Source organism: Mirounga angustirostris, unplaced genomic scaffold (genome assembly GCF_029215605.1).
Source record: "Mirounga angustirostris isolate CCGP_5_RB_7025 unplaced genomic scaffold, mMirAng1.0.hap1 SCAF_4, whole genome shotgun sequence".
Taxonomy (NCBI): Eukaryota; Metazoa; Chordata; class Mammalia; order Carnivora; family Phocidae; genus Mirounga; species Mirounga angustirostris.
Window position 1 is genome coordinate 17904988 of NW_026991712.1, and position 72089 is coordinate 17977076.

At 37.4% G+C, this 72089-nt stretch overlaps 1 long non-coding RNA gene across 1 annotated transcript; it reads right to left on the reverse strand.

Moving 5' to 3' along the window:
- Positions 1-34153: 34153 nt before the first annotated feature.
- LOC135363959 (uncharacterized) lies at positions 34154-39476 on the reverse strand. Its single transcript, XR_010410396.1, has 3 exons — positions 39219-39476; positions 35877-36240; positions 34154-34258 (listed from the first exon to the last, which is right to left on the reverse strand). It is a non-coding gene; the product is annotated as an uncharacterized LOC135363959 (long non-coding RNA).
- Positions 39477-72089: the final 32613 nt, after the last annotated feature.

Consider the following 72089-nt stretch of genomic DNA (forward strand, 5'->3'; position numbering starts at 1 on the left):
AGATTTCACTTGTTTCTTGCTAGGCTAAGGAATAATCTCTCCTCTGATAATAGGAGTTCCTTGGTTTGACAATCTGGCAACATACAGAAATGTTTCCTAGGATAACTGTATTTTTCTCTGGCCACCAATGACATAACTCAGGGCGTTTTAAGTGAACATAATAAGGGACAGGAAGCCATTCATTTTAATTGGCTAGATTATGCAGTAAAAAAAAAAACTCAGTTTTTTTGTATAACGTTGTTTGGAGTTTCTCAGATAGAAATGTAGCACCCTGTTAGGCAGCTAGTCAATTTTGTTATAATAAACAGCATGGATTAGAAATGAATTCTAGAAATGTTGTAAATCCATAATTGTTGAATCTGGATCATACACTTGTTTCTTTTTCCACATGATAATCTTCTGTAATTTCTATCCTTTCTTTTAGCCCTCAGAGAAATGACATCCGTTAGCCCTCAGAGAAATGACATCCATCAGTACTTTACAGTGTAAAGTATTGGCATGCATGATGAAGCATAGCTCAGTGTTTCCCTGTCATAAGGTGCCTCCTATAAAAAGGAAGCAATTATTACCTCTGCCATTGGAGTCAAGAGCAGGAGATGATGGAGGGGTGGAGTAAAAAACAATATGACACATTTTTATAAATACTCCTGGGTCCAAAAAATAAATCCCCGCTGTACTTACTGACTAATTGCTTATTGCAAAATGTTTTGTTTTCTTTGTTTTACTTCTGGAAACCAGAGGATTATTTGATCCCATGCCCTCATATTGTGGGCATCAGGTAGAAGATCTCTCTTAAAAAAAGAAAAGAACTGCATATAATACTCTTCCTCGTGTCAGACATATTACCTTAGATGGAAGTTGGTTCTTTTCTATCAGGAGTCTACTGAAGACAATAAGAAACAACTGCTATATCCCGAAATCTGAGATTTTTCTGCCAAGTTCTCTAGTTTCTAGGTTTGGTATGCATATAGACTGAAATCCAGAGAAAAGTTTTAACTATCTCTTTTCCTAATGTGTAACCAGAAATGGACTCCCTCTTCCCCCCTCGAAGGATCTCCAGTTCATTTTACCTCAATCAGTTCCTTGTTTTGGATGTTTCAACACTGCAATCCTGGCCTCAACTTTCAAATCAAATGATTAACATTATATATAGAAATTAATAGAACTCCAACTCAAGCTAGCTAAAATAAGATTTATTAGCTCTTTTATCTTGCAAGTTCAGGAGAAGAGAAACTTTCAGGACTGGTTAGATTCAGAGATTCAGATAATGTGGTGGCCTTTCTCTTGCTCTGCTTCTAAGTACTGGCATCATTCAAGCCCATAATGGATGATTCAGGTGCAGATAGTCTATGGAACAAATTGGAAGAAAAAAATGGCTTGAATCTTGAAATGTCTTAGAAGGGACCTTATAAGCCAAGTCCACGAGTCAACATGGAGGCCAAAAATTCCTTTGTAGAAGTGGTAGAGGATGTGGGAGAGAGGAAATGAGGGTGGCCTGAGCAAAAGATAAGGAAGATGGAAAAATACACCTGTTTCAAAGTTTCCAGGAAAGCTAACTCTGCTATCGGAGGTATAAAATCTTACCTCGGTCTGTCTTAATGGTGCCTTATAAAACATTTAGAAGAGAATGGACCTTTTCTTAATTAACTTGGGGGATACTTTCAATAAACAAGGATTGAAGTTTTGGGGTGCACTTCTTCCCTTACCCAGTGAAAATTCCTTATTCTGGGTAAGTGGTGGAAATTAAATTGCCAGCGAAACTTGGAGGAAGGAACTCAATCATAATTTCTGTGAATTTGGGCCTATAGAGGAGTAGGTACCAGGAAGGAAAAGGCTGAAAAAGCAAAAGTTGTAACATATCACATTGGATGGATGTTTTAAAAATCACCCACTTCCTTATTTTTACTTACTTGACTGCTTTGCATTTTTCACCACCAATATGAATGCTTTCATGCATATGCTTAAATATATATTTCAGACCACATCCTTAAGTACTCCCTCAGAATAGATTCCTAAACATGGATTTACAGGACCAAAGTATATAAACATTTTTATGTCAAAAAGGTAAAATTGATAAACAGCATAAATAGTACACACATACGTGATTATATACGTACATCTATTTGATATAGTATATATATTATGTATTTTATATATACATATATATATAGTATTGGGTTTTATTTGCATTTTGTTGATATATGATGAGTGACTGTATAATCTTGTAAATTTGGTGTGTTTGTGCATGTATGTGCATGTGCTCTATCTATATTCTTTATCAGTTTTACTTTTTTGGCATTAAAATGTTCTCAGTACTTTCTCAATATTCTCAAGCACTTTGCCAGTATGGATCAAGAGCTCAAAATGTTATTTTTCATTCTGATTTGTAAGCTTTATTAAAAGGTAAAAGATATCCCCTTTCATGAAGCTTTTTGTTGTGTCTTAGAGAAAGAAAATATTAAAAGTATGTGGTTCCTACACACACCCCCAAATTTCTGAACCACCACCCTGAACTGCATGTACCACATATCCTCTCTCATTTCAAGTATAAGAGAAAAAGAGGAAAAAAAATACACGAAAATTTTTATAATGGCTATTTTTGAGTAGTTAGATTTTAGATACATTAATTTCCCTCTTTATCCCTTTCTCTTTTTACAATGTTAATTTAATAATCAATAAAAGCCAATAAACTGGAGAAAAAAGTTCCAAAGTCTCATAGAGATGGACCTGATGGCTGAGCCTAGTCCAGCTGGGACAGAAAGGCACAACAGGCTCCTCTGTATTGATGGGCTTCCAGGGGGGCTGAGAAATGGTAGAAAAGACTTTGTATTTCTCTGGGCCATTTGTTGGAGTCCTTACAAGGGCCTCCTTCAGGCAAAAATCACATATTGCAAAGGTCCTACCTAGAATCCCCAAGAATAACAGTCCAGCTGACTGCACATGAAACCAACCCCACCTCATGGCTGAGAGATGGAAGCCAAACATTATAAAGACACTAAATGCTTATTGAAAGAAGATGCAAATCTAAAATGATGACATTTTAGTGGCTTTGGACAGTATAACAATCCTGATTAGAAGAGCCTATTGTGTGGTCAATATTCTTCCCTTTAATGATGGTTTTACCTTTATCCATTAAGAAAAACATAACAGAGCTCTGCTTTCTCCATGACACTCAAGTTTTTATAGGCAGTGATCTGGAAAAGCAGAGTCTGGGTTGGGTCCCAATAGCTCCCATCTGCTGCTGCTTGATATTTACCAAGAAGTCCCTTGGGGTGGAGTAAATGGTGAGTGTTGTTCCTCAGTCACCAACATCTGAAACAGAGAACTGGTGAGCAAGCCTGTAAAAAAACTGAGTCACTGGGATGGGGTTCAATAAAGCAGGGCTAGAATTTCTGTTCTGGAAAAAGGTGAAAATAATCTTTCATTGTATTTGAAAGTAAAGATTTGGTTTAACCATGCAGAGGACATTTTTTCCCCCCACTATTTTGATGAGAGTGATAATTACGTGGATGTTTAACTTGGATGCTGCAGTGGGCATCATGCAGAGCTTCTCAGCCTGAGCACTGTCTAGATATTATCTGATAACAGAGAGAGATTTAGAGGCTTAGAGGTAGGTCATGTCTGATTAAAAAGTGTAAGTTAGGAGAGAGAAAAATTAATGAAGAAAAAAGTGACCAAGAGATATGCTACACAGAACATAATCTCATAGTCCCATAGCATTTTATTCAATTAGTTCCTGTAGAGACTCATGACTGACTCAGGGCACAAAAATTTAAATAAGGCAAGGAAGACCTGAAAAGAACTCAAAGAAAATTGACAAATTTATTAAAAATATGTGAAGCACTAAAAAAAAAAAAAAAAAAAGGCTAAAAGGCTCTATTTCAGATTACCTGCTGGTTGTTGCATCTGTCTGGGTATCCGCTTTCTTACCTGTGAAGGAAAGAGTCAGGATGAATGGTGAGATTTTCTTGTGTGTGAAATCCATCTCATTCTAGAGAAGGAACTTTTCCTTCCCTTTTTTAACTGTCAAACTTTTCATCTATCCTTTTCAACTCAACACTCCAAGAATTTCCTTTAACTCACTCTTCACAGGATAACCATGATCTGGGAAGGCAGAATGGGCATTTTTGAGGCAAAATTATTTCTACCTCAATTAGGTATAAGGAAAGAACCATGTTCACCAGAAAATTTCTCAAACTCCTCTCTGCAATATAAAATTTGGATATTACAATATTATTATAATGTGTAAGTCTTTTTTTAATATTATGTAAGTCTTCTTTTTTAATATTATGTAAGTCTATGTCAGAGTATAGTGTGTATCATATATGTATGCATTATATAATTATATATTATTATATACATTATACATTATGCATGCATATATGTATTATATTCATATATGATATATGTATTATATAAGTCTGTGCCAGAATGCAGTACAACCTAGCAAGATAAATCTGTCATGGTTCTCTAAGCTACAAATCAAATACAGAGCCACCTCATCTTTGTATATCTAACTCAGTTTTTTCACTTAAACTTCATTCAGTCTGCAGATCTCCCTACATATGCTTGATCTATGTAATCATCTTATCTTCACTCTTCAAAAAAAATAGGGGTTTTTTTTGTTTTTATGGTTCCATGCCCCACTTGATACTGACCAAGATATCTAATAATCACTAATTGGCTAATCTAGCAGATCCCTTTCAGTTCTCATTTTGCTTGGCTTCACTGTGGCATCCAGAATTTCTCAAAACTTGTTTTCTTTCAATTTACACGAACCACAATTTTTTTCCTACTTTGTTTCTTCTTAGTCTTGCCTCAGTTTGCTCTTTGGAGAATTTAGTCCTTTTTTTTTTTAATGTGTGCTTGATAATCTTCTCTTTTCACTCTATAGATGAGATTAGTATCTGTATAGTTTCACTTACAGTTGCAATCGCAATTTTTTTCCTACCTTGTTTCTTCTTAGTTTCACTTATAGTTGCAAACTCACACAAGCACACATATACGCCTATACATAGTTATGTATGCACATATATGTTATATATAAAACATATTTCCATACATATCACATATTACACATTTCTTTTTTTTTTTTTTTTTAAGATTTTATGTATTTATTTGACAGAAAGCGAAGGAGGGAACACAAGTAGGGGGAGGGGGAGAGGGAGAAGCAGGCTCTCCGCGGAGCAGGGAGCCCGATGCGGGGCTCGATCCCAGGACCCTGGGATCATGACCTGAGCTGAAGGCAGACGCACAACGACTGAGCCACCCAGGCACCCCCATATTACACATTTCTAAAGTGATGTATACAGCTTCTTGGTCTTCTTAAATAACTGTCCATGGGCTTACTTTTATGTTCCATAATACTGGAACTTTAACATGTGGTGATAAGCTAGTAGCTTCAATTACTCAGACAAGGCCCAAACCCTAAGGAGTGATGGAGCAACACAGATAGAATTAATTTGGAACCCTGGACGACTGAGCAGAGTTGCTTGACCACCATGGATCCCTGGCCAATTTTGGACTGTTACGTGAATGATAAATAAAACCTCCATCTTTTTTGAGTAATTATTTTAGTGTCTTTTTGTTGATAGCATCATATGCACATAGTACACTCTGCTCTCACTAGTTAAATAAGTCTTCCTGTAGAAGGTCACTAGACTACTGACTAAATTAGTAGAACTCTAAAATAGTGATGTGACTGGTTTTGGTGATGTAGGAGTGTGTGTGGAATTAGAGTTTTTTGGAATGGGACGGACCAAGACCCAGCTAGACATACCTGGTGGTGACTGAAAAAACCATGACTACAGTTTGCTTGAGAAAAAGGTCAGTCCTGCTCAACTCACTGGTTTCATCTGTTGGGAGCTGTTGGAATATCTTGGGATCTGCTGCGAAGTGAAGACTCTCTTTTAACTAGATGTAATACGTCCTGTAACTTAGGGGGTTCACAAATCACTGAACTGAGCTCCTAATCTTCTTCCCCTCTATTAGCATAATATAAGAAACCTCCTCCTTGAGATTTCTAATATTGGGAGGATCTACTGGCTAGGATCTGCCTCTCTTTTCCTTATCAAGAGTAGATGAGAAGCAAGAATAAAAATAACTAATACAAGTAAGTGTGTAATGCACACATTTACGTGAAAGTTTATCTCTTCAAAGAGTGTGGTCATGTTCAGTACTCACAGCTGACGTGCTAAGAAATCTGAGACAGTTCTGTGGCCAGGTCACTAACCAATGGATAGTCCATGAACTTTGGTAATATATCCCAGAACTTTATAATCATCATATCCAAATTAGAATTCCTTTCCTTGTGATATTGAACCATATTGTGAGCCATCTTTGACCTCCCAAATCTCTCTTCAGTCTGCACATGGCGACATGAAAACTACTGCATTAGCTCATCCCTGATGACTATTGCAATAGTCCTTTTACTGCTCTCTGGCTAAGATCTTGCCTCAGCCCACTCCAGTTATCTACCACAGTTCCGAAAAGATTGCATTCCCATCATCAAAATGGTTGATTAAGTTTTCTCCCTCACCAAACCCTTGCATAGTCACTCATAATTCTTCCTAAATGGGCTTCTGCCTTCCCTGTAGTCTGTGGTCTAACCACATCATCCCCTGCACTTGGCCTTTCATCATACTGACTGTGTGTTGTGTACTTCCTTTAACCTTGGTGCACTTTCCTCTCGAGTCCACTCTTCCAACTTCATTGCAAAAATCATGTCAAAAGCTGCCTCTTCTATGAAACTTTCTGAACACCCTCCCACCCCTTGTAATTCCCACATCTACAGGCAACAGTGGAATTAACCAATACCATCCTTTTTGCTCTTTCTGTATTTTATATGGATTTGTCATATAACCCACAATATTGAATTTGTGAACTTCTTAACAAAATGCATCCCATCACCCAAAATAATTCTTGGCACATGATAGATAGGAAATATTTGCTGAATGCATTAAGTGAGTTAATGAGGAAGGAGATGAAACTACTTTAGCAAATATGCCCTTAGAGGGATGCTGATTTGAGTCATAAAATTTTAAAATCATAGCCTTTTATTTTATGATTAAAATGAATATTCTGACACTGATTTGCTGAGCGGTCCATTGCTCAAAGGATCATTTAGCCAAACAACCAGTTCACTTAATTCACCAAGTTTATCCAAACTTTAACTTTTAAAGTCCACAGCAATTCAGGTGGGATAAATTGGTAAGGCTAAAGTGAAAGTTCTGGAGCTTTGATTTGAGGACCTTAGCACCTTCATACCCCCTCCTGCTGCTAGCCTCCCTTCCTTCTGCCCTCCCTGCTCTGGGGTTGGCAAGCCAGGCAATGTTTTACATTGAATTTCCTGCCTGTCTTTCTGCCAGCAGAGGGGCCTCTCGCTCTGCACCAGTTTTTAAGATTTAGTATCAGGGAGCTGGCAGAGACCAGTGAATGTTTCCTAATTAGCTGTCGTGATATTAAAATAAAAACCAGCCTAACGACCCTTTGTAAAAATCTTCAAACACAGTTAAAACCAACTAGATTAATATTAAACATCGCAAATTGTTTAAATAAAGTGAAGAAGTTTTTATTTGTACATAAATATGAAAATATGGAAAATTTTTCAATCAACAAAATTTGGAAAGAATCCCTTAAAAATGGTAAAGTGTTAGAAAAATTGGAAACAACTTTAAAAAGATTAAGAAGAAATCAATAAAGAATGACATCACATATCAAATGAGATTTAAGTTATAATCATAAGAAAAGAGAATTTAAGAGAAAAACTAAGTCATCCAGTAATTTTCTTTGACAAGTTGAACAACACTTTAAAAATGTTTTTTACAAATTGACTGGATACATTCAAAAACACTCTTTTCATAATAAGATTTTACATGTATGAGGATGTTAATCATCATCATCAAAACAAGATTTTGGTAGATTGGTACATTCATCAAGTTAGATTTTCAAAAAAAATTTTTTTAAATGATGTTTTGATGAATTAGTTTGTGGAGGGTTGACCTTTTCCCCATATGGGATAACTAGAGCCCACCAGCTACAGGATGCACATGCCGATGGCCAAGCTGGGGAATAATGTCTCCTGATTACAAATCTACCCCTCTTTCTACTACATTGCATTGTCCGTGTTGCTCCTCATAGCCACAAAATATAAAAGAAGATAATTTTTAGGTAAAAGGAATAATTTCTAAGTCATTGGCATAGTAGAGACCTAAAATAAGGTGAAATTGAGCAAAATGACAAAACAAACAACTCACAGTTCACCTGTCAAATTTACTTTATAGACTAGAAATAAATTGATAAATATTAATTTGTATTTTAAAAGGGTGATTTTCCCAAGGCCAGGCAAACATTAAGTTTCTACTGTTAATTTTCCTCCGCTTCATCTCTCTCATTTTCTACCTCTACTTTATCTAGGATTTCAGTATTTTCTTAGACTGGATTCGGGTGGTACACCTTCAATACTTAGCCTAAAGTCCAGAGCAATTCTGCTAATGACAAATTGGTTCTGGGTTCTACTTGTACTCTATTCCAGCGAAGTTTTGGATCTTGCCATACAGAAGTGCTCCTTTCCCATTCTATTCCGTATTCACATTAAGTTTGTTCCTCACCTTGATACCAGGCACACAACAATGCGTACCAGGTACGCAACAATGATACTTAGATTCATTTGATCATTATGTACCAACTCTTTGGTGAGGGCTTGAACTGTCCTACCAGGCAGTGAGTCATATAGAGTTCCCAAAAGAATCAGCAAGCAAAGGCCACTCTGAAGCCACATGAAAGCCTTGGTTTTCAAACCACAGGAATTTTCACCATATCTTAAGAGCTGAATGATCTCTCTAGTTTCCAGTATTGGGCAACTATTCTTTGTGGAATCTCTAAAGGGCAGCCTGATCTCTGAATCACAGTTGACAAAGGTTGATACTCAAAATTAATTTTCAGCATAAGAGAAATTAGTCCAGGAAACACTCCAACCAAAGGGAGCTGAGTTCTGATAGTAAGTAATGCTGTGTGCTTTGGAATGTTGTTGAAATAATGATGGAGAAGTGGAAATTCATGGAAAGTGCTGTATGCTGATTCTGCCCTGACTTCTTCCTTTACCTAGATATTTAAAGAAACCAAAGCTTTGTCTAGTTTTTAGTATCAGTTTCTGCAGTTCTTCCTGCCACTTACAGACGCTGATAAAGTGCATGGGAACTTGATTTGTTCTGTGTCTCTCTTGATATTGGTGTGCTAAAGGAAGTAGCACGTACGCCGGCCCAGCAGGCTAGGTACAGGAGCCCAAATTAGCTGGGGAGTCGACTAGTTGAGGAATTCTGAGCTTGTTTGGATGGATGATTTAATCTAGTATAACATCTTTCTTTCACATTTTGTGAAATTTAAACCTAGAAAATAGAAGTGACTGTTTCAAAGAGGAAAGGAAGTGTTTGGTTTTGCCTATTATGGGTTAAACATGGAGCTGATCCCTTTTAACATTTGTTTAATGTTAATATCGTATGAGAAAGGTAGTAGTATTTTCTTCATTTGAAAGACAAAACAGAGAATTAGGAAGTTTAAATAACTTGTCTGAGGTCAAAAGGCAGAGCCTGGATTCAGATTTGGGATTCCCATCTATCTGAGTTTTCACTTTCTTACTATTGTACAAAAGGCTGAACAAATTGAACATTCCTGTTTATCAGTCAGTCATGTGCTTCAGAGAATCTGCTATCCTTTTATTCAAAGGGCATCACTTCTAAGAGTTTATAAAACTATAACACTTTCCATAATTCTGTATTTCAAGTATTTATATTAATGAGATCATTGTTGTAAGATGGTGCTTTTCAGTACATGTAAAATAGGGTTATACTAATAAAATGCCACTTTTATATTTTGGGCTTTTGTATACTATTATATTTAAAAGCTACTACCATAGGCTGAAAAAAAGAAAAAAAAATGAAGGAAGGAAAGGAAAGAAAAAAATAAGAAAATCTTTCAAACTCTTTAGAATTTTTAGAGAGACTTGGCTAGTGTGTAGCAGTATAATTAAGAATAAGGATTTGATTTCCTGATTCTCTGTCCTTTGATCATTCCTTTGTGATATATTGCTTCTTTCAATTACCAAACTCCAGAAGTTATGAATCGATTATCTTTCTAAAATTTGCTCTTTCTCTAATTTAATATGGTTGACAATTTTTCTTTAAAATTAATGTTTTAAAAAATTATGAATTATAGCAGTTATTCCTATGCCGTAGTTGCCAAATCAAAAAGAAAATCTAAAAGTTAAAAAAAAGTAGCAGTAACATCAAGACAAAACTAGGTTTTCAACAGGCAGGGGAAATCAAGTTCTATTTCTAAGGGGCAATTTTAGATTTTAATAATGTAAGATTCAAATTGCAGAAATAAAGGAGAACAGCTTGATTGAGATATTCAGGCATACAATAGTAGTGGAAGACTTTGAGAAGATGTAAAATCCCTAATATTAGAATTGTTCTCTTGGAATTTGGGAATCCAAGGAATTTGTAGAAGGGTTTAAGGAAATTTGTCAACTAAATAGTTGTATCAAATGGGTGTGTGCATTTGCGTGTGTGTGTGTGTGAGTAGTATGTGTGGTGTGTGTGTATGATGTATGTATGTGTATATATGTGTGTGGTATGTGTGTGATGTGTGTATATATGTGTGTATGGGGTATGTGTGTGTCTATACACATACATACCCAGACACATGTGATTTTTCAGAACAAGGGGATCCATAGTTTTCTTCAGACTTTCAAAACAATTCATGTTGACTGTTTTTTACGGACTTCAGATGCTGAAGTCCAAATGTGTTCCTAGGCCTGTTCCTGTTGTAGATTCTGTGATTTTCAGATGACTATTTTTTGTCAGAGAAAAACATGAACATTGATATTATTGAGGGTGAAGTGTGCGTTACTAAAGAACATAAGGGTTGGATATGCCTGCTAGAAACTTCAAAAGAGCATGAAGGAGGTGGATTAAATGGAAAAAAACATATATCCTGAATATATTCTGAGTTAAATAAATCTGAAATCCTTGAGGATGGGAGTCTGGCTTGACTTAATCTTGTATTTGCCTGAAAGCAGAGCATTTAGCTCATAATTATATATCATCTTTTACTCATCACTCATTCTTTCAAGTAGAAGTCTTATCCTCATTTCAATGGATCTTATTAAATTCATGAATATATTCTTCAGGCCCTAAAATTATCAGCATAATACATCTTTGCTAATCCCTTCTTTAAATATGTAAGTGGTAAGAAATTGTTCCTCTAAAATAGAAAGCACTTTCGCTTTACAACTCTGACAGAGGGCTTATCCACCTATTCTAAAAGATTATACTGAAAGCAGATTTTTCAGTAGCCGTTCCTTCCTAAGATTCTAGACTCTCAGGCTAAAATAAAATCCTGAGGCCCCATTCTTCCTCATTGTTGCTATTAATACCTCCATTCCCCAAAGCATATGCAGAGAAAGATTTTCTTTTAGGAAAGGAATATCATTTTATTCCAATTTTAGATTTTTTTCCTTAGTGAATGCCCAAGCAAAGACCTATTTCCAATTCAGGAAATGCAGTTATAGATATGTTTTTAACTTATTTTCTTAGTTTGTTCAGTGGGGTTAGGAATGCTCAGGTAACTTGAATTTTCTTCCATTGTATCAATTAGATTTGTTTTTTCTATTAATAAGAGATTGTATGTTATTGCTGGTAAAAGTTAAAAATAACAAACCCACATTTATTTGAATTTGAACAATGAGTATGCATTTTATAGTCTATGGAATGTATCAATAGTGGTGACATTTCAGTCACTATGACAAAATGTCTGGAAATCACAAAAGGAATTGTGTGTGTGTGTGTGTGTGTGTATGAGTAGTATGTGTGGTGTGTGTGTGATGTGTGTATATATGTGTGTATGGGGTGTGGCACCATTGCAGAGGTGGCCTTCATATCAAGTCACAAAGTTGGTCACTTACCTTATCAATAGGTCAGCTAGCCACTCCTGAAAGAAAATGTATAAAATTGTAAAGACTCTCTAATGATTCCTGTCCCCAAACATTCTTAGGAATATAATCTTTCTTTTGTCCCTTGAATGATAAGCCAGATAAAGATTAAAGTTCTGGTATTATTGAAAAAAGGAGCAGAGGGGCGCCTGGGTGGCTCAGTCGTTGAGTGTCTGCCTTCGGCTCAGGTCATGATTCCAGGGTCCTGGGATCGAGCCCCGCATCGGGCTCCCTGCTCGGCGGGAAGCCTGCTTCTCCCTCTCCTACTCCCCCTGCTTGTGTTCACTCTCTCGTTGTGTCTCTCTCTGTCAAATAAATAAAATCTTTAAAAAAAAAGAAAAAAGGAGCAGAACAGACATTAAAGTAGGCAAGTAGCGGTGTCTACTGTCAAATAGGGGCCAAAACTGGATATCAGATACTAAAGAATGAATGAAAGTGGGGGAGTGAAGATAGTCGGTATTGAGTCACCAATAGATTGAAATTCCCATGAAGTCAGAAACTGCTTCTCACACTGGTTCTGACCATTTGTATTCTTCTCCTTTCTATAGATTCCTCTCAAGTACTTTGCTCAAAGATGTTCAAAATATATCATCTGTGCATTATTTCCTTAGAGTCACAATTTACTTAATGATGGATGAATATATCCCCATCAGTGATTTCAAGGTATATATATTTTTCTGATGACTTTTCTGTTGATTCCCCATAAACTCCAGAGGGAAATTATGCTTCAAATGTATTGTCAGTCTTTGTCTATTTTTTCCACGGGGACATTCAATACTTGGAGTTCATGCCTGTGTATCGCTATATTAAGATCCATGGAAGGCTCTGCTGTGCAAAACTTCCTAGGTCAGGTGCTATTAATTATGTTATATAAACATGTCAAATCGTATGTGATCATTTTGTAATGAAGGGATAAATAGTAGGAACTTAACTAAAACCATAAATTATTCAATACATTTTATTTCTCAATCTTATCAGAGACATGATTTTCTCAGCAATCATTTGCCTTCAACTGAAAGGATCAGGGCAAATGCACAATTTTGGCAAAGAGCAAAACTGTCATTAGCATGATAGCAAGTCATATTGGACACCATTATTGATAAACAAATCCAAGTTGTCCCTTGAATGTATTTTCATATATCACCAAGAGTGTATTCTAGTCATAAAATTAAACAGTTACTTCTCTAACATCTAGAAGAAATGAATGTTCCAGGTAAGAAATGGTTTAAATTGAAAACATTTAAATTCCTCTTTCTAGTACTTGCTTGAATAATTTTTTCATAGGCTGTATATATTTTTTTAAAGATTTTATTTATTTATTTGAGAGAAAGAGTGAGCAAGAGAGAGACCATGAGCAGGGGCAGGGCAGAGGGAGAGGGAGAAGCAGACTCCCTGCTGAGCAGGGAGCCCGAGTCGGGGCTCAATCCCAGGACCCTGGGATCCCAGGACCTGAGCTGAAGTCAGACACTTAGCCAACTGAGCCACCCAGGTGCCCCGCACAGACTGTATATATATTTTTTGAAGATTTATTTATTTATTTGAGAGAGAGAGAGAGCATGGGGGGAGGGACAAAGGGAGAGAGAGAATTTCAGGTAGACTCCCCACTGAAGACAGAGCCTGATGCCACAGAGCTTAATCCTACCACCCTGAGATCATGGCCTGAGCCTAAATCAAGAGTTGGACACAACTGACTGGGCCACCCAGTCACCCCGACAGGCTGTCTGAATCTGAAAATTTCTGTATAAAAAACAGGCTTATAGTCTAAATACTACATGGGTCAGGAAGTAATAGTGGGTTAACATTTGGAACTATAAAAAACACAATCCTGCCCTAGTGGACTCTACAGTAAAGAAAGACATAAATAAATACATGATAAATCTATAATGTGATGAGCTCCATAAAACATAAATTCAGTGGGATCCTAGATGAGGGGAAAAAAGGCAAATCATGACCACCTTGAGATTAGATATTATGGAAAGGAAATGGGGGTAGAGAGGAATTGGAAGATTATGGCATAATTAGGTAGAAGTTATGATAACATATTAAGAAATTATGGCACTACTCTACAATCTAATGATTCTTTCATTTGGACTGTAGAGTGGTATGGAGGTAGGGGGTGAGTGCAGAGTTCAAGCATTATCCATGAACTATGTTGTATACACATACCTAATTTACTATTTTTCAAATGTGTATAAATGCTTCCAGGATTAATGCAGATTCATTACAGAATTTCATTTTTATTTTCTCAGCACTCATTTTCTCAATGAATAGGAATGACCATAATCAGTGCAATATGGAGGTGGTCTGGAAATAATTTGATGTAAAAAAGAGTTGATATTTGTTGAGCACTTACTAGGTACTAGTCATTGCACTAAGCAAGAAGCACTTGTCATTTATCAACCTAACATTAAAAAGTGTGCAAAAAGCGGGCGCCTGGGTGGCTCAGTTGGTTAAGCGACTGCCTTCGGCTCAGGTCATGATCCTGGAGTCCCTGGATCGAGTCCCTCATCGGGCTCCCTGCTCGGCGGGGAGTCTTCTTCTCCCTCTGACCCTCCCCCCTCTCATGTGCTCTCTCTCTCAGTCTCTCTCTCTCAAATAAATGATAAATAAAATCTTAAAAAAAAAAGTGTGCAAAAAGCAGTTCTAGGTAATGGTAAACTATCAAATGATATGAAGGAACAGAATGAAGTAATGAGATGTGCACTTTAGGAAGACGGTTTGTGAAAAACTTAGCAGTAGGGAATGTATATAAGGATAACATCTAAAGCCAAGCAGAAGAATCTTAACCCATGAGACTAACAGCAGAATTAGATAAGGAAGGGCTGGAATGAGAATGTTTTAGAGACTTGGTGATCCATTAGTTATGGTAAATATGCAAGAGGAAGCCATGAATAGATGTAAACAATGTTTCAGTTTACATACTACAAGATACCAGTGACATGAAAAGGGAGGTAGAGGTGGCTGAGAATTAGTAGTTGTAAGACGGACCCTTGTGTCATGGGGAATGCAAAATTGGCTTATGTGCTTTCAGGCTAAAGTCTCTTCCTACAGAGTTACACTCTTTCTGCTTCGTCAGCTAATTAGCAGCATTGAATCTCAGAAAGAGATTAGAATTTAAAGGGCTTCGACACTGTTTTTAATGTTAATTTATTGGCTCCATAAAGCGAATTGCATAAGGTCACACCTTCTTTCAATGAGAAGCTTCAGGAGTTTAGAGACCCATCCTGTTCAGTGGCCTCTTCTTTAGCTTAAGACTTCTCCTTAACCCATCTCTCCTTTGAACACATTTGACTGAAACACTCCCTTAAAAGAGGTGGCTCATTATGTCTGGATATTGAGTTGTGCATTAACAAAGTTGATTATTGGAGTGTGTTTGGTCTGAAGATAGGAATACTAAAGGCATCTTTCCCCCACTATACTATAAAGTCAATTCACTTTTTCACTTTTAATTATTTTGGGGCCTAAAACAAAATGCTTAGACATCAAGCATATATGCATTTTGTACATAAAAATATAAATTATCTGTAATTACCCACCATTAAGAGATACTTTGTTGTGTATCCCTTACAATCTTTTAACTGTATGTATGCCTATGTATAATTTCTTTCACAGTGGCTTTTGCATGTCTGTAATTCAGACACAGTGGATTTCTTTTTTATTTTCCAGCTTTATTGAATTGTTATTGACAAGTAACATGAGTAAGTTTGAGACTTACCATGTGATGATATGATACATGTATATAGTGCAAAATGATTACCACAGTAAGATTAGTTAATACCTGCATCCCCTCACATAACTACCATTTGTTTGTGTGTGTGTGTGTGTGTGTGTGTGTGTGTGTGTGAGATAACATTTAAGATCTAGTATCTTAACAAGTTTCTTATATTCTTTATTTGTAGTTTTATTTGGTGATTGTGTGGTTCCCAAACATCTCTCACCTTTCCCTCTTAGTGGAATATAAATGACCTAAGAGTAGAATTGTCCATTTGGGTTTTTGCTGTATCCCCAGAGCCCAGAACAGTGTCAGACATATACATACTTTTTCCAAGAGTAGGATAAATTATATTTATATATTTCTATCTCATTTATATTAAGTGGAGAGGAATTATCAATTGGTTAAATGTTATTGAAAACATAATTTTACAAGTTAAATAACTATCTTTAAAATAAATGAACCATAACTTGTATAGATGTTTTTGATGCTGAATATTTCGATATTTTCAGTAGCTTTCTATTAAAATACCATTTTGAATGAACATCCTTACAATTATAATGTTGCTAGCCTCTATTTCTTTAATGCCAACTTTTAAAAGTGAACTAATATAAAGGGTATGGGTAGTTATAAGTATATTACTAAGTTCATTTCCAGAAATAAAATACCAGTTTATATTAAATTCTGTTTGCCTATGGTAGAATCTCCTACACCCACCACATCATTATTTCTGAATCTCTTAACAGAAGTGTGTAAGATGTCCTTCTATCAGAGTTCTTCCTGTAGATTCCTCCTTCCAGGAGACACAAACACCAGTCTGTCAGTTTTAGTGGAAAAACACAGTGGAAGCTGCATCCAGGTAAGAATAAACTGGACTCTAAGCAAGTCAAATTTAAGAAGTCAGAGAAAATATTTAAAAATATGGATAAAAAATATGGATAAAAATTAGATATTTGGAAACCTAGTAGATATTCACTTGGTTAGAGTAAAAAATTGATTTGGGAATTAATATGAGACACAGTTGCCTTGACTGTGAAAAAAAAAAAAGGAAATTAATTTCTTCTGAACACTTGTATGATTTATTTTCTACCTGTCAAAAATGATTACAGATATAAAGGTATTCCACAAATTCTAAGCAAATCGCAATCAAATTGGGCTTGATCTTTCCATTTTAACAGTTGTATGCCTTCCTGGAGTAATATTTTCCCACTTTCAATATAGCTATTTATGCAACAGTCTTGCAACGTTAGAAATTCCTTACTATCTATCCACATAGATGTACAGCAGCTGCAGATTAGAGAACAGGTACTCAAGGACCAAGCCTTAATATGAATTTTAAAAGCCACGGGAAAATGAGAATTGTGTATCAGTAAAGCTTGTTAATCTCTATTTTGGCAGGATAGGAGGAGTTCTGGGTGGCAGGAGTCTGAAAGTCTAGAAAAGATTAGAGGATGTTTTCTTCTTTTAATCTCCCTACTCAGCACCAGTTACTTTATGTAAGGGAACCGGGAGGCATCACTTCTCAATATGAATCACACCAAGGGGCTTCCTTAAAACCCTGCTCAGAATGTTGACCTATACTCCATATTTCATCCAACTCCCATGTGAACACAATAGGTAAATAAAAGAAAGATGTATCGTAAACAGAACTGTGGTTTTCAAAGTCTGCTCCGGGACCACCTGATTCAGACCCTGAACAATGGTTCTTAAATTTTGGTTTGAATAAGAACCATGAAGGCAGTTGTGACATAGACACTTTTCTAGACCTTGTTTCCAGACAATGAATCTGTATTTTTGACTATTATACAATACTAATAGAGGTATAACTTACAGTATCACATTTTAAGAATACCGCCCTAAAAATTAATTCAAGTGTTTTGTGCAAAGAAAGAAACTCTTCTTGACTGCACTTTGGTTTTACCAGGTTTTTTTTTTTTTTTTTTAAGATTTTATTTATTTATCTGAGAGAGAGAATGGGAGACAGAGAGCATGAGAGGGGGAGGATCAGAGGGAGAAGCAGACTCCCCGCCGAGCAGGGAGCCCGATGCGGGACTCGATCCCGGGACTCCAGGATCATGACCTGAGCCAAAGGCAGCCGCTCAACCAGCTGAGCCACTCAGGCGCCCCTGGTTTTACCAGGTTTTATACTTGTCTCAAAATTCTAACCACTCAGGAAACATACCCACGACCTATACCACTACACCTCTTCCGTGAGGAACAAGTACTACTTTTCGAAAAGGAACCCTTATATTTTCGCCTTAAAATTAGTATGTGAGATACCGCATCAATTTCAAGAAATTATAACCATAATATTTATAATTACCTTTATATTTAATTATATAATTAAAATTACCTTTACGATCATAATGTTTAGAAGAAATACCATCTACAAAGGTAGGGTAAGCGTTTATGTATGGATTTGACATTGACACCAATGTTTTAACGTAGCTCTGTGACTCTTTAGTCATTTACATTATCTGACCCCTGGTTTACTAGGACAAAATGAGATGTTTGGATATGATTTCTGAAAAACTCATGTTTTTATTGTTTTCTGTTTATTTTGTTTATTTTTCAAGCATATATCTCAAAGTGAATGCTTATAATCCGCTCTTTTGATTGTTTTTCATTACGTATATTAAAAAAAAAGTTTGACCAGTGACTCAACACTAGCTGCTCATTAGAATCATACAAGGAATTCTTAAATACCTAAGCTTGGCCTCACACCAGAACAATAGAATCAGGATCTCTAGAGATGGGATTAATGTATCACATTTCTCTCTCTCTTTTTTTAAAGATTTTATTTATTTATTTGAGAGAGAGAATGAGATAGAGAGAGAGAACATGAGAGGGGGGAGGGTCAGAGGGAGAAGCAGACTCCCTGCCGAGCAGGGAGCCCCATGCGGGACTTGACCCTGGGACTCCAGGATCATGACCTGAGCCGAAGGCAGTCGCCTAACCAGCTGAGCCACCCAGGCGCCCCTGTATCACATTTCTCTTAAAGCTGTCTAGGTAATACCAGTTGACAGCATAAGTTGGGAATTACTGGCATGGATTATTGGCAAGGCAAGTTTTGATTCTGAGATTAAAACTCATCTTCTCATTCACATGTTGCTTACGTTTCTATCTCAGTGGACATGTGAATTTCAGCTTACGTTTCTTCAGCTGCACAAATGCTTCTCTCTCTTTCTGTTTGTTGGAAATAGACACAAATAAAAAGGAAATACCTAAGTCATTATTTCATAAATGCTAAGGTCTATGACCAAATTCTCTATGAGAAAAGAAAAAACTAGAATAAAATTGTCCATTTTTTCTGAAAGTCACTTTTGTTCAGCTTAAAGATTTTTTCTTTATTCCGAGATAAGTATTGTTTTACTATTTTGGTGTGGAAATATTTTCTTGAAGAAATGGATGGTGAAATTACGTGATTGATGTCTGAATGGCTTAATTCAGCAAAATAAATTTTGACAAGTCTATGTCAGTATTTAGTTTGTGAAATTTTCTGATCAGTGGAAGTTTGGGAAGCATTGACTTAAATAACTGAGTTAATGCCCAACTGTCTTTTGACCTGCAGAGTTTAGGGAAGTAGCTATTTACCAACCATTATGGTTATATTTCAATTCTAAAAAAATTAACCACACCACTGAGAATGACTAAATGTAAACTGTGCTTATTTACATATTGTTCTTCTATGTTGCATATACTGCACCTATATATTGTTCTATGACCTGCTTTTCTATTTCACAGTATATTAGGAAAATATTATGTTCATAATATATAGCATGATTATATTAATTATTATTATATTATTCTATTGATGGATCTAGGATATTCTCAAATTTTTGCAAATATAATGAAATTTTCAATCAGCATCCTATTATGTGTGTATTGTACACATGCAAATATTTCTATAAAGTACATTTTTAAAATATCTCTTTGGAGAGATACTATTATTTTCAAAAAGCTAGAATTATTTTTCATTCTCTGTGAGAATTTATTAGAGTTCTTGTTCCCTCACTGCCCTACACAAGATATTACCAATATCTATAATTTCTAACAATCTAGGGAAAAACCGCATCTCTAAAAGAATTAATCTCTTTCTAATTTATATGTTGGAGTATTTGCAGTTTTTCTTCTGTGAACTGCATGTTTATAACCGTTTTCTGCTTTCTGCTTGTTTTTCTGGTTCAGATTATTTTTCTCTATTGTTCTTATGAGAAAATGGATATTTCAGAGATTCAGTGTTTGCCCAAATGTTAAACACACAGCTAGTATATTGCAAAGGTCAGATCTCAACCCAGGCAGTTTGGCTCTATCTCCAGAACTCTCCAGCACTTTACTGATACCACAAACACTATGGGCTGGAAAGACCAAAGCTGAACAGTAGGGCTAAAACAACAAGGTAAACAGTCAAAGAAATAAAGATTAGATTTCAGAACCTGTTCTTGGAGAAGCCAGCTGGTCAGAAATCTACATAGGAAATAGCAAAAACAAAGATTATTTGGTGCAAAAATTCTTGGATGATTATATTATATTAAAAGCCAGCAGGAACAAGAAAATAAACTTGGGAAACCAGGCTTGAGTGTTAACGGGTTTCCATGGAGTCTGTTTCTTTTTCTTCTTGCTTATGGAAGACACAAAAATCCATGCAACCCACCAGGGTACTTTATTCTGCTGTAAAGACATGGTTCGTCATCACATTCAGGCACAGTTGGTCCTTGCCAAATGGCCCTACCTGAAGATTTGCTCTTCTCATGGTGATGCTACTGTCACCTCTTTGATATATTGCCCACCTAATAAATCCAGGTGTCATTTCCCCGTGGACAATTTTATCAAAGTTTTTACAGTAAGACTCACATTCTGTGGTTGGATCTTTATATTTTAAAAAAAGAGGTAAAAGCGTTTTACATTTCCAGTCTTCTCTGTATCTTATACTTGGTGACACTCATGCCAAGTGATTTAAACATTATTGATTTAAGCTTCATGCAAAAGCTGAATAGAGAGTTGGAAGGAAACCCAAACTGACTCTGCGGGTGGGGTCTGGCAGGCTCACCTTGCAGGCCCCAATTTAGACTGAAAAGGCAAAGGAAATAGAGCAAAGCAAGAGACAGTTTGTCTGCCAGGGATGGAGCCCCACTGAAACACTGGAGAAAGATATGTCTCCTTGTCCTATAATTCTTGTTTTCCTTAGATGTAGTATTTTTCTTTTCCATTTCATTATTTTTTTCTCTTCATTAGCTTGAAATTTACATGCTCTTTCCACACTGGTACTACCTATCCTTAATATTTGGCTTAACAAAATTTATATATAGTTGAACAAAACAGCTTTTTGTTCTTCCAAACAATACAAGGATATTAGAATAGTTTCATGTGGGCTATATTTTCTCCTGAATGAAAGACTATTGCAACTGCGTGACTAAGTTCCATCTTGTGAACTGTTAAGTCTAAAAATTAGGCATTTATTTTATTTATGATTGTTTAATAATTTTTCTTGACTTAGCCATATGTTTTTCTATTATTCTTCATTTTTTCATCTCCTCTTTATTCTGGCATTTTTCTTTTTCCTTGAGTATATTTTAATAATTTTTAAAATAAATCTTTGCAACTTTTATATGTCTGAATCCTTAATTTGCTCTTGAAAGGTGTCCTGAGAATTGTTTTCTTGTCTCACATTATAGATATTATTCCACTTTTTAAAGGTTTCTCTTTTTATTGTTGCAAAATCATCTGTCTCATCCTTGGTAAGTACACTATTTGTTTTTAAATGTTTGCTGCTTTTTTGGTTCATCTCTTTAATGTCCTTTTATTTGATTTTACTGTAATATTTTGAATTGCCAATGTTAAGAGTATTGGAGCTTCCTGAATATGATAATTCCTGTCTTTCTGCAAGAGTCGAAAATGTCCAGTTATATTTCAGGTATGTCCTTGATCTCATTATTCTGGCTCTTCTGGAATCCTAAGTAGACAGATGTTTTAAAAAATACTTATTATGTGGCTCAGTATTTCTTCCATAGTTTGTGTCACTTAGTCCTTCTCTGCTGCATTATTTCCTGAATCTATCTTCAAATTCCTTCACTCTCTTTTTGACTTTGTCTAACTCGATGTTTAAACTGGCTATTAAATTTCTAAATTTAATTCTTTTGTGCTCTTAAACTTTCTTGCAGTTTTTAGTTATTTTCAAAAGACTATTATGAATAGCCTCTGGATTAATTAGTTACCCTGTATGAACTTTTAAATACTTAAAATCAATTATTTTGTGTGCTGTCTCTCGTACTTCCAACAGCAGCAGTGCTTCTGTTTCTGATTCTGTTATTTAATACTAATGCTTAATCTTGGTCCTGTCTGCTTGTTTCTTATGTATTCATTGTGAGTTAATAAACCTTGAATCTTGACCTTTAAATTCTGGCTTTGGTTTTATTTAGTTATTTCATTTCCCCAGGGACAGTTTGTGTTTGTGTCTCTAGAGTCCTGGAGGCATTCCTATCTGGGGTCTTTTTAATCTAAATGATCTGTTTGCCATATTTTTCAGTTGTGAAAGAAGAGTGAGTTCTCTCTCCACACAAGCATGAGACCAGGCTTGTGGTTGGGAAACCCCAGGGGAAAATTTTTCCTTTCTATTCCTTTCACTCTCCACATGCCTACATACATTCACATCTTCTGAGAGTAAGCATTTGCTTTGTTTTTGTTTTTCCTGGTTCATTCACTATGGGTTATCTTTCTCAGGGTTCAGGTTTTATGCAGTGGTCTCTGATCAGATAAACATCTCATTTTGCATGGGCTTTAAAAGGCTTTATCTCTTAGCTCTGGAGTGGTAATATGCATAAACCAACTGTGCTAAGCTACCAAGGACAATACAACATCCCCAGGACAAATGCAAGCTTGAACAATTGTTTGTCTATCTGAATTTGTACATTCTTGCATTTTTTTCAGAAAATAACCCAACCATACATTTTTAAATTATCCATTGAACAGTTTTAGGTATTTTATACCTAGAAAATTTCTCTGAACATCTAATCATCTGTATTGTTAGAAAATAAAACCCCTGGTGTATTTGTTTTTTGTTTAGAAAAGTGTAAGTTTGTAAAGATGTCACTTTACTCCATATTTGTCCATAAATAAAAAGGAAAGTCACTGCAGCATTGCATTTTGAGAGTTATTTGGTAACCTTGTTATTCTAAGGGGTGTATATAAAAACAAATATGAAATTTAAAAAATGAAGACTTGAAAATTTAGTAATGAAAGCAAAAGAGCCCTGCCAGGTATTAAGACATATTTCAGAACTTGAGTAATAGTTAAATGTAAGGTACTGGCACAAGGAGAACCATGTAAGATCAATAAAACAATGTGGAGTTAAGCATTAGACCCAAAGAGATACAAAAATTGAAAGTAGAATTCCAATATAAAGTAGAAAAAATGAGTTACACAATACTAATGTTATAAAGGATTGGCTGGTCATTTGGAAACAATACAGCTAAATTCCAGATATTAATTCCAATATAATCATTGTTAATTACAATGATTAACATAAAATAGTAATACTTGATAATCAAATTTTATCATAGAGAAGACTTTTCTAAGAATAATTTAAAACCCAGAATTCATATGGAAAAATATTGATAAATTCCATTTATATATAAAACACAAATGGCTGAAAGGCCAAAAGGTAAAAATAATGGTAGCTAATGGAAGTAATAGAAGCTAGAGAGAGTTGGAGAAGGTCAGAGAGAGAATAAGTGAAATAAGTGGGGATAAGTGAAATAAGAGGGAAGAAAATGTTGAGGAAGAGAAGGAAAGAAATAATGACAGGAAAGAAGGAAGGAGGGAACGGGGGAAGGGGTAAGGAGAGAAGGAGGATGGGAGGGCAAGCTGTAAGCTCCATAAAATTATGAATCACATTTGTATGATACATCACTGTATAGTCAATATTTATCATGTATGATGCCACAGAGTTTGTAGACAAAAAACAAACAAAAGCTAAGTAGATTTAAAATAAATCAAATAATTCTGAAGAAAAAGAATTGACCAGGGAGAAAAACAGGCACCTCATAAAAGAGAATACAAGGAATTGATAAACACTTGAATTTTATTCAAAGTGGTTAATAATTGAACAAATAAAAACAACACATGAGAAATATAGTTCATTTTTCACATGTAACACTGCTGAGAAAAATTTAATAAACCTGACAATACAAATCTTGGCAAGGTTGTGGCACATCCAGAACACTTACACATTGTTGATTTGGTTTTGAATTCTATAACGGCATTAGAGAGCAATTTAACAGTGTTTAGTAAATGTGGTTATTCACATCCACCTTGACCTGGCAATAGGCTGTAATATTCTCCTAAAAGTCCACAAGAAAATTCATAATAATATTGTTTATAGTGGGAAAAAATGGAATAACTTTCTGAGAAAAGAACATATGAAAATGCAGGATATACATCCAATGGAATACTGAATAAAACTTTAAAAAAACAAGGAATAAAATAGATCCATGTAGTTAAGCACTGCTAAATCTCAAACACATATATTTGAAGGAATAGAGCAACTTGTGGAAGTATGCATATGATGTTTCCAATTATGTAAAGTTTAAGAGCATGTATAACCATACTAGCTATTATTTAGGAATATATACATTTACAGTAAGTTTAGAAGACTTACATATGAACAATAAGTTTAAAATCTAGGACCCAATTTTATTAGAGGTTAAGGTGGAGTATGAGTTCAGGGAGGGCATGAAGTAGATAGGCAGATAGATGGTTTAAGAAAGCTATTTATTGTTTGGTTCTCTACAGTTTTTTATGTAATTATTAAATATTTAATAAGGAAATAATTGAAATGAAAAGTAATTAAATATTCAATGTTGGAGAAGTTTATGGTGGTATTTTGAATGTTGCCATCTACTGGGTCACTCAAACACAAAAATCCTGGGTTTATCCTTAGTCATGCGCTCTCCTTCCTCCTCCCCCTAAAAACCACTAAATAGCAATACCTGCTGGTTTTATCTAAATGTTTTTTTAGTCTCTTCCCTCTTGTCTTTCCTAATTACCTCTAGTTAAACTTGAATCCTCTTTCACCTGGATGGTAGTATTGAACTTACTATTCTACTTGGATCTATTTTTTTTTCTCTAAACCAACTTTAACTAGAGAAAAACATAAATCCAATCATGCTACCACACTCTGATCCTTTTAGTGACCCCACATCTTATAGGATATAGTCCAAACTCCTTAGTGTAGACTCTCCCTGATCTGTCCATACCTTGTCCCCGGTCTGCTTCTGACCTTTACATATTTATACTACTTAATTATTAAGATATTATTATTATAGTATTTCTATGCCATAGTAAAAACATCCACTTATTTTTCTCTTTGTCTAACATACTGTATGCCCTTTACCAGAATGCTCATTACCCAAATAACATTTCTCCTTTAAACTAAGATCAGGAATTATTTCCTCTAGGAAGAGTTTTTTGAATACTCTGGCTGACTTAAATATTTATCTTCTTTGCTCCCATAGCATGGTGTGGATATCTTTTTCTTCACATGTAACAGCTTATTTTAAAATAACCTATTTCAGATTTATTGTATTTTTGTGGACAAAGAAAGGGCCATGTTTTATTTTTCTGCATAGCCTTAACATTTAGGCCTGGGGTCAGAAAATATTTTCCATATTTAGGTTTTGCAAAGCATTCTCAACTCTGCTGTTGTAACAAGAAAACAACCATAATATATAAACAAATGAGTGTGGTTATATTCCAGTAAAACACTATTTAGAAAAAATATGGGCCAAATTTGATTTGTGGGTCATGGTTTGCACACCCCTTATTTTGGCAAATGTCTAGCAAAAAGTAGGTGGTAAATTAAGGCAGGTAATACCCAACCTTTTGTAACACCCTATCAAAGACTCGGTCCATACTCTTGTAGCTACCTCCTTTTGCAGAAGTCAGATTCGAACTGGTCTAAGTTGGTGAGGAAATTATCTGCCCTCAGGTTCCTCCCACATCTTTTCTGTCTATCACCATGACACATCCGGCTCTCATTCCAGTGAGGGGTTGGTGACAAAGCAACATTACCATGGCCTGTGAGAAGCTGGCTTTCTCTTGAAGCAGGGCCTATTTCCTTTCTCCATTTGCACTTATATAACCAGCTTGCTTCTACATACAACTCAGGGCCCACAGAGCTGTGATTTTTGGACCTGTACTAAATGAACATGGGTGCCAAGACCTCAGAATGTACATTGAGCTGCTGTCCCTGAGCAAAGCACATTGCAGAATTTTGCTCAGAAGCAGAGAGTGTGGGCCTGTGGGTTAATTTGGCCATGTTTCTCATGTGATGCTCACAGAAAGGAGAATTTCGCACATTCTGATGTCCTTTTATTTCAAGTCCTTCCTGACTTGGCCCCTCATACTTTCTCTCTCCCCAAGCACGTATTTGTTTTGTCCTTTCATGGCATTATGAAATGCAGTGGAATTTCAGAAGTCTTGGAACATTTCAGACCCATCATAATAACACCCCTGGGAAAGGGGCAGTGATAGACTCAGGTGTCTCTTTTAAACACAACGATCCATTTCAGTTAAAACAGTAGGGTTTGCCATCATAGAAGCCTGTCTCCATGGCAGTTGCCAAGATGAATGAATCAAAATTTGGCAGCTCCTAGGTTTAAAATCTTTTTCAAAGCCAAATTTCTACAAGGGAGATGGTGGGAAGTGGGAACTTGGGTAATTTATCTCTACTGCTTTATTGAACAACCCTGAGAAAAAGTTGCTTTTTGTTGTTGTTTTTGTTTTTGCTTTTCAAGAAAATGGGAGAAGAAACATTTTCTCAGCTACCCTGAGTGGTTCTCACACCTTCTTATCTAATTTGTAGTCTTTGCTTTTCACTTTTTTTTAATGGTGCTGTACTTGACCGATTTCATAAAATACTGTTATCAAATATTCAATTAATATCAACCTTTTGCAGCTAAGAATCATTCAATAATTTTAACTGAATGTGTGAATTTTCACCAATTTTAGATGTTGTTCATAGTGCCTTCCTAGTTAAAGACAGGAAGTTTATTTTATTTAACAGGTTATAACAGAATCAATTTTCTTAAGTCTTCATTAGGAGAAACCTCAGCCCTGCATTTAAGACTTCCAATTGATTAAGTCAAACCCATCCAGATTATCCAGGAAAATCTCCCTATGAAAATTAATAAAGGGAAACCTTACTGAAAATGGAGTCAGGAATCCCTGAGGGGGAGCTCTCATGCGTGTAACACCTGTCCTGCTTATTTTATATTCCTTGGCAGGAAGAGGCTTACTTTCCCCTAGCAGGAGGAAGAAAGTTTTTCCTTCCTTAGCAATAGCCTTGCCGATGAGATGCTGCCATCTATCAGCCAATGAGAAACTACTACATTTCAAACTCCCAGTTTCCTCCGATGGACTGGACTTCTGTTCAAAACAACTCCTCCCAACCCGCCCCCCCACCCCCACCATACTTTTCTCTGTAAAAGACCTCTCCTCTCTTTTGTTCTTGGAACTTGCCTATGGTTTGCCATAGTTTGCATGTCCCAAATTGCAATTACTCTGCTATTTCTGAATAAACTCTTTATGCTGGTAAAATAACTGGCTATTTTTAAGGTCCACATCCCTTACTTAAAGTCAGATGATTAAGGGTTTTAATTACATTAAAAAAAATCTCTTCTCAGCATCACCTACATTAGTGCTTGATTGAATAACTGGAGACTAGCTCAACCAAGTTGACATGTCCAAAGAGCTATCACAACTGTAATCCTTAGTTACTATGATCCTATTTTCACTCATGTAGCTCTTTTGTTTTGCTTTTCTTCCTTCCCTCTCATTTTTTCTCTCTTCTTTCATTCTTCCTATGGAGTCATGACTTGTATTCACAAATGTGTCTGCTTCTCCTCTCTGGACAGATGGTGGGATTCCATTTCCTGGCCCTCTCATAGTTTCATTGGATCCTGTGTCTAGTTCTGTCAGTGATACGTGAAGATGTCACTGGTGAGAAATCACCTAGCACAATGATGGACACAAACCATGACTTGTGTAGGTACAATTAGGATGGGAAGATAAGCTATCTACCCATGAACTTTTGACCAATAAGTCTCATCAATTCGTTATAAGTTGAAGGACACAGAGATCAGAGAAAGGAGATATTCCAGTGAGCCTAAATATAGGTGCAGGTTAGCTGGGCAATGGAATATAACAAAACAGGGTGAAGGCAGGGTGAGAATGGGCATTGTGAAACACACTTAGTTTCAATTCCTTTTATTAATTTTTTCCATTTTTAAGTGTGTTCATTTCTTCACATTTTTGTGCATATAGTTTGTTCTACATATTATTCTAAGATTCCTGCCCTCACAGAGATTGTAAAATAAAAGAAAAATTGTGTAATTATATACTGTGGTAAGTATTAAGTAACAGGTTGCTGAGAGAGTAAAAAACTTTTCCAACCTATTTTTTTTTATTATTTTTTTTGGTGGGCAACAAAGCAAGGTTTATTGAGTGATAGCAAAGTGATAGGACAAAGCTCCCAAAGAGGGAGGGAACCTGAGAGGTTTGCCCCTTCAACCTATTTTAGATGAGAAGTTCAGAGGAGACTTTCTGAAGCGAGGGTGTGAACCACACCTGAGTAAGGAGAAGTGCACTGTATGAAGAGGGGAGGCAAGAGAAGAGACACAAGTCCATAAGGCAGGGAAATCTCCGATATGTGGAAAGCCAGTGCAATTAAAATATAGAAAGAAAGGTAAAGCCTGGTATGAGAGAGGTGGGAGACCTAAGTTACTACCAGATTTATTTAGAATCGTGTAGGCCACAAAACCAAGGTAGAGACATTTATTTTTAGATGCTAAAGGAATCTGTGTGACCTATGGTAAGGTAATTTTGTCTCTGAGCCTCAATTTCTGTATTTGTAAAATAAAAATGCTTCCCCCAAATCAATATAATAATTAAAGCAAGGCATGTGAAAATGTAAAAATCTTAGCCTAGTTCTGGACCATTCAAGCAAAACTAAACACCAGGATCTCCTCATTTTCCTTAGTGAACACAATTTATACACACACACACACACACACACACTTTTTTTTAAATTCTTTATTTAAATTCAATTTAGTTAACATATGCAGTATTATTAGCTCCACGGGTAGAATTTAGTGATTCATCAGTTGCATATAACACCCAGTGTCCACGATAGCCAGAATAAGGAAAGAGCCCAGATGTCCATCGACAGAAGAATGGAGATACACACACACACACAATGGAATATTATTCAGCATATATATATTTCTAAGATAATTTAAAAGAGAAAGCTGACCTAGTTTATGTGAAAAAATCTTAGGACTTTTTTTTGGCTGCTTGGCATTCACTTTGGTAGTCAGGTAGTATCTTAGGCGATAGCCAACTTAGGAGAGGTAAGTTTTTACAAATACTTTAACATTGAAATGTATTTTAACTACTGTTTTTCAGTCATGTGGCACCACAGACAAGAAATCGAACAAACAACCTGAGTTTTCCATATCCTTTATCTCAACTGGCATTCAGTGACTGATAAGATCCAATAGGCTTCACATTATTGTTTGTGGAGCAAGTTATCCTAAATTTTATGAATGACTGAGGTTCATTGGTCAAAGATGGGAAAAAGGTGAAAGGGTATAGTGTGAAAGCTGTATTCCAAATTACTCTGGGCAACAGATAGAAAAAAAAAAAAGGAGAACAAGAAAAGCACTATGTAAATACATGACCGTTTACAACTGGTAAAGATGTCATGGTTCACAGAAAAATATCAGAGAATAGAAGCAGACATACTTGCAAATTTTGTTTCTCAGAGTTCATTTCATGTTGTATTTTACCACTATATCTCCATAGAATACGTTTATTATTTTTCACTAAGACTTTGCTGCAAATCCACTGTGGAATTTGGCAGCTGACATTTAAACCCTCTCAGCACTACTTTCATTATATGTAAAATGAGAAAGTTGGATGAAATGATCTCTAATGTCATAAAAAATTAGGTCTCTCATTTCTTTAGTTCCCAGAGAGATACGTTATGCTGCAGTTTAATTTGTGAAGTAATTTGACAGCCAATTTTCTTTGATGATATCTTATTGTTGGGGGAGTTAAAATAAAGATGGTAATTTTAAGTCATGGCTGCAAAGGCCAAAATTCTCCACGATAAAATGCAATGATTTCTCCTTGTCCTGTTCTTCCTCCTCCTCATTTTTCTTCTTCCTTGTCTTTTTTCTTCACTGTCATCATTACAAAGGTCTCATAAAAAATGTTCCACTACACAAACAAAGCACTAGCATTAAACCATAACTTTTGAAAATGTATCATCTAAAACCACCAGCAGAACACAGTTTACTGTCTTTTATGTAGGCAGATTGAGATCTGGCCTTACCGAGACTCAAGAAATATCTAACTGGTCTACCAAGAAGCAAGTTCCATCAATTCCACTTTGCTCACTATTTACAGCTCAGTTCAGATATAACTTCCTACTAAAAACCTGAGTTTTCTGCAGATTATGATGGTTTTAGATCACAGAAACACAAAAATACAAATAGGTATTACTTGTACCTTATGCTTGAAAGGACCTTCAAACAGCCTATCAGAGGAACATTTTCACAGATGGTTTCCAGAATCCTCTTTCTCCTCCTCCCTTTTCATCTTTTGTTCTTTATTCTTTTTCATTTTTCTTTGTAACCAACATGCCCATAACACCATCACCAAAATCAAGGGGATAGACAAATCCAATAACTCCCAAAGTTTCCTCATAATCCCTGCTTATTATTTTTGTGGTAATAACACTTAACATATCTACTCTGTTAACACATTTTGAAGTACATGATACAGTATTGTTAACTACAAGTGCTATGTTATACAGCAGGTCTCTAGAGCTTATTCATCTTGCATAGCTGAAACTATAACCATTGAACAAGAACTGCCCATTTCCTCCCAGCCCCTGGCAACCACTATTGGGTTCTCCTTCTTATATCCAAATCCAAGGTGTACATGAAAATAAAATGGCTTCCCTTTTACCAGGATCCACCTTGATTAGAAAGTAATGGTATTTGTCAATTATTTGTTTCAATTGTACTAAGTTCCTATTACTCTCCTCTAAAACGGGGACAACAGTACTTACTGCTCTTGCTCAGCATAAATCAGATGCAATCATGTTTGTATAAAACACTGAGGAGAGGGGCTGGATGTAACCCCAAAGTACTAGAAGGATCCTGGCTGTGACTGAACCACTTTGGAGATTTTCAGAACACTAAATTATAGCCCTCAGGTCTTAAACATAATTCCAGGAGCTTCTGTCCCCCAAATCATTTTTTTAAAAGATTTTATTTATTTATTTGAGACAGAGAGAATGAGAGACAGAGAGCATGAGAGGGAGGAGGGTCAGAGGGAGAAGCAGACTCCCTGCCGAGCAGGGAGCCCGATGCGGGACTCGATCCCGGGACTCCAGGATCATGACCTGAGCCGAAGGCAGTCACTTAACCAACTGAGCCACCCAGGCGCCCTGTCCCCCAAATCAAATATGGGTAGTTATTTATGAGCCTTGCTTCATGATATTTCCTCTTCACTGCAAAGGATAGAGGGGATTTCTCTTGTCCAGGGTCTCCTGCATATTTACTGATGGACAGCTAGTGTTTCACGGCTTCCCTGTAGTTTTGACTATTGGGTCCCAAAGTCTTTTGGGACTGTCTCACCTTAAAGGTGCTATACAAATAGAGGATCCAAATCCACATTCTTCTTCTCTGCCTGTGAAAGTCTACAGAGTCTGTGGTCGCATCGGGTTACCTGCCCTCCAGTGAGGGTAAATAACAATCCGGATGTGCCCATATTCATGCAGACCATGTATTTTCTAGTTGGCTAATTCATGCTCACTGTAGCTGAAAGGATCCCTGCTTTAGACAGCTTCCTTCTCTCTGAGGCCCTCAGGCTGAGAAGCCAGCCTAACATTTTGTTTTCTTTGTCTACGCAAAATGAAAGCTTGCTAACTTAGATCAGACTGTGACAACTCTATTTCTGAAAGAATCTATTCATTACTCACTGAGCCAGTGTTAATGTGGGAATTTCCCAGGAGGTAGAGCAAAAAGAAGCACTGATTCTCTTCTTTTCCTATACAGCCTGGGATCTGGCACTTCCTAGATAATGTGATTGTGGTGGAGTCACTGAACTTTCGGGGGCCCCAATGTCCCCCTCCTCATTTTTAAATAAGAGCAAAATCATCCATCGAACAAAGGTAGCACAGCTGAAAACGTGCTTTGTAATGAAAGTATAGGAATGTAGAGTTTTGCATACTAGAATTTCTAAAATAGCAACAATAAAATGTTTCTAGAGATTAAAACAGCAGATTTGAGAAAAACAAGGTTGTTTGAAAAAGAATTAAGATCTGGACTCTGAATTAAAAAAAATCAATATTAAAATGCATGCTTCTCCTATTAGTCACACAATATGTATAATGTATTTCATTCATTACTTGAATCCTATTTTAATTATTTTTCCCCAAACCCATCCTCATTATTTTATTTATAAATGCATGATTTATCATAACAATTAGATGCTATTTTTGCTTACCAAGTGGACAAAGATTTTTAGCAAGCCAAGATGTCCAATATTTTCCAAAAACAAAAACTTACAAACATAGCTGTTAGAATGAAAATTGATATAATCTGTCAGCAAGCAAACTTGACCATACGGATTAATATTCTTATAAAGTTCATAGTCTGATGGAGAATTCCACTTCTAGGATACTGTTCAAAGGCCAAAATTGAAGATAGTTTTAAAGATTTAGCTACTAGGAGAGTGATGATAGCATTGTTTAGAATAGGAGAAAGAGAGAGACTCTCAAAATGTTAAGAACTTTACCATTTGTTAAGTAATGCAGTGGTAACCAATTGATGGTTGTGACAACATTTATAAAGGAGAAAATAACAAGTGAACTAGAAATTTCTCAGACCATCAAAAAGACACCTAGGAATTATGAAAAGTGATTCCAGTTAAAATGAGAAAGTTTTATGGAATCACCTTGAGTAGCATGTGTGGTGGGGCAGGGGTGGGGGAGGGATGATGGAAATGTTTCCTTGGGTCAGAGTCATTACTTTGCCAAAAAAAATTGGATTAGATTGCATTAAGTAAATGTGATGAATATCATGTTACTTAGATAGGTAGATTTCACAAGGCAATGAATCCTAATGGTTATAAGGTATACCTTATAAGGTATAAGGATTTCAGAAGCCTTGGGAAAATGTGAAACATTTGCCAGAATGGAAATTCCCCACTGACTCTCCCCAAGTAGGGAAAGACACTGGTCATAGCATCACCTCATTCATCCCCAAACCAGCAGAAACTGGGCAGAAGAAGAAGTCACTGACTTTCAGAGAATTCCAAATGTTCTTAAGATTGAAAACCTGAAAAATAAACAGAAAGTAGGGAATTATTTTTCTGGATGTCTCACATCCAGTAGAGGATGTAGTGCAAAGATTCCAAATGGGAAAGAAAATATTAGTGGAAGACCATGGGGCATGAGAAGTGAAGGGAGAGAGAGACGGAGAACACGCCCCAGTGGACTTTCTCTAAGGATTTAAGCAATAAGCCTTTTTACTTGCTGAGATATAAGATAATAAGATCATTGGGTGGGAGGCTTTATTTCTAATTTTCTTCCCCTAACTTCCTGTAATTAATTGTACCCTCAGTAAAAGATTACTTAAACCATCATCAGAATCCTATGTATATTTGATTCAGGGAAGGAGAAGGAAACAAAATTCTTTGATAGGTGGTAACCAGAACCTTTTCCATAATCCCATGATGGAAATCAGTAACAGTCGTTTTGTCAAACAAAATATTTGTGAGTGGTATTTCTCATTGATAATATGGGTGATTTTATTATGGCTTGTTCTGATTCCCTTTCCATATTATGTTTTTTACCTGAATTTTCTCTAATTACTATGTATAATCTTGTAATAAGGTCTACACCTTATTACAAAAATTTAAAAAAAAAAAGGTCTACACTGATGACCAATTTTACTTTAGGGTAGTATTCCCAGTCAAGGCCATGAGATAGAACGACAGTGTAGACAAGAAGTCACTGTACTTAGTAATAAAATGAAAAGTGAGGCAGGAAACATGGAAAGAACAGTGGGGCCCTCTGGGAGACTGATGATGTTGGTGGTGACAGGATTTTAAAAATGATTATATCAATAAGATGTATGAGTGAGCTAGGATTTTAGGATGGAACCCATATTCCTCAAGTTTAAAGTCTGTTGTTTTTTTTTTTAATAAAATCTGTAATTTATCTGAGGAACTGGCTGATTCACCTAGATGATCTCCCAGGGTAAGGTTCTCACTTCATCTGAGGGGAGAGGGGGTTACTTGAGTGCCAGAGTCCGGCTCCAGCCGGGGTGGGTCTCTCATAGGAAAGGACGGCGTCGGCAAATGAGGAGACAGACACAGGATCAGGTTGCAAGCATCTCCTCCTTTTTTATTTTTGGCCTTCAGTTGCAAAGTCTTCAATTCCAAATGAATTTGTTTTATTCCTCTACTTAGTAATTTGACAAAGACTGGAAAGAGAAACAAAAGGGAGATAATAATTAGTGCTGATATACCTAGATTGATGAGGGATGGAAACCAGGCAGTAGTGGAGGTGTATTTCTGCAAAGTGGCAAGAAAGGAATCTGCAACTTCTGAGGCTGTGGCTGAGGACACATGTGCCAAACTAATGTCTTTAATTTTTTCTTGCAAGGAGTTTAAGTCCAAGGATACATTATCATTGCTCCATATTCCCAATAGGTGATTTTTGACATTGTCCCAAGGGATAGATGAGGAATCATAATGGTGGGGAGTGACACAGATCCATTTATATTGTGCATGGCATCTAGTGGTTAACCGAGTTTTGAGATTTTGAATTTGATTTCCTACATATAATATAGTTTCCTCTAGAACATTTAATCGTGCCTCAAACTTCTTGTCTATTTGTTTCTGCAAATAAAGTGCAGTTGAAATATTCTGGGTTAATCTATCCACATGATGTGCAATATGTATTTCCTGTACTAAAGCAGTTGTAGATATAGCAAAAGAACTTATGATTCCTATAAGAGCAGTAATACCTAATATAAGTGCTGCAATAAATCTCTTAGGGCGGCGTAAGGCTTTATCTACAAGTTGAATGGTATACATGCCAGGATCATCATACCAATGTTCTTCTAATTTTACAGGTAACACTACATAAGGAGGTTGATGAACAACTATAAAGACAGTTGGTCCAACAGTTGGATCAATGCAATTAGTTAATGTACATTTTGAACAGGATACATAATAGGTATGATTAATCTTGTTTACCTGTAATTGGCCATGACCTTGCACCAAGAGAGCATGAGGGGGACCCACACATGCCGTGACCACCTCCATATGGTCAGGGCATCTAGGCCTTTTTAGAAAAATCATTCCTGTAGCAGCTAATAATCTATATAATTCAGGATATATTTGAGTACTATTCCAAGTTTTAGCAACAAATATAGGACTAACCCATCCTAATGAAAACCATCTGTTTATTTTTTCTGGCTTTTTTATTAGATTATCATTCCAATAATACTTTGTTGATTGATTATTTAAATGTCTTCTATAGTCATGGTCTGGGCTAGATACGGAGTAGTCATAAATGGACATCTGAGAGTTGCGAGGCGAAAATCGCAATCCTTTAGATTGGAACATACATTCATGCCATAAGGGAAACCCTTTAAATTTATCAATATTGCCCCAAGCATTATTTAGGTCTCCTACCAAGGCCTCACATAGAGGAATGGATGCAGGAGGTTTATCATGGACCACAGTACCTTGATAATTATAACTTCCTATATGCTGTAGATTAAGTACCCAAAGATCCCTAGTTTTTGGATTCCCATTGGGAGAATCAGTTAATAAACTTCTATAATTGAGGGGAAGGCAGCCATCAGGTAAATTTGTTGTATTGGTACTAAAGCATATAGGAGGATCATCAAGTCTCCCGTGGAAAGAGAAATTTGCATCTGTTTTATGCAAGATAAATGAATTTGATTCTCCCCTCAAAAGATCAGAATTATTAGTAAACACACGAATAGAAGAGGATCCCCAAGGTGTAGGATGCAAGATTGGCGGATCCGGAATATATGCCCAATATTGAGAAGCAGAAACACATATCACCTGGCATGAGATGATCGCAAACATAGCCACAAACATGTTCTCAGGGGTTACGTTAACACCTTGCCCTTCCACGAGACGCTGTGCTTGATTGGAGAGTTGTTTCAGTTGTCCCCAGGTTGGTGGGTTGCTACGCAGTGTGGTCGGAATAGGTGGCGCAGTAGGACTGGTTTGCGACTCTTCAAGGCGCAGCCGGTGTAAAGGTGGAATCAGAAGGTCAGCAGCTTCTGGAGATCGGGCACAACTTTCTCTAAGTGGGATATTTATAGGGGGTAAAGGTCTACATATCGGACGTGGGAGTGGAGGGTGTCTGCGAGACATGATGTCGGATTAGTCTATCAGGAATCCAGATAGGTGAGTCAGCGTCCTGTGGAAAGACACAAGCATAGCCTCGCCCACATGTTAATAATATATCGGGGCCTTTCCAAGATCCTGTTAAGAGGTCTTTCCATATAACCAGTGGTTTGGGTTTAATGTCATCATTTTCCCAATGTTTCATAATGGGAGAAATCTCATGAGAGTCACAATGTATTTATTTATTTATTTAAAAGATTTTATTTATTTATTCTTCAGAGACAGAGAGAGAGAGAAAGAGAAGCAGAGGGAGAAGCAGGCTCCCAAGGAGCAGGGAGCCCAATGCGGGACTCGATCCCAGGACCCTGGGATCATGACCTGAGCCGAAGGCAGACGCTTAACCATCTGAGCCACCCAGGCGCCCGAGAGTCACAATTTAGGTAATTGACAATGAATAGTGCATGATTTAGTATATAATGCTCAGAGCTATATTTATATTCTGAACTCTGAAGTTTGGAGATTTGGGTTTTTAAGGTCTGGTGAGCTCTTTCTACTATAGCTTGTCCCTGCGGGTTATAGGGCATCCCCATATTATGGGAGATTTTAAATGAATCACAGAATTTTTTGAATGCAGATGAAGTATATGCAGGTGCATTATCTGTCTTAATAGCTTTGGGCATTCCTGCATAGGCGAAACAAAACATCAAATGTTGAGACACATCTTTAAAAGCTTCTCCAGTGCAAGCTGTTGCCATAATTAAATGAGAGAAGGTGTCCACAGAAACACGTGTTACATCCATCTGCCAGATTTACCAAAGCTGGGAACATGTGTTACATCCATCTGCCAGAGATCATTGGGTCTAAGGCCTCGGGGATTAACCCCCATAGGCAGAGAGGGCTGAGTGGTTGGACATATAGAGCACTTCCGAACTTTCTCTCTGGCCGCTTCTCTTGTTATGTGAAATTGCCTTCTTAAAGAGGCTGCGTTTTGATGATGGAGGGCATGATTGGCAGTTGCTTCTTTAATTGTAAAGATTGCCTATCTGGTGAGCAAATCAGCTATATTATTTCCTTCTGCTCGGGGTCCTGGCAATTTGGAGTGACCTTGGATATGGCCCACATACACCTTGTGCATTCTCTTTCTGATCAGATTTTGGAGTTCCTGTAAGCGAGGAGCAATAGTAGTTTTGTTTTGAGCTGTAATAGCGGTTTCTATAACGGGGAACAGCCTGGCCACATATTGAGAATCAGTGAAAAGATTAAATGGTTGGTCATGTTAAGTCTTAAAGACTTCTATCACCGCAAAGAGTTCAGTTCTTTGGGCTGAAGTTTCGGTAGTTTGTACAGCTGTTTTATGGTTATTAATGACATAAGCTGCTCTTCTGGTTGAGGAGCCGTCAGTAAAGACGAGAGCAGCTGGGTGAGCTAAGGGTGAGGAGTTGACAATTTTTGGAAAGATAATTGATTGTTCTTTTAAGAATTGAAGTAGGGGGTTGGAAGGCAAATGATACTGAATAGTTCCAGTAAAAGATTGGATAGCAATTTGCCAGTCATCATCCAGTTGGAATAAATAATCAAGTTGCTCCCTTTTATAAGGCAGGGTTAATGATTGAAATTCTCTTCCAAATAGCTCAACACCCCTAGTTCTGCCTTTAATGATTAATAGGGCAACCAAGGTACTATAGGCACAGACGACCTTCTTGGTGGTTCCGGGGAGGTGAACCCATTCCAAGGGGCCCTCCTGCCATAATACTCCAGTCGGAGTATGAGCAGTGGGTAGGACCTGGTAAGGTCCTTCTGGACTTTGTTTGGTATTACTTAAGCCTGTAGTTTTTACCTCTCCAGCAGGTAGGTGTCTCCAGGCATTAACAGCTAGGCTGGAGCTTTGGCTGAGAGCCTCCTTAGATAAATGTAGTTGATCACGGGCTTGTGACCATTCCTCTAGGCCCATAAGCGTATCAAATGTTATGGAGCGGTGACCTGACTTTCTATTAATAGCAATTTGTTGTTTTGCCAACTCCTTATATTCAGCCTTCCAAAGTAAATATACCCCCGCAGGGAGACAAGATTTGGCAGTTTGATGCCCATCACAAGGAGTCATCCACTGGCTAGCAATTGCCTCCACCAACTGCATAGTATAAGGAGATGTAGAACCATAGTCAGAAACTGCCTTTTTTAGTTCCTTTAAGACCTTATAAGGGAGTGGTTCCCACTGAGGTTCGTCCCATTCATCATCAAAAGTCACTGGAAAACATTTAAAGGTTAAATCCCCATCTCTCAAGGCCTCCTGTATTGCTCCCTTAAAGCCAATATTCTTAATAGGTGGCAAGGGTTTTTTACGAACTAAGGCCTTGTTCTGTGGAACTTTTAACTGTCTATGTAGATTAATCACAGAGCCGCATTCAGGGGCTGTGGCATTTGCAAAAAGTTCCCAATCTTGTTCATGATATTTAGCAGCCTCCTCCTCAAGGGCTACCTCATCTTTGGAGGACAATTGATCATTTCTCCCTTCAACTCTTTTATTATCTTTGTCCTCCTCTTCTGATTTCATTTCATTTATTACCAGTACTTGAGAGGCTGATTTTTGTAATAGAGGTGTCTCTTCAGTGGGGGCAGCGTTATGTGTCTCCCGTAATTTTTTGTGTAAAGCCTGTGAGCTAGGCATAGGATCTAACATATCTCTTAACAATGTCCATAAAGAGAATGCCTCCACGGGTACATTTTCAGGACCATGGTTAGAATAGTATAACCGCATTTCCTCCCCTATCTTGTTCCATGTTCTAATATCGAGACTACCATCTTTCAGAAACCAAGGGCAACAGGTCTCTACAAAGGTCAAAAATCTAGCCAGTTGAGCATGAGTAACCTTAACACCTCTTTTTTCAATCATATGCTTAATAATATCAATAAGAGTCGTCGTTCCTTTGACTCATTATGGCCCATAGCTTCTCTAAGTTCTGTCTTTCTGCTCACTCTTACTCTGTATTCCTTCACAGAGGGGTCTGCAGTACCCACGAGCAGAGTCCTATCTGTCCCTGTAGAAAGGCTTACCTAGTCGAGCCCCACGTTGTGGCGCCACTTGCCAGAGTCCAGCTCCAGCCGGGGTGGGTCTCTCGTAGGCAAGGACGGCGTCGGCGAATGAGGAGACACAGACACAGGATCAGGTTGCAAGCACTTGAGAGTGTTCAATTCCAGGACTGTCACAATCTTTTCTTCTATTTTATCCTCACATGAGAAGCCTGCCCTGAGGAAGATGCTAACATTTAGGTGGACTCTGCTTTTTCCCAGGATTTGTGTTGTAAGAGGTGGAGTGAGATGTGCTGCTGGCATGAGGAAAAGAGAAAATTATTGAGTTGATTTCCCCATTCCTTAGGAAGGTAGTAACAAGACTATGACTGTGTATTTAATGTAAGAAGGAAACCACCCATTCTACTGGGTTACTCATATATAAGACCACATAGCCCAGACCAATATAGCAGATTTTCTAATATTTTTTTTGGAAGGGCACTTTAAAGTTTGAGTTTGGGATGTTTAATTTTGAAAATAGTTTTCAGGTTCACTATATGTTTCTTTACCTTTCTAAGCCTCTTAATTTATTTTCTACTATGTGGGTATATTTAAAAAAAATTCTGACAAGATTGTTTTAAGGAAGAAATAAAAGCATCTTTGTGAGGTGCTATAAAGAAGTTCATGATTATAATAGCTTCATTACAGTTCTTATTTGTTTCTGGGGAACTTTCTCCTGATTCCCAGGTGGGACTAAATCTTGCATTTTTAGAAAGGACCATGATTCTTAACATTCTATCAAAAACGCATGATATGTGGAATGTCATGTCTCTTTTTTCCTGGTAGATTAGAAGCTCTTTGAGAACAGGGTTATTTTTCTGTTTTCATCCTGGTATACATTAATATATATTTAATGAGTGGATAAAAAAATACATTTGGATGCAATGTGATAAATACAATATAATGGATGTAAGTAGAAAGTGCTCCAGGAACCCAACGGAGGAATAACTAACCCAGCATATGAAACTCAGAGAATGCATGCATCTCTTTATGGGGTCTGTTTTAGTCTAGGACTCACTCACCCTGTGATTACAAAGAAAGTACCTCCTTTCCCAAAGGACTCATAGGAAGGAATGTGGCACGTGGTGGAATTGGTAGAGCATTTAAAGTAGACATGGTCCTACTGTCACACTGGGCTGTTTCAGTATCCAGGAAGCAGCATGAGCTCACCTAGTTGGAAAAAGCTGCCTCACTGGTAAGAGAGGTGCTGTGATTCCAGATAAGCATGGTGGGGGGAAGTCCATGAATGGAGAAAAAGGAAATAAAGAAACTAAATGCAAATGGAAAGTAGAAAAGAAGACAGTAGTAAGGGGCATGGTTTTGTTGTTTGAATGAAAATTTTAAATTATACACACACACACACCCCAACAAGGTCAACATGAAGAAAATTTTCTTGAACATTTCAGTCTAATAGGCCGTTAAAGTGCAATTTTCGTAGTGGAGATGTGTCAGGGAATCTTTCTTTAGGAATTCTTGGCTAGAAGAGATTGCCCTGGATAGGGCATGATACTTAGAAGAAAAGTTCCCATTATGCTAGTGATTGGCGTTGAAAGCTTAGACAAATTGCTTAGACTAAACCCCAGCCCCAAGGACTATGAGATAAAAAAAATGAGGTAGCAGATATTAATCTTATATTTTTAAAAACACTATAAAAACAATGCTATTGGGGGGGCGGAGCAAGATGGCGGAGGAGTAGGAGACCTGGATTTCGTCTCCTCTCAGGAATTCAGCTGGATAGGGATCAAACCATTCTGAACACCTACAAACTCAACAGGAGATCGAAGAAAAGAAGAGCAACAACTCTCTCATCAGAAAAGCGACCACTTTCTGGAAGGTAGGACGTGCGGAGAAGTGAATCCGAGGCGATATTCGGGAGGATAGACGGCGGGGGAGGGGCCTCCGTCGGCCGCTTCTGGCAAGTGATAGAGCCGCGGAGCACAAAATCGGAACTTTTAAAAGTCTGCTCCGCTGAGGGACGTCACTCTGGTGGCTAAGTGGGGGGTGGAACCCTCCGGGACAGTGTGGTCTCAGGACCCTCGGGGTCACAGAAAGACCGGGGGTGCCTGAGGGCAGCAGAGCTCCCAGGTAACGCAGCAGGGAAGCCGGCTGCAGAGGCGGAGCCCAGGCGCGGGCTCTCAGCTGGGGTTGCCATTAACCGCGATCCGCGGCCCAGTCGGGCCCCTGCTCCTCCAGCAGGGACCCAACAAGCGGCCGATCCGGGGAGACTCACCTTCCTCCCCCGGGAGGAGCCGCGCGGGAGTGCACCGCAGGGATCTGCTGGGTTTGGAGACTCCAGACCGGGTCCGGTGCCAGAGATAGAAACGCGTGGTCACAGGCCGGTTGAGCACGGAGTGCAGCTGCAGACCGGGGAGACGGGAGTGACTGACGGCTTTTCTCTGGGGGCTCACTGAGGAGCGGGCCCGAGTTCTCGGCTCCTCCGGGGCGGAGATTGGGAGGCCGCCATTTTCACTCTCCGCCTCCAAAGCTGTACGGAAAGCTCGCAGGGAACAAAAGCCCCGGAGAGCAAACCCGAGCAGATTACTTAGCCGGGAGGGGGCAAGGGCGGGGCAATTCCGCCTCCGGCAGAGACATTTGGAAACCACGGCAACAGGCCCCTCCCCAGAAGATCAGCGAGAACAGCCAGCCAAGACCAAGTTTACCGATCAATGAGAACAGCAGAACTCCAGCGCTAAGGGACTACTGCACATAGAATTCACGGCTTTTTTACCATGATTCCTTAGTCTTTTAAAGTTAATTTTTTTTTTAACTGTCTTTTTGTCTTTTTATTTCTTTTTGAATTTTTCTTTTTCCCTTTTTCAAACAACATCTTATCAATCCCTTTTTTTAAAAAAAACATTTTTATTTTTCATTTTTAGAGTCATATTCTATCCCTTCATAGTAGTTACCCATATTTTTGGCTTATATATATAAGTTGTTCTCTCTTTAAAATTTTGAGATAGTTTCTTCTAACAGATTAAAATATACCCTAAATCTCTAGTATATGGTGTTCTCTATTCCCCTGCCTGATCACATCCTCTCCCTTTTTTTTTCTTTTTCTTTTTTCTTTTTTAAATCCTCTTTCTTTTTTCAAACAACTTCTTATCAATTCCTTTTATAAAATTTTTTATAATTTCCATTTTTACAGTCATTTTCCATCCCTTCATCATATCAACCCTTATTTTTGTACATATATAAGTTTTTCTTTCTTTAAAATTTTGGGAGACACTTTCTTCTAAAAGACCAAAACACACCCCAAATCTAGTGTGTGGCACTGATCTATATACCATATAGATCATATTTGATCACATTCTGGTTTTTCTTTTGTTGTTGTTCTTTTGTTTTGTTTGTTGTTGTTTTTATCTTTATCTTTTTCTTTTTTTTTTTTCTTTTTTTTTTTTCTCTCTTTCCCCTTCTTATCCCACTGCTTCAGGTCTTTTCTGATTTGTTTAGAGTATATTTTCTGGGGACGTGGTTACTCTGCTAGCATTTTGTTCTCTCATTAATCTATTCTCCTCTGCACAAAATGACGAGACGGAAAAAATCACCTCAACAAAAAGAACAAGAGGCAGTACCGACTGCCAGGGACCTACTCAATACGGACATTAGTACGATGTCAGATCTAGAGTTCAGAATCATCACTTTAAAGATACTAGCTGGGCTTGAAAAAAATATGGAAGTTATTAGAGAAACTCTTTCTGGAGAAGTAAAAGAGCTAAAATCCAACCAAGTAGAAATCAAAAAGGCTATTAATGAGGTGCAATCAAAAATGGGGGCACTAACTGCTAGAATAAATGAGGCAGAAGAGAGAATCAGTAATATAGAAGATGAAATGCTGGAAAATAAAGAAGCTGAGAAAAAGAGAGATAAACAACTACTGGATCATGAGGGCAGAATTCGAGAGATAAGTGATACCATAAGACGAAACAACATTAGAATAATTGGGATCCCAGAAGAAGAAGAAAGAGAGAGGGGGGCAGAAGGTATAATGGAGCAAATTATAGCAGAGAACTTCCCTAATTTGGGGAAAGAAACAGGCATGAAAATCCAGGAAGCACAGAGAACCCCTCTCAAAATCAATAAAAATAGGTCAACTCCCCGACATCTAATAGTAAAACTTACAAGTCTCACAGACAAAGAGAAAATCCTGAAAGCAGCTCGGGAGAAGAGATATGTAACCTACAATGGTAGAAACATTAGATTGGCAACAGACCTATCCACAGAGACCTGGCAGGCCAGAAAGGACTGGCAGGATATATTCAGAGCACTAAATGAGAAAAATATACAGCCAAGAATACTCTATCCAGCTAGGCTGTCATTGAAAATTGAAGGAGAGATAAAAAGTTTCCAGGACAAAAAAAAACTAAAGGAATTTGCAAACACAAAACCAGCCCTACAGGAAATCTTGAAAGGGGTCCTCTAAGCAAAGAGAGACCCTAAAAGCAACATAGACCAGAAAGGAACACAGACAATATATGGTAACAGTCACCTTACAGGCAATACAATGGCACTAAATTCCTATCTTTCAATAGTTACCTTGAATGTAAATGGGCTAAATGCCCCAATCAAAAGACACAGGCTAACAGACTGGATTAAAAAACAAGATCCATCGATATGCTGTCTGCAAGAGACTCATTTTAGACCCAAAGACACCCCCAGATTGAAAGTGAGGGGGTGGAAAACCATTTACCATGCTAATGGACACCAAAAGAAAGCTGGGGTGGCAATCCTTATATCAGACAAATTAGATTTTAAACCAAAGACTGTAATAAGAGATGAGGAAGGACACTATATCATACTTAAAGGATCTATCCAACAAGAAGATCTAACAATTGTAAATATCTATGCCCCTAACATGGGAGCAGCCAATTATATAAGGCAATTAATAACAAAAGCAAAGAAACACATCAACAACAATACAATAATAGTGGGGGACTTTAACATCCCCCTCACTGAAATGGACAGATCATCTAAGCAAAAGATCAACAAGGAAATAAAGACTTTAAATGACACACTGGACCAAATGGACTTCACAGACATATTCAGAACATTCCACCCCAAAGCAACGGAATACACATTCTTCTCTACTGCCCATGGAACATTCTCCAGAATCGACCACATCCTAGGTCATAAATCAGGTCTCAACCGGTACCAAAAGATTGGGATCATTCCCTGCCTATTTTCAGACCACAATGCTTTGAAACTAGAACTCAATCCCAAGAGGAAAGTCGGAAAGAACTCAAATACATGGAGGCTAAAGAGCATCCTACTGAAGAATGAATGGGTCAACCAGGAAATTAAAGAAGAATTAAAAAAATACATGGAAACTAATGAAAATGAAAACACAACTGTTCAAAATCTTTGGGATGCAGCAAAGGCAGTCCTAAGAGGAAAGTATATAGCAATACAAGCCTTTCTCAAGAAACAAGAAAGGTCTCAAGTACACAACCTAACCCTACACCTAAAGGAGCTGGAGAAAGAACAGCAAATAAAGCCTAAACCCAGCAGGAGAAGAGAAATCATAAAGATCAGAGCAGAAATCAATGAAATAGAAACTAAAAGAACAGTAGAACAGATCAACGAAACTAGGAGCTGGTTCTTTGAAAGAATTAACAAGATTGATAAACCCCTGGCCAGACTTATCAAAAAGAGAAGAGAAATGACCCAAATCAACAAAATCATGAATGAAAGAGGAGAGATCACAACCAACACCAAAGAAATACAAACAATTATAAGAACATATTATGAGCAACTCTATGCCAGCAAATTAGATAAACTGGAAGAGATGGATGCATTCCTAGAGATGTATCAACTACCAAAACTGAACCAGGATGAAATAGAAAACCTGAACAGACCTATAACCACTAAGGAAATTGAAGCAGTCATCAAAAATCTCCCAAAAAACAAAAGCCCAGGGCCAGATGGCTTCCCAGGGGAATTCTACCAAACATTTCAAGAAGAATTAATACCTATTCTTCTGAAACTGTTCCAAAAAATTGAAACGGAAGGAAAACTTCCAAACTCATTTTATGAGGCCAGCATTACCTTGATCCCCAAACCAGACAAAGACCCCATCAAAAAGGAGAATTACAGACCAATATCCCTGATGAACATGGATGCAAAAATTCTCACCAAAATACTAGCCAATAGGATCCAACAGTACATTAAAAGGATTATTCACCATGACCAAGTGGGATTTATCCCTGGGCTGCAAGGTTGGTTCAACATCCGCAAATCAATCAATGTGATACAGTACATTAACAAAGGAAAGAACAAGAATCATATGATCCTCTCGATAGATGCCGAAAAAGCTTTTGACAAAGTACAGCATCCTTTCTTGATCAAAACTCTTCAGAGTATAGGGATAGAGGGTACATACCTCAATATCATAAAAGCCATCTATGAAAAACCTACAGCAAATATTATTCTCAATGGGGAAAAACTGAGAGCTTTCCCCCTAAGGTCAGGAACGCGGCAGGGATGTCCACTATCACCACTGCTATTCAACATAGTATTGGAAGTCCTAGCCACAGCAATCAGACAACAAAAAGAAATCAAAGGCATCCAAATTGGCAAAGAAGAAGTCAAACTCTCACTCTTTGCAGATGATATGATACTTTATGTGGAAAACCCAAAAGACTCCACCCCAAAACTGCTAGAACTCATACAGGAATTCAGTAAAGTGGCAGGATATAAAATCAATGCACAGAAGTCAGTGGCATTCCTATACACCAACAACAAGACAGAAGAAAGAGAAATTAAGGAGTCGATCCCATTTACAATTGCACCCAAAACCATAAGATACCTAGGAATAAATCTAACCAAAGAGACAAAGGATCTGTACTCAGAAAACTATAAAATACTCATGAAAGAAATTGAGGAAGACACAAAGAAATGGAAAAACGTTCCATGCTCATGGATTGGAAGAACAAATATTGTGAAGATGTCAATGCTACCTAGAGCAATCTACACATTCAATGCAATCCCCATCAAAATACCATCCACTTTTTTCAAAGAAATGGAACAAATAATCCTAAAATTTGTATGGAACCAGAAAAGACCCCGCATAGCCAGAGGAATATTGAAAAAGAAAAGCAAAGCCGGTGGCATCACAATTCCGGACTTCAAGCTCTATTACAAAGCTGTCATCATCAAGACAGCATGGTACTGGCACAAAAACAGACACATCGATCAATGGAACAGAATAGAGAGCCCAGAAATGGACCCTCAACTCTATGGTCAACTAATCTTCGACAAAGCGGGAAAGAATGTCCAATGGAACAAAGACAGTCTCTTCAACAAATGGTGTTGGGAAAATTGGATAGACACATGCAGAAGAATGAAACTGGACCACTTCCTTACACCACACACAAAAATAGACTCCAAATGGTTGAAAGACCTCAATGTGAGACAGGAGTCCATCAAAATCCTAAAGGAGAACACAGGCAACAACCTCTTTGACCTCAGCCGAAGCAACTTCTTCCTAGAAACATCGCCAAAGGCAAGGGAAGCAAGGGCAAAAATGAACTATTGGGACTTCATCAAGATAAGAAGCTTTTGCAAAGCAAAGGAAACAGTTAACAAAACCAAAAGACAACCGACAGAATGGGAGAAGATATTTGCAAATGACATATCAGATAAAGGGCTAGTATCCAAAATCTATAAAGAACTCATCAAACTCAACACCCAAAGAACAAAGAATCCAATCAAGAAATGGGCAGAAGACATGAACAGACATTTTTCCAAAGAAGACATCCAAATGGCCAACAGACAGATGAAAAAGTGCTCAATATCGCTCGGCATCAGGGAAATCCAAATCAAAACCTCAATGAGATATCACCTCACACCAGTCAGAATGGCTAAAATTAACAAGTCAGGAAACGACAGATGTTGGCGGGGATGCGGAGAAAGGGGAACCCTCCTACACTGTTGGTGGGAATGCAAGCTGGTGCAGCCACTCTGGAAAACTGTATGGAGGTTCCTCAAAAAGTTGAAAATAGAGCTACCATATGATCCAGCAATTGCACTACTGGGTATTTACCCCAAAGATACAAAAGTAGGGATCCGAAGGGCTACGTGCACCCCGATGTTTATAGCAGCAATGTCCACAATAGCCAAACTGTGGAAAGAGCCAAGATGTCCATCGACAGATGACTGGATAAAGAAGATGTGGTATATATATACAATGGAATATTATGCAGCCATCAAAAGGAATGAGATCTTGCCATTTGCAACGACGTGGATGGAACTGGAGGGTATTATGTTGAGTGAAATAAGTCAAACAGAGAAAGACATGTATCATATGATCTCACTGATATGAGGAATTCTTAATCGCAGGAAACAAACTGAGTGTTGTTGGAGTGGGGGGTGGGGTGGGAGGGATGGGGGGACTGGGTGATAGACACTGGGGAGTGTATGTGCTCTGGTAAGCGCTGTGAATTGTGCAAGACTGTTGAATCTCAGATCTGTACCTCTGAAACAAATAATGCAATATATGTTAAGAAAAAAAAAAAAAGAAGAAGAAGAAGAAGGTAGCGGGAGGGGAAGAATGAAGCGGGGGAAATCGGAGGGGTAGACGAACCATGAGAGACGATGGACTCTGAAAAACAAACAGGGTTCTAGAGGGGAGGGGGGTGGGAGGATGGGTTAGCCTGGTGGTGGGTATTTAGGAGGGCACATTCTGCATGGAGCACTGGGTGTTGTGCACAAACAATGAATCATGGAACACTTCATCTAAAACTAATGTTGTAATGTAAGGGGATTAACATAAGAATAAAAAAATTAAAAAAAAAAAACAAACAAACAAACAAAAAAAAACCACCTTTTTGCACCAAAAAAAAAAAAAAAAAAAAAAAAAAAAAAAAAAACAATGCTATTATTGCTTTCCAAACTGAGTGCCATATAAAGGAAGCATAATATAGGGTAGATATTAGTGGGTACAACATTATTTTTAATATTGCATTTATAAGAAGCTGCCTCCAAAACATAAGTCCAAATACTAGGAACTCAAGCCAGTATTAGAGTACAGAGAACTCATGTATCCAGCAGAATTAGTGAATAACAGGAAACTGTTGCTTTGGAAACCATTAACAGATGGAAATATAAGATATGGGTTGAATTCCCATCATATTGTAAGCCAGGATGGTACAAATGCCTGCATATTCTTTTGTTGTTTCTTGTTTTGTTGTTTTGGTTGCAGTATATTTAGCCAAGAAGCATTATCATATTACAGTAATATTTGCTGAAATAACCAAACTCCTGAATCAGAATTTTTTTTTTCCACATACTTCATTTTAGGAGAAAAAAAAAGTATATAAGTGTACTATAAAATGGGCTGTCAGGAAATTATTTAATGATAATGAAATTTGCCTAATAAATCCAGATAACCTTCATCTGAAGCGAGAGTCTTGCATATTAAGGTTACTGACTAGAAAACTGAGCCACGACCACCTCAAGATCCTAAACTGAGGAATGGCTGAAATGATTCAGTTTTCTCTAAAGCTAAAAAAAATAGCAAACAGCTGAAACAGAAAGTAGATTCTGACAAACACTGAATTCAGATTTTAAGTTTATCAATAATTTCCCAAACTCTTCATTATTTCAGATGTTTTATTATGTGTATAAATTGATTTCTAAAAATTTTAATTCCAGTATAATTAACATGTTATATTAGTTTCAGGTGTATAATGTGATTCAAGAATTCTATACTCAGTGCTCATCATGATAAGTGTTCATCCCCTTCACCTACTTTGCCCACCTCCCCTCTGGCAACCACCAGCCTGTTCTCTATGTTTAAGAGTCCTAAATCCTTTTCATATAAAATAATTTTTCCTGGCTATATATTTATTTCTTAGACTTTGGAAATGTGATAAAGATGATTTTAGTGAAGAGGGATTTACTATTTGTTATAAAAGGCGTAGCTAAATAGGTGACTTTGCTGAGATTAGAACTGAATTTGAAAATAAATCTTACTGAAATAGGACTCTATAATGCATTTTAGTTTAGGAGATTAGGATAGCATGGTACTATAAGGCAAAAAAAAAAAATCACACAATTTTAGAGAAGAAAATCTAAGAAATGATCTAGACCAAAAATGAGAAAAACTGAATAATATTTGTGGCAGAGAAAGAAATTCATTCACATACAAGTTAAAAATCAGGAAGTTTATCAGAGGTTTTGTTTTCCAAATATAATATTGTTTCAAGATGACTGACACTCTGATGCAAGAGAATCTGCCTATATCCATGACTGAGTCTGAGTCATGTGAAGTCTCTACTGGACTGTCTGTCCAAGATAGTGCTGGGACCTTGGTCTGGCTCCTCTGTTGGAATGAGCTGGAGCCTAGTCATTCATCTTTCTCTTCAGATGGCCTCTGTGTGTGGGGTTTCTTCAGAACATGGTAATCTCAGGGTAATCAGACTTCTTTCATGGTGGTAGTTTTCCCCAGAGCATGTGTTCCAAGAGATCCAGTTTAAGTTGCAAGGCATCATAGGACCTGGTCCCAAAAATCTCATGCCTTGTCAATTCCATTCCATTCCATTTCTCTATTTTTTTTTTTTTAACAGAGAATCAAAGGGCCAGTCGAGATTCCAGGGGAGGAGATTACACAGGGATGTAAATATAGCAGGGTTCACTGGGGACCACCATACTGCCCTTTGTACTTCATTAAACTACTTTTTATAGATCACTGAAACACCTTTCCTTTCCTTTCACTTATAATACTGTTTTCAGCTTAATTCAGAGACTTTTCAAAAGTCTGTGGCTATAATGGCTCATGTTAGAGATATTTAACTGTTCTTGGTTTCCTTTTTACTTTGGCAGTCACTCTCCTATTCATTAATTAATACATATATTTATACAACAAACTCTTTATGGATACCTATTATTCTGGGTTGGGGTTACAGAGATGAATATGTGAAGATCTCTGCTTCCAGAGTGTACCCACTGTAACTCAGAGGATCAACATCCTAATAAGTAATTATAGTTACTGTAAGATAAAAACATTTTTTGTTGACCATATTGTCAGTGGTATGTGAGAAGCAATTTGAAGAAAGGGATAAGGTTTGAAAGGGGTGGTTGAATGGAGAATGTGATAGCTAGGCTTCAGGAGCTTGGATTTTGGAAAAGGGTAAATTGAGGGTCAGCAAAATGTTGAGGGACTATTAATGTGACCTTACCCAGGTAATCCTGAAATACGGAGTAAAGTTGCTGAACTAGTAAAAAGCCAAGTCTGCTTTCTAGAGGATGGAGGCAAAGGGGCCATGTCTGCCTGTCATTGACCTGGGACTCAACCAAGACAGAAAGAAAGGGTGCAAGAACACGGAAGCTGAAATAAGCATGAACTGTGGAATTCATGAGAAGACCCTTCAGCTGCCTCAGAATCTGAAACTGAAGTCTGGGCCATTTTTACCAGATCTTCAAGCATTAGTGGGGCTCTTAGCCGACCACTGCAGTACAATATGGTGGAGGATATTCAAAGGATGAAGGCACAAAGGAGAGTGCCTGAAGCTATTTTGTCACCTCACCCAGGGGCACACTGTAACAGTCCACAAAACAGTTCTACTTTACATCTGTTTGTCAATAAAAACTGCTCTGTCTTGTTATAAAACCAAATAAACCAAGTTGCTTCCAAGTATGCCTACCCAAGTGCTCCTGGGACCATGAGTAACTGATGTATCTAAGATTAGGTGGTACAAGAACACCACCACCTGAGGAGCATGTGAAGAGAAGAAGAAGAAAAAGAAGAAAGGAGAGCAGGAGAAATGCCGAAGAGAACCTTGAAAGAAACAATATCTCTCACCTCACAAAAAAACTTACAAATGCAGGACATGCTGATACACCCAATTCTTCCAGTTCTGAATTCTTGACTAACACATTTCAAGAAGATTCTAGGCAGGATGGGTAGGCATTATATTGGAAGACATTATTCTTCCCACCCCCCGCCGAGACAATGAATTTATTTTGCTAGGATGAAAATTCCAGGAAGGTCATGATTATGCCATTTTTCTCACTTAAAAACATTTCTTTGGTGTGTGTGGGGGGGGGGAGAGGGGAAAATACACAGGTGTACTGGTACAGAAAGTCCACTATGCTTCTGGTGTTTTTGGTCTGTCCAAGGACACACTTTCGTTTTAATTTGGTTTGCTTTAGTTTGGTTTTCCTACTTTATTCCTGATCCTTAGTACCATTTCCCCCTAAGAGATAACTACTCAAATGTTTTATATATACACATGCATGGATATATTATGTATATATAATGCATGTGCATACATATGTATGTATACATATACATGTATAATAATTTTTGGTATTTTCTATCTGTATAACTTTTAATATGCATGGATATTATTGTGGTATACATTTCTCACCTGTCTTTCCCTCAGTATTACGGTTTTTAGACTTATGACTGTATGTACAGCTGGTATCTCCAGCCACTGCCCATTTACTTACTGATACGATTCTAGTTTGCCTGTAAGTCCACAGTACACAACCAGTGCCATGGTGAACATGTTTGTCCATTGCCCTTTAAAGACTTGTGTCTTTGAGTCGGGAGTATTATCACTGGGCTTCAGGGCTTGTAAATATTGATTTACACTAACTTTGGCCACACTGTTTACCAGTTTTTTTTTTTTTTAAGATTTTATTTATTTATCTGAGAGAGAGAATGGGAGACAGAGAGCATGAGAGGGGGAGGATCAGAGGGAGAAGCAGACTCCCCACCGAGCAGGGAGCCCGATGTGGGACTCGATCCCGGGACTCCAGGATCATGACCTGAGCCGAAGGCAGCCGCTTAACCGACTGAGCCACCCAGGCGCCCTGTTTACCAGTTTTATTGCCAGAATTTATATTGCACCAGTAGTGCAGTTTGTGATCCCCAATCCCTGAGAAAAATTTAGCATCTCAATTTTTGTCCTTTGGATGTGGGAAAATGATATTTTACTCTTATTTTTTTTTTTCACTGCTGCACCCCCTCCTCCCACCATAGTGCCTAGAATTTAGTGGAGGCCCATAAATGTATTTGAAGGGACACATGTGATTGAAAGGTAAAACACTTCAATCTGAAATAAATATATACATTTTTAAAGTTCAAATTTAGTATGGTTGAAGGATGTCAGTACTCTGGGAAAGTTACATCTTTCTGAGCCAACTCTTTGGAGTACTCTGGCAAAAAGGTCAAGGTTAACAGAGAGGTCCATTGCCATTTGGACCCAATATTTTATATGCTGTTGATTTCTTAACATCTTAACCTTTCTGCTAGGGATTTATTTTCAATATGTGAAAGAGCTATGATTTAGTATCAAATTTGTGTTTGTAGTCAACACACTTTTTTTGGTGGTCTTCCTCATCCATGCCCCACTTTTCTAAGAAGTGACTTCTGTACTCACAGAAGCCTAGCCATCCAGAAGGGTTGTTGTGTGCAACTGATGTTGTCCCTCTGGCTATTACTAATTGGATGAGATAAGGATGCATAATCTAAGCAAATGGTCTCAGTAATTGCCAAGAGTCTATACTCAGACTTCATACTTTGGACATTAAAGGGTACTCACTAACAAGAGGCAAGCCCCCAGAAATGCCACTTCTCTCAGCAGCTGACACAAATGAACAGAAAGGAAAGAGTGCTGGAGTCTATCTCAGCAGTATATGGGTCTCATGGGGAACTCATCTTCTTCCAGGTAGGAGAGAGAAACTACTTCTGAGCATGTGCAGCAGTACCAACATGGCAGGAGTAAGTGTTTCTGCTGCATAGGGTTGTCCCAGAGAGTAAATGTAGTGTGCTTTTCTCTTATGAGGCTTCCTTAGCGTAGCTGTGTTCCTAACAATTGCTACTTAATAGAGCCTAAATTTCACATTCCTATTCATGGTAAATTAAAAATTCAACCTACGACATTGTTAAAATGGTATGCTGATCAGCTTCTACGAATATAGCCAGTAGTCAGAGGATTATCTTCAAGGAGAGCTATTAATGGTTGTGTGTAAGCTTGGGAGAGCTGGTTTGAGAGGATTTTAGTTCAGTTTCCTCAGGATGAATTAAATTAATTAAATTCTGCCCTGGGAGTATAGAATCGAGACATACTAGTTTTAATTAGTCTCTATCAACAGTGTGACTTTGGGGGAAAATATGTGAGTTAAGGTGATGTAGGATGTCAAGTTCAGCAAAAAACATGCAAAAGAGAAAACTGGATTTATAGAAAGGGAGACAAATAGAAAAGTTATAACAGAGAGCACAGGAGGTGGAGGAAACAAAAGGAAGACAGAGCCACTGACTGAGAGTGTGCATCTTTTCTTAATACAGAGGTAGACACACAAACAAACATACACACTTTTTTTTTTTACTAACCTAGTTTGAGTGAATTTTATCATTGCAAAAATATGTAATTAAGGGCTCTTTCTGACAATCAGGTGTATAAATTAATTGTTCAGTTGGTTTAACATAAAACCTACAGAATAGATAATACAGTAACAAGAGTTTTGTCCATTCCTTCTAAGACATGTTGATTCACACCATTCACAACATACATGTATGTGTACACACAGACTGTCATTGTAAAATCAATTTGAGAAATATGGGTTGGGTATATTTTTAGAAGTTTTTTTTAAGGCAAGACAATTTTGTTTCTAATAAGTGTACCTTCTTTGACTTTTATGTGAAGTTTTCTTAAATATGGTTCTTTATAACTTCATATGTAATTGATATAAACTGAGGATAATGACATCTCTTTTATATGCCATATTTATTCCAAAAAGATGTTTGGTAAAACCCAGGAAGAAAGGGTCAATTAATGGTGGATTTCTTGAGAAAGGCAACCAGTGAGCTGAAACAACTTATTCAAAAAATGACAAAAGATAATAAACTTTAGGAAAGGTAAAGCAAATGGTAGAGTACTCAGCAACATAAAGGAGAGATTAGGAAAAGCAAGAATGGACCTATAGAAGAGGATTATGTTGGAGATTAGGTAATTGTAAGAATACCAGCTGATTTTAATATAGGTAAGAATAACCATTAGCAGAACGTGTAAGTGTGTAAAAGAGATGAAAAAATAAGTGTGCACTGATAAAAATATATCCAAAGAAAATTAAACTATGTTCAAAATGGTTAAGAATTTTGTCACAAAGTATATGTTCTCTGGAGCACCTCCCCATTGGAGCAGTAGAATTCATTAACAGAGATTCTGCCTGGAATACCAAATTTCTATCCTACAAGAAAGGACTCATTATCTCTTAGCCTGAGGCTGGCCCTGGAAAGTGTAAATTCCAGAGGAAAATAAGACTCAGAAACCAAGAGAAAGACCCAAGTCTCACTATAACCAACTGTCAGAATTGGAACTGAAGCCCAGCTGATCGTATTTGCAAATTTGATGCCAGAGGCAAGTAGAAAAGATAGGCAGGCAAAGGCACCTGTGGTTTCAGAAACAAACGAGGGACTCCCATCCAAGTACTAACCAGGCCTGACCCTGCTTAGCTTCCGAGATCAGACAAGATCAGGCACGTTCAGAGTGGTATGGCCGTAGACTCTGAAACAAGTAACACATTATATGTTAAAAAAAAAAAAAAAAAAAGAAGATAGCAGGAAGGGAAAAATGAAGGGTAGGAAATCGGAGGGGGAGACGAACCATGAGAGACTATGGACTCTGAGAAACAAACTGAGGGTTCTAGAGGGGAGGAAGGTGGGGGGCTGCATTAGCCCAGTGATGGGTATTGAGGAGGACACGTATTGAATGGAGCACTGGGTGTTATACGCAAACAATGAATCATGGAACGCTACGTCAAAAACTAATGATGTAATGTATGGTAATTAACATCATAAAAAAAAAAGAAAAAAAAGCAGAAACAACCAACTAGATAAAATGACTGAACCTATTGATGACTAAAATTGCAGTCTTCTGTCATTGACCACTCTGGTGCTGGGCATATGAAAGGAGTAGCTATTTGGGCAGGGATGAAGGCTATGCATGTGCCCCCAAACATGAGCTCCCATTCACAAAAAGTTGATCTACCTGTTGTTCTTCGAAAATATCCAAATTGTCAGCAGCAGAGACCAATGCAGTCTCCAACATAGTGTCATCCCTTTGAGAGACAAATCTCCCATTTGAGGGCAAGTTGACTACAGTGGGTCTCTTCCACTATAGAAGGAAGAATAATTTCTTCCATTGTCTGGAATAGGTACATATTCCAGATGTCGGGTTGCCTTTCCTACCCTTAGTTTACCTTTGAAACCCTCAGAGCTTAAATTAACATTATTTCAGGGCTTGCAAAATATTTGAACCACTCACATAGGATTCCTACAAATTATTGTAACAGACCATAGAATCCATTTTACAGCAAAAAGGAGAGGTAACGAGCATATGACAATGGGATCCAATGTTCCCATCTATATCGCTAAATTTTTGGCCTGATAGGATGGTGGAATGGCCTGTTGAAGGTACAGATGAGGTACCAAAAATAATGACTTGTGAGGATTAAAAGCCACCCTCCTGGATTCAGTAAATACACTAAATTTTATATAGTGCTATGCCCCCAACATGTACAGTGCAAAGATCCAGGAACTAAGGTGTGAAAATAGAAATGGACTCATTTATCATCATTCTCATGACTTGCTTAAGGAGTAGTTTGTGCTTTCCATATTCACAAATGTGGGCTTTCTGGGTTTGGAGGTCTTAGTTCCTTGTTCTTGGTTCCTTGGTTCTACTAGGTTAAATAGCAGAAGTCCTGTTTATATTTAAGCTATAGCTGCTGCCTGTGTGTTTTGGGGCTCCGTACCATATGTGAATTGCACACAAGAAGAGAAGTCACCACCCTAGTAAGGAGCGAGATGTTTGGCATAGAAATGACCCATTTCACTGTCTCTCATTATACCCCTGGCCAGTTTTTAGGACAAATGAAGGAGGGCAGCAGTGATAGCCTGACCATGGCATGATGGCTAGAGGCTGATGCCTTTCAGGGCTACTCACACCACCAGGTAAGCCACCTAGACCTGTACTGGTGCTGGTTGAGGGGAGGATGAATTAAATTGATAGAAGAGGAAGGAGAGAATGAGCATCACAGTGTCAGCATCAGTGGGACAAGGAAGTTTATTGGGAGAGGAGAGCTGCAGTTGGCACTATTAAACTTGTTTTTATACATTTCCTCCATCAAGAGACCAGCCAGTATCCTGGAGGAGCTACTCTAGAACTTTTTGGAAGAGGGGGAGCTGCGTGGTGCAAGGAGTAAATTATAGTGGACCATGTGCCACGTGTCCTGGCTCAGGCTTGCAGGATTGAAGGACCCATTCCCCCCAGATGCTGGGAGACTAACTGAATGACAACTCTAATCTGTTAACTCTTTTCTGGAAGTTGTCCTGGTTTAAAAAGAGCCACCTCATCAAGGTCCTGTCTACTTCCCAGAGGCAGCCTATATATCATGATGGCTTGATGTAGGGATCCTCACCCAATTCAGGAGGATTAACAATGTAATTCCATCCTCAGAGCCCCTTATGGCTTTGACTGAGGCTGTCAGTGTGACATCATTGCCCAACCTCTCCCTCTGCCCAGTTTGCTACTTTCCTCTCCCAGGCTGAATCCTGTGAGCATTCCCTGATAAACTTTCTGCATGCTAATCTCCATCTTGGAGTCTGCCTCACTAGGAACAAGGTCTGCAATAGTAGTCATCAACCAATCGATCAATCAGAGTTTAAAAAACAAAAAACAAAAAAAAATGTCAAACTTCCCAGCCTGTTGGAGAATGCCAAACTTTGAAATAATCTACCCAAATATATGCTATTTCAAAACACCTATATGAAAATGTTACAGACTTTTCCTTTATAAAACTATGTCAAAGAGTCCTTCTGTTGTGTTTTTATCTTTTGAAACCGATTGTTGATATCTATGTAAAATAGAAAAGGAAGGGTGGGAGAAGAAATGAAAATTTGTTGAAATGTGTGCTAATACTGTAGGTCATATGTAGGTTTTACATGTAGGTTTTACATACAATCTTCATAACAGTTACATGGAGTAGATATTAAACTCATATATTGCTTTCTCCATTCTATAGGTATCTCAGATATAGTTACTATGAAGGCAAAGAAGTCCTGTCACTTGCACGGACTCTTTCCAAGATTCTTGCAGGAGCCATAGCACTGTAGGCTTGGTTGTAAATTTCACAAAGTATGGTATTTAAAATTAATTTTCTAAAGGAGGGACTCACAAATTACATATGTGTCAGGCCACACAAAACCTGGATCTGCTTGTGGTGGTATTCATTGCTTTGGGTTTTTTCATATTGGCCCTATTCTCAGTGCAAATTGGGCATTGGCTCTAAGTGAGAACCAGCATTAATTTTATTCCATTGATTTTCTTTTTTTCCTGTGATTTGATCAAAGTTTTGGGTGAAAGCTTAGTTTCTTTTATTGGCTTTGGATGGCTATTCCTCTAGGACTTTCATTATTTTCTGGGACAGAAATACGGGGTTCCTCATTATCAAGATTTCTAGGTTTTCAGCCTCAAAATTTTCTAACCTCATCACCATGCTAGAGCATGTTGATAGGATGTGAAGAAAATTGGCCTGTACACCAAAGAAATGCTTCTAATAACTTTCCTCTGACCGTAGGGGTGTGAGAGCAAGACTTGAAAGTGATTCTCTGAGCATTGGTCTTACACCATATAAGATACCATAGCTTTCAGCCAAATCTCTCTTTCAGTGCTGCTTGTTCCCGGAAGCTCTATTTTCTGGACCAACAATTCACCCTGTCACTTATCACGAGGGAATGTCGTCATTTTCACTTAAAAGTGTAGTATTGATTGTAACCGTAATTGTTGAAAGTTGATCTGAAATACATAAAGCAAATGGACTTTTTTATGTTCACAAAATTAATAATTTACATCATATATTTTTAAAGCAGCTATACATTGAGACCAGCTTCTATTTGAGTAAGATATGGTGATGAATATAATGAAGAATATTGTTGAATTTGTAAAGTTTTGATTATTTTCAGTTAAAATTAGCTTTGTTTAGAGCCCCTTATGTGATTAGACAGGTTTTGAACACATGATATAAAATAGCTGGTTTGACAAAAGTTCTTGTTTTACAAGTGCTCATTTTCAAAGCATATGAATAAGGCTTAAATAATTTGTTTAAAAGCTTTTTCTTTCTTTTTGGGGGAAGTTTGGGGGAATGCTATCTTTTTGAGTTCTTAATTATGGATACTCTTCATCTCCAGACCCACTCCAGCATTCAACAAACGTTGTGATCATCCCACAATGGGGTTGGTCTTATCTCCACCATATGTACCTGCAGCTAACACTTTTAAAGGTAATCTTAAATAAGATAGATCATAGTGTCCTGACCTGGCATCCATTGACCCTTGGTCCAAGAACAGACATCTAGGTTTCAGTAAGTTCCCTTAAGCTGAATCCAAAACCACATATATCTTTTTCTTAAGTGTCTATGAAACAGTTAATAATCTCCTATAAGAATATATATGTTAATTCAATACTTAAGCAATAGGGAGATGACCCATTAACTCTTTTTCTAGAAACCATACTGCTTTGGTGTTGGTGCCTAAATTCAGACATGGTTTATTGGTTCCAGAAAAATTATCTCTTAAGCATATGTTAGTTGAAATTTAAAAATTGATTATAATCACTATTTCCCATAGAAATGGCTAGTCTCAAAGGTTGTGCCCCTGTGAGATGGGTAGAAACATGTTCTCTCAGTGGGGAATACATTTCTCAACATGAATTCATCCCTTTAATCCACTCTAAATCAAGGAGTCTTAGCTTTTTGTTTTCGTACTTTAGAAGGCATAGTGTATGTAGAAAGATGAGTGTGGCAGAGGTTAAGAAAACACACAACAAGAGTGAATCTCACTGAAAAATACATTTTCTGTCTTGAGGCTACATAGTCTTTATTACACTCACCCCAGAGGTAGACATTATTTTTGGACAGGGTCATTCTATGATCTTATCCCACACTCCAATCCCAATAATATTTTAATGATGAGAAATCCAAACACTTACCAAGACAAAACAAACTGCATGATGGAACAATGGAAATGGATATTATATGAGAAAAAAAATCCAACATATTTCTCTTGGTCAGATAGAGAAAAAAGTGGGTTAATTCAGTGAGATAAGCCTGTAGACTAAGACTAAATATTTGTAAGATATCCATTCTCTCTAAGTTAATTTATAAATGTAATACAATCCCATATTTTCCAATAGGGTGTTTGAGCTGAATGGATTCTAATTACTTTTAATTTAATAAAGGTAAAATAACATGACACACAATTGTTTTCCTTAAGATGGGAAGGCTTCAAACTTATTTTTCCAGGTTTTTTTTTAATACTCCAACTTTGTTTTACTGTGTACTATTTATAGGTTGCACATCTTCCATAAAGTTTTAGTAATTTCTTCCAAATGGAAATAATTGTTCTTCCATTCTATGATCCCATGAGCAATTTATCTGTACCTTTCTTTTAGCATGTACTACTTTCTACCAAGGTTGTATTTCTGTGCATTTTACCTTCCTACTTTACTGTTGACTCCATAATGTCAGTGTCTGTGTTCCCAATGTAGCCTTCATCATCTGTCCCAAGAGGGCTACCATCTCTTGAGAACATTGAATTTTCTTTAAGAATGTCCTCTTGCAGTTTACTTCTTAAGCTCTAGCTCTGTGACAGACCTTTGTTAGAACTTGCGCTTTCATCATGAGCACAAAAGTTTTCCAAAACCTAGTCCCCAAAGAATGTTTTCAGTTGATATAAATGCCAAAAGGCAGAGGTGTGGCTTTCAGAGCATTCCCCCAGCTCCCTTGCCTTGCAAAACTGTGCTGCCTTCCCATTAAAGAGCTGTCTGTGCCAAGCAGGCAGAGCTTCTCCATAGCCACCCCCTGTCACAGTGGAGAGAACATGTTTGACTCTTTTGGATGTTCTGTTTTATGCCTTGAAGGGAGACAAGCCCAAAGGATATCAGTTTTCAGCAAGTCTCTTGCTGCCACGAAGAAGCAGAGACTATGAACTTGTTGCTTCTCCCAGATGAAGCCAGAAATATGTCTACAGTGGGATGTCCCAGGGTGTGCTCTGTGCACTGGTGTGCTCAGCGTGGTGAGGAACAACATGTGCTCATGTCTTGGTGACGACTTCCTCCTCCCTTATGATGTTCTCATTTCTTCAGCCCTGTTCTTTTGTGGCCTCTCAAATTTGCTTGGCAACTATATGCTGTGGGTACATCTAGCAGCTGGTAATAAAGAAAAATGGTTCTAAAAGCTGCTGATTTAGGCAGGGAAAAAACTTGTCCACCTTTAACAGAATTTAGTTATTTGATATCTAATGTAAAAAATAAAGTGTTTTTTTTTTTTAAATTTCAGAAATGAAATTGGAGCAGGAAAGTATAATGACAAATTAAGTTAAAATTCATTAAGTAGTTAATTAATAATTGAACTCCTTCATTCATGTATTGAAAGATTTTTTTTTATTATTAAGCCAGTTCCACGTATAGAGTTTCAGGGAACTCCTTATCTTATCAGTTGCAATGTGTTTGTAAGACAGTTTCTGACCCAAAGTGCATAATCCCTGGCGATTTATAATAAAATATTATAGTGGGCTTTCAGTCTTATTTCAACATACAATCAAAGCCACTATTGAAACAGAGAAATAGAGGCATAAGTGAGAATCTAACATTTTATTTAGTATTGTAAGACTTTTTTTACATTGTTAAGTTTAACATATTTGTAGTATGTAGTTAAGTAAAAAAAGGAACTCACATTTTATTAGTAAATATCAACAGAGTCTACCATTATGTGTAGTAGAAGAGAACAATTTTTACTGATGACTCAGGCTAATGGTTTTTTCTGCTTAGCACCTACCCCTCTTCCCCACCTCCCTCACTACGAACAAAGGTAATTACTTTAAGTACCAATATTTATAAATTGATTGTGGGGACTTGAGCCAGATCTACATATTTCTTTTCATCTTCTCATCTATGCAACATACTGCATCTGCTACCTACGTGAAACCCTAGGATTTGACACTGAATTATACCCCAGGGGCCGAAGTAGTTCCAGTTACTTACATAGCTGTGACTCTACAAAGTTTAATAATGAATATCAAATTATACCAATTGCAGCATAACCCTAAAACATATTCAGAAGAAGGGAGGATGGCATCAATATCAGCAATGATAGCATTATGTTAACCAAACTCAACACCCAAAAAATAAATAATCCAGTTAAGAAATGGGCAGAAGACATGAACAGGCATTTTTCCAAAGAAGACATACAGATGGCTAACAGACACATGAAAAGATGCTCAACATCATTCATCATCAGGGAAATACAAATCAAAACCATGATGAGATACCACCTCACACCTGTCAGAATGGCTAAAATTAACAACACAGGAAACAACAGAAACAACATAGGAAACAACAGTTGGAAGGATGTGGAGAAAGGGGAACTGAGCCTCTTACATTGTTGGTGGGAATGCAAACTGATGCAGCCACTCTGGAAAACAGTATGGAGGTTCCTCAAAAAGTTAAAAAAAGAAAAAAAAAAAAAAAGAACTACCCTACAACCCAGCAATTGCACTACTAGGTATTTACCCTCAGAATACAAAAATACTGATTCAAAGGGACACATGCTCCCCAGTGTTTATAGCAGTATTATCAACAATAGCCAAACTATGGAAAGAGCCCAGATGTCCACTGACAGATGAATGGATAAAGAACATGTGGTATATATACACAATGGAATATTACCCAGCCATCAAAAAGAGTGATATCTTGTCATTTGCAATGACGTGGATGGAGTTAGAGTGTATTATGCAAAGAAATAAGTCAGAGAAAGACAAATACCATATGATTTTACTCATATGTGGAATTTCAGAAACAAAACAGATAAACATAGGGGAAGGGGGAAAAAAAGAGAGAGAGAGAGAAACAAACCATAAGAGACTTTTAAATATAGAGGACAAACTGAGGGTTGCTGAAGGGGTGGTGGGTGGGGGAAGGGATACAAGGGTGATGGGCTTTAAAGAGGGCATTTGTCATGATGAACACTGGGTGTTGTATGGAAGTGATGAATCACTAAATTCTACTCCTGAAATGAATATTACCCTATATGTTAACTAACTAGAATTTAAATAAAAATTTGAAACAAACAGAAAAGTTAATCAAAATTTATTGTTTGTGTCTTGAGACTACTACTACTACCATATTTAAGCATTTTATTTTTTTATTTAAATTCAATTAGCCAACATATAGTACATCATTAGTTTCAGATGTAGAGTTCAATAATTCATCAGTTGCATATAACACCCAGTGCTCATCACAACAAATGCCTTCCTTAATGCCCATCACCCATTTACCCCATTCTCCCACCCACCTCCCCTCCAGCAACCCTCAGTTTGTTTCCTGTAGTTAACAGTCTCACATCTTCTTTATTCATTCATCTGTCGATGGATATCTGGACTCTTTCCATAGTTTGGCTATTGTGGACATTGCTGCTATAAACATTGGGGTGCATGTGCCCCTTCAGATCATTACATTTGTATCTTTGGGGTAAATACCCAGTAGTGCAATTGCTGGGTTGAAGGATAGCTCTATTTTTAACTTCTTGAGGAACCTCCATACTGTTCTCCACAGTGGCTGTACCAGCTTACATTCCCATACAGTATAAGAGGGTTCCCCTTTCCCTGTATCCTCGCCAACATCCGTTGTTTCTTGACTTGTTAATTTTAGCCACCCTGACAGGTGTGAGGTGGTATCTCATTGTGGTTTTGATTTGTATTTCCCTGATGGCAAGTGATGTGGAGCATTTATTCATGTGTATGCTGGCCATTTGTATGTCTTCTTTGGAGAAATGTCTGTTCATGTCTTCCCACTTCTTGACTGGATTATTTGTTTTTTGGGTGTTTAGTTTGTTAAGGTCCCTATAGATCCTGGATAACAGCCCTTTACCTGGATATGTCATTTGCAAAGATCTTCTCCCATTCTGTAGGTTGCCTTTTAGTTTTGTTGACTGTTCCCTTTGCTGTGCAGAAGCTTTTTATCTTGATGAAGTCCCAATAGTTCATTTTTGCTTTTGTTGCCCTTGCTTTTGGAGACATGTCTAGCAAGAAGTTGCTGCAGCTGAGGTTGAAGAGGTTACTGCCAGTGTTCTCTATGATTTTGATGGATTTGTCTCACATTTCGGTCTTTCATCCATTTTGAGTTTATCTTTGTGTATGGTGTAAGGAAATGGTCCAGTTTCATTCTTCTACATGTGACTGTCCAATTTTCCCAGCATCATTTGTTGAAGAGACTGTTTGTCCTTTTTCCATGGGACATTCTTTCCTGCTTTGTCAAAGATGAGTTGACGATGGAGTTGAGGGTCCATTTCTGGGTCTCTATCTGTTCCATTGATCTATGTGTCTGTTTTTGTGCCAGTACCATACTGTCTTGATGATTACAGATTTGTAATATATAAGCACTTTATTGTAGCATTCTCACGTTTAATCTTTGTAATGACCTCTCTATGATGTGGGTACCATTTTTACCTTTATTTTAAGTAAACCTGGGATTAATGATTTGAAGCAGCTTCCCCAAGGTCAAACATCTAGTAAGCATCAAAGATAAAATTTGTATCTGTCTGATTTTATCTATTTCCTAGCCAGTAATGTTACATCATATGCTATAATAAGTTCTCTATCCAGGAAGTCTCTTTGTTAGAGTCCTCAATTTCCATAGTGGGATGTCAACATTCCTAACTGTATGTGGTTAAATACAAAAATGCACTGTAATTCAGAACTAAAGAAATTCACTGTAATATCATGCTGTGATAAGGAATGTAAATTCTAGCTGTTACTGACCGTTTCTAAGAAAAGCCAAAATAAGGGATTTGGTATTTAGGGAAGATCATTTGAAGAGCATGCAGTCTTTTCAGTCTTTTAGATCTCCTATCATTTAACTAGGTATCAAACAAGAGTAGGAGAAATCTGAGGTGTGATAAACACAGCTTTTGCACCTGAGCACTTGGGAGAAAAATGTATCACTAATTAAAATCATACAGAGACATAGTGGGATTGAGTTTTGTGTTTGGTTTTGGTTTTGTTTAGTCATACTATACATATACTGAGTTTGAGGCTATGGTATAATATACATGAGGAAATCTCCAGTATTTCATGGAGTCCCATATTCAGAATTAGAGAAAGGAGGTCAGAGCTGTGAGTAGGGGTTGGGTAGTTAGCTATACACAAGTGACAGTTGAAGTTAGGAGGACAGAAGTTTCAGGACAAAACAAAAGAAAAAAAGAAGCTAAAAACTACATGCCCAAAACTCCTTTGCCTAAAATTTGAAGGAGATCTAGATCTCCTTCATGCTGCAGTGTCTGATAACAAGCAATAGTGTGAAATGTGACTTGTTAGAAACAGTTTAGTCATCGGATTTGCATTCTAGTAGATAGACCCCAGCTTCCTGAGCAGAATGGCATGTGTAGTGATGGAATTGGCCAGGGCAGGAGCAGCATCCTGACCTCTGAGTCATATCAATGACGACATGCTCTTGGATTCAGTCATACAGTGGTGTCCTTTCTGACTTCTCCTCCAAATCATCAAACAATTTTGTAAGTAATTAATTCCCAGTTTTCAATCCCATAATGTTTGAAATATGCAGAATGGTTTGTTTCTACACTGGAATCTTATTGACACAAATGGTCAACAGGGCCACATTTTGTGAATGTAAATCAGGAAGAACAAAGATTGACGAAAAGCTACTAGTTTTAAAAGTTAGAGTTACCTAAATGTTACTGATATGCAGCTTCAGTAGAATTGGGAGAATGGTTATAATAATAATGGTGATGATGATGAAGATGCGAACAACTATTGGGTGCCTGTTGTGTGACAAGCACACTTCTAATTGTGTTATCTGTTTTAATTCAATCCCATAATTACTCTTTGAGGTGTGTGTATTAAATCTTTGTTTTACAGATGCAAAAACTAAAGCATTAAGATTTTATATCTGGGGCCCAGTATCATTCAACTGTAAAGAACTGAGGATGTAATTGGAAACCCAGCAATCTGGCACCAGAATTTATGCTTTTAATCACTCTGCTATTTTGCCATGAAATTTGAGTACAGAGTTTAAAGGAGCAAAATAAATGACGAAAAAACAAAAGATGAGATTAGACGTTAAGAGTTTGTGTATACTGGTGGTGTAAGAAAACAAAAACCTAAGCCATACTTTAAAAAAGGAGAGCAGGATGTTTTTTTCTAACGGTTGTTGTCATTTCTTCAGCGTAGGAGGTATGTGTGCATATTTCAAGGTGGAGTGGAGTGAGGCAGTGTGATGGGAGTCATCAAAATGAGAGAAGTGAGGATATTACTGGGTAAAGAAGAGAAAAGGGGCAGCATGTGGGAATCAAAGTAGAGAAGAGGGAACTCCCCTAAGAGAGGATACAAATATGAAGAGAAATCAGTGTGAGGACAAATATATATCAAGTTGCTGAAGACAAAAGATAAACTAATTCACGGTTGGTGGACCCAATAACTGTAGGTAAGGGACTACCAAGCACTTTTTTTTTTTACTTTATAAAAAATCTTCTAAAATATACCAGCTATTTTCTAGCCTTAGTAGGCAGAGTATAGTGACTAGAAGTGATCCTTTATTGAATGACTGTAGAGATATTACAGTGATTTGTGGGAGGATGGGTCACAATTTTGAACTCAAAGCTCTTCGTACAGGCCTGCAGCCACTGGGTTTGAAGTCACAGGAAAATGAATTAAAGGTGTATAGAAGTCATGGCAAGCCACTGCAGTTTCTTTTCAAATATATTTTTATATTGCCATTCTCCTTTGGTGAGTTAAACGGATAACAGGACATTTCCAATTAGTCAGACTTCTGTTGGAAATTTTACAATAAGTAAAATCACAGACAACTGAAATGATTTCCTAAGATCACCCAGCCAGATTGTGATCAGATATTATTGTACAGCCCTCAAACCACACTCATTTCCAGATGCCTAAGCAAGAGAGTATGGGTAGACAGCAGAAAAAAAAATTCTTCATTTTCTAGATTCCTTTACTGTATGTTCAGTGTATACACATATTGGTTCTTTCAATATATGGGAACACCTACTATGTGCCAGGTCTGCTCTAAGCTGTTGGAATACACTGGGTGTTCTAAATTTGGAACTCGGGCATGGCTTGCTCTAAAAAGTTACCAGTTACCATCTAAAAAGTGATGACAGTAGTTACACATAAAGGCAATGATTATGTAACACAGTGACTCAAGAATTTCAGCATTAGATCCAGCCAACGCAGATCTCAGGATCTGTAAATTCGCTTCCTTGTTTCAATCTAAATGTCTCAATCGGAAGCATGAAGCTGATGTAACAATGTCTGGCAGATAGGACTGCTTTGAAATTCATATTTCATAAAAGTTCCAGTAGCTGATTCTAATGTCTTGCAAGCAGTGCCTTTTCTGGAGTTTAAATAAAACATGGCCAGAGTACCAAGAGGACAGGTTACTGATTAGAGTTGAAGGTCTTTGAACTCAGAGCACCAACTTGAGGTAACAACTAAATCAAGGCAAACCCATGATGGTATACAGTGAAGATGTACATAAGGAAAGAGAAAAGTCTGAATCCTTTAAAGTATTGTGAAACAATATTTTATGCTGTGTACAAGTTGGTATGTAGGTCTGCACACAAATTCATATGGCATGGCAAATTAATGACATCTTAAATGTACTGATCTCTTCTTTTCCTGATTCAGAATATTTGTTTCCAGTTTAATTGATGTATAATTGACATATGATATTGTATAAGTTTAAAGTATACAACATACTGTTCATCTTTGTATATATATTATGAAAGGATTACCACACTAAGTTTAGTTAACATACATCACCTCAAAAACAAACAAACAAAAATCCGTTGCCTAATGCAGTTCCAACTTTTTCCTGGTGGTGAGAATTTTTAACATCTATTCTCTTGGCAACTTTCAAATAAACAAAACAGTTGCTAGCTATAGTCATCATGTTGTAAATTTTATCCCCAGAAACTATCTAATAACCAGAAGATTTTCAAAGAATGTATCATCATTTGGATTTCAGCTATCTGATGGTTTTTCTAGTATCATTTCTCACAATGGTGTGAAGGTTACCAGTACTGGCAACATGTACGTGTTTTTAAAAAGGCAAAAAACCTACCGGCAATTCCTGAAATATACTCTAGATCTCCTTAAGTTTCTGTGGTGGGGATTGTGAAAATGCACTTTAACCACAACATCTGAAAAATCATCAGAATTTTTAACTTGGGCTTACAAAATACATAGTGTCTTCAGGAAGTGTTTTATACAATCTTATGCAAATTTTCATGTCTGTGAATATTTCTGTTTTTCTAGGAAGAAGGTTTATAGGGTTTCTTCTCAAACTGTTCTGTAAGGCCAAAATCATTAAATCAAATGTAAGCCCTGAACACAGTTCTCCTAGCTATCTACTGCTGGTTTTGTTATTGTTGTCATTATTGTTATTTACTACAATTCATTCTAGAAATAACCTGATTTGATCTAGGGAGTTGAGAAGAGTTTCCTTAGGAGGTGATGATCAACCAAAGCAAGTGATGATTACAGATAAAAAAAGTATAGGGATTCCTAGGGGAAGCCCCCCCCACGCCCAGCAGAGGCAGCAATATGTTCGGTGGTTTTTATGTGAAGAGGGACTCCACTGTCTCCCCTGAGGAAATGAAAAGCCAGGGAAGATGAAGCCCCTAAAGGCAGGAGGACAATGGTGTGAGCTGAATCTGGAAACAGAAGCTTAACCAGACTATTTGTGGCTTCATAGGCATGTCAAGATTTCCTCTGGGAAACCACTGAAGTGTTTTCAGCAGAGATATTTCAGGCTTAAATTCGTTTAACTTTCAAAAAGAAACACACACACACACACACACACGCACGCAAGGCACACACCTATTGACACACTGTAACATTCTAGAGGAAGGCAAGTAAGAATATAGCAGGGACAGCCGGAAGGCGCTTTCAGGATACTGTGCAAGCTCTGGTTGTAACTTGAATTGGGAAGCATGAATGGGAGAAATAAATGGAAGCACAGTAGCAAATGGGTCATATATAGAGAATATGGGAGAGCAAAGTATTAACTTTCGCTCCTGGCTTTTTGGCTTTTTCAACTGGAGTGGAGGTTGTTCCTTCACCAACACGAGGAACCCTGGGAGACGGAGTTTCACGGTGCGGAAAGGAGAAAGAGATGTTACGTCCCAGACATGCTGAGTTTTCATTTCTTTTGAAAAAATGAAATATCCATGTCTCGTAGGCAGCTGAGCACATAAGTCTAGAAATTAAAGAAGATGTTAGAACTGGAGGTAAACACTTGGGAAACATTTGGATTCTTAACTTAGTCTTAATCATATCTCACTAATGACACTGAGCCCAGAAGTGTCTAGTCTTTCCCACCCTGATACTGCAAGAGCACCTCACAATATTTTTATCCAATTTGCTGAAGAAAAGTCCGTATACTTTCAAGAGACAGCTGGCAAGGCGTCACTTTTTTTTTTAAGTTTTCCAATTTAATATCATCCCAGAGCACCTTCAGATTTACTCTGAATCCCAATAATCTACAATTCCAAAATCCATGCTATTAATTTGTGTGTGTATATACACAAATAATTTTCCCTTATGGGTTAGATATTTATGTTCTGCTTTTCCCATGAGATTTCAAAAAACTTGAAGGGGAAAAACAACTTCTTTTCCTTCTAAAGCATCTTCCATAAAAATAATTTTGGAGCAGAAAGCTGAGCCAGTGATTCTACTTTCATATAACTAGCAAAGCAGACATTAGGGGACATTAAATAAAAGAAATGTAGTCAGCATGTAAAATGTAATTAGAATCACAAGGAAAATAGAAAATGTTGAGCCAGATTTGAGAAGACAGAGTATAAACAATGGACCATAAATCTCTGCAGTGGGGATCACATGAAGCAAGTATGAATGCACTTTGGAGAGCCTGAAACGAATTCAATATGATGGAGAAGAAAGAACAGAGATTTTATGGCCAAACTGGCCCAGATTTAAAGAGATCTTCTATTCCTTATCATTTTTATGACCTTGGGTTTGTGAATGAATTCTCTGAGCCTGTTGAAAGCCCACCATGCGCACTGGACGTCCCAGTGTATCCCAAACCAAAAGGCCTAACTGTCCTCTGACCTTGAAATGTTCCTTTCTTTTAGCTAGCTATGTAGACTATTCTAAGAAGTAGGAGAAAACAATCACAGTACGATACTAATACTTCCTCCTATCATCTGTAAAATGGGTTTAAAAATTCTACCTCATAGTACGACAATAATGATGCAGTGACGGACATTTCAATAGGCTTTTAGGAAATGTTGGTTCCAACGTTCCCACATAATTGTAGCCAAGGTGTCTTTCACTTAAGTTCAAACGTGACTGGCTGGGAAAGTTCAGGAATTTATTTTTACTTCAAGGAAGAGATTAGCAGTAGAGTGCTGAGCCCTGGAGGCTACTGAGCAGAGGAAGGAAAGGTATTTTTGGAAAATACAGCTTTCAAAAAGAAATGCTTTTGTGAAGGTAGAGGATCCTAGTGACTCACTTTATAATTGTTCACCCATTATGTCACTGTTGGATACTGTGTACGTGGCAGGGCTTTTGTGATCTTAAAGATGCCTTCTGAGAATAGATCATTTAAATTGGAATTTTGTTTCCAGAATCAAAGAAAGAAGTTTACTTGGTTAAAATAGGACATAATTTTCCTTTGAGTTTCCAGTACAGTCTTCTGACCATATTGGAAAGGAAAGACAAATAATTAGAGTTTTAGGGAATGAGAGCATGGTATGAGGAGTCACTGAGGTTTTGTAAAGAACAAAGCAGCTGGACCAGGACAATCCTGTCATCAAACAACAACAACAACAACAGCAACAAAAAACAAAAAACCCCACCACCTTGAAACCTGTGTCTCTCTGATAGCAAAAGATTTTTTCTTCTAACCACTGATCTCATTTAAGGATGGCCTAAGCTTTTAGATACTAAAGCCTTAATCATTTTAGGTCTTATAAGAATACAATTTACTTCAACAAGATGACTTAAACCTATACTTTCCATAAACCGTCGACTCTCTCACTTCTGACTCCCCTCCCCCTACTCATTTACTTTAATTTCAAAGTTTAAAACACATATGCCTTCCAGGTGGCTTATGCATGTATCTGAATTGGAAACTGCAACTTGAAACTATTTTTCCTTCCACTTAAAGGCTCGATGAGTCATGTTCTATTTCTGATTATTATTAAATTTCCCTGAAATATCATATGCCATCCTTTATCCTTAAAGATGATCCTGCCTGTGGCAATAAGGAAAAAAAATGTGTCATATAATTGCTTTTCAAAAAAGGTGATAGATTTCTGTACATCTCTCCACACCTTCTGAACATCTTGAGATTTGCAGTCAATACTACTTTTCAGGCAAGGCAGGGAATCTGTCCTATTTTTAAAAGAGTTTTTTGTTTTGTTTTTTACTATCACTATAAAAATTTAACCTAGTTATAAGTTGAGGTTACTCAGATAAAATTAATCCATGTATCCAACAAAGACTTATATAATGCTCCCTATATCCTAGCTCTCTATTCAGTGCATTGATATAACAAAATTGACTTCACAATCTTGTTCTCAAGAAATGTATCAGATAATAGAGGAGATACACATCAAAGCAGATAATTATATCACTATCTATTAAGAATAATGGTAGAAAAAACAGGTTATTGTAAAGGCATTAAGAATAGAATAATGATGCAGGTATATAACTCCAGGTTATATACCCTGGAGTTAAGATTAGAATTATTTTTACCAAGGTTGACAATCCATAAATTGCATTGTAAAAGATAAAAAGGAATTAGCTAATAGGAAGGGTCTCTTCCAAGCAGAGATGCATATGCACTTAGGTCAGAAACACTTGCATAGAGGGTGGGAGTAGACACAGAAAAATTTATGAACTGTTGGATGCTGTTGGAGTGACTTACAGACCTGGAGAGAGGGGCAAAAGCTGTATCTTAGAGAACCCCATATGCTATGTTAAGGAACTTACTTCGTATATGATAAATAATGGGAAGTAGCAAAGGTGGCACATTTACATCTGCATTTTAGTTTGAAGGCAGTCTATTGTGGGGAAGCAAACTAAGGCAACTTAGATGGATAAGGTTGAAGCTAATCCATAAAATAAAGGATGACAACAGTCTTTTTAAACATTGTCTTTAAGTTTTAATTTCTTTTAATTTGAGTGTAGTTAGCACACTACATTAGTTTCAGGCTTACAGCATTTAATCTTTAATGTTGATATACATACTGTATATAGCATAAGCCTGATAGAGTAGCTCATTCTTATTTGAGATTCAAGTTAAGAAAGTATATTCAATGGGAAAAAAATAACAACTGAATTTGGGCAATCAACCACTTCTCTAATTTGGGGGTGCTAATACATACCTTAGTTCATTTATGAGGATAAAGAAGCAAACTATACACAGCACCTGTTCAGTGATCATTGATTAGATAGTTGGAAGATAAGGCAGAATCAAGGGGGTGGGTGTTCTAAGAACATAAATTGTTGGTTATAACTCATAATTATAAGATAGAGAAAATTTAAAAAGCATGATGAATACAGTCAGTCTCAGGACCACACCATCCAAAGAGAGCAGCCCCTCTATCAGACATTTACACATTAGCCTTCCATGTAAAATTTTACACATTGGACTTCTGTGGAAAAGTAAATAGATATTTACTTTTAATAGATAGATATTGACTTTTATGGTAAAGTTGATGTAGCCATAGGAAGAAATGAAAATGGGCCTTGGAGGGAAGAAGTTCATTTTACTCACCTGTCCCAGAAAGGGCCCATGC